We start from the raw sequence: 72089 nt of genomic DNA, 5'->3' as shown, positions 1-72089 counted from the left end.
GCAAAAACAAAGACAAATCTGTTTCATCACAACATTCCAACAAATCCCGTCCCCTAAGTATTTAAGGTCGATAAGTAGAAACATTCACCCAGGTTTCATCTGCCTTTTCAAAAATGAAATCCTTATTAAAGTGAAGTTCCTGGATGGCTTGCTTTTGTACATATCTGAAACATTTTCTAATGTTCAAAATATTTTATATTAACCAAAATTTTTATGTTGTACTGACCATATGTAGTTTAATAATTTATTTTCTGAAATGATAAAATATTTCATATTATTCCCACTGTTGCTAGAGGATAAATTTGCAATATTTTTTGAGAGAAATTTTGCTAAATTTATCAGAAAATATTTTCATAAAACTTACATTTCCAGGGGCGCCTAAGTGGCTCAGTGGGTTAGGCCTCTGCCTTCAGCTCAGGTCATGATCTCAGGGTCCTGGGATCGAGTCCCGCATTGGGCTCTCTGCTCAGCGGGGAGCCTGCTTCCCTCTCTCTCTCTCTGCCTGCCTCTCTGCCTACTTGTGATCTCTCTGTGTCAAATAAATAAATAAAATCTTAAAAAAAAAAAAACAAAAAAACTTACATTTCCATGCAACAGTAGGTTCCATTGGATACAGTAGATAGACACATACAAAGATAAATGTTTAAGGATTTTAGCAGCAGCACTGTTTAATGCAAAAAGATTATTTGGCAGGAAACTAATTGGACATTACCCAGGTATTTAAAGGTTAAAAATGAATTAGTTCTATGCATAGTGATAAGATACAGTATACTAGATATAGTGAAGCAAATAAAACTCATTGCAAAACTATATGGAGACAATGATACAATTTGCTTGAATGAGTATTAGGAGTGCTTGCTTCTGGAAAGTATGGTACTTTTTTTTTAGAGTATGGTACTTTAAATTACTCTTTTTCAAATAGATTTGAACATCTAGTATCTTATAGTATAAAATATAGAAACAATTTTCTTCTGCTCTGGGGGAGCTAGGCTGGGTTAGGGGGAGTTGGCAGTGGATAGGCAGAAGACCAGGATGAGAGGTGAGCAGAGAAGATAGAAAAAGAAAAAGAGGAGGAAGAAGAAGAAGAAGATAAGAAGAAGAAAGTGGAAGAGGAAGAGGAGAACAACAACAAAAATAAGAACAATGAAAAAAAGAAAAGGACAATGAGACCCCCCCTGCCCCCAGCAAAAAAAAAAAAAAAGAAGAAGAAGAAGAAGAAAGATAGGAAAGGAGACAAGGAGTCTAGATAAAAGCATAGGAAGCTGCCTTTGGCTGAATGAGTCCTGCTCAAGTCTAGCTACCTCTGTCAGAATTACGCCATTGCTTCTATTTACACTCTCTTGAATAATGTGGAATTACTTTCGGAATTATGAGAGTTGATTTCTCAGTCTCCTAAAAGCTAAAGAGCAAAAATTTTAGATTCAAAGATGGTATAAGGAAACTTTTTGAGGTCATGGATATGTTTATCATCTTGATTATTGTTGATGATTTCATGAGTACATACCTATGTTAAAACATGCTAAACCAACAACATTAAATATATTGTTTATTGTATATAAAGTATAACTTAATAAAGCAGTTTTTTAAATCCTCCCCCCAAAAAAGACAAACTCTCCTTACCTGCCTTCATAGGGTTGCATGGACTTTTGGCACCGTATGGAACAAGAAAGAACAGGGATCAAGTCTATACTTGATACAGTTTCTAATGCAGAAACTGCCATTGTTAGTTACTATAACATGTGCAACAGATAAAGGTGTAAAAATATCCATTGAGTAGGTAAATGCTCATCAGTTTGAGAATAACTCTGTCCAGATTTCCTGCATCCTAGGTAAAATAGTGAGTTCCTTTTGCCCCATCAGCACACCCAATATCAAGACCACTCCTTCAAGGATCTTATTTCAAACAGATTGCTTTTTCTCTATAGATACTTGGCCTCACAGACTGGTTTGTGCGATCATTAGAAAACAGGGCTAGTAAAAATAGTCTTAAACCAAATCTCTCTTCTGTGGACATCCACGGAAAGGAGGATTCTAGGATTCAGGGAAGTCTATCACCATCGAAGGTAATGGAGGAAACCACCTCAGACAGAACCTCTGACGCATGCCTTAGAAGTCTTGAAATCATTCTGAAAGGGCTAACAAGATCAAACTAGCTAAAGAAATTCCTCTGGAAATATAAGCCTACAGTTGCCTGGGCAGAAGATCTATCAAGAGGAGGAAATTTGGGGTGCCTGGGTGGCTCAGTCGTTAGGTGTCTGCCTTTGGCTCAGGTCATGATCCCAGAGGCCTGGGATTGAGCCCCGTGTCAGGCTTCCTGCTCTGTGGGGAGCCTGCTTCTCCCTCTCCCACTCCCCCCACTTGTGTTCTCTCTCTCATTGTCTGTCTCTCTCTCTCTGTCAAATAAATAAAATCTTCAAAAAAAAAAAAAAAAAGGAAGAGGAAACTAAAAATTGAACATGATTCATGGACCAAGATAACCTCACTGCTTCAAGATGCAGACATTTAAAACCTTGAGAAAAAAATCATCTTGAATGGGATCAGGAGGGAGACAAACCGTAAAAGACTCTTAATCTCACAAAACAAACTGAGGGTTGCTGGGGGTAGGGGGATAGGGAGAGGGTGGTGGGGTTATGGACATTGGGGAAGGTATGTGCTATGAAGTGTGTAAACCTGGTGTTTCACAGATCTGTATCCCTGGGGCTAATAATACATTATATGTTAATAAAAAAATCATCTTGAAATGCATAATTGAGGCCCACACAATTTATCTCTGATAAGGCAGAGATTATTAAGAATCTGCATAAAACCCTTGAAAAGTATATGCTGGCTATTTTTAAAAAAAAAATTATTTACTTATTTGACACAGAGAGAGAGATCACATGTAGGCAGAGCAGCAGGCAGGGGTGGGGGGTAGCAGGCTCCCTGCTGAGCAGAGAACCCGATGTGGGGCTCAATCCCAGGACCCTGAGATCATGACCTGAGCCAAAGGCAGAGGTTTAACCACTGAGCCACCCAGGTACCCATATATGCTGGCTATTAATCAACAGGTCAGTCTGATCTCAGTGTTGAACCTCATGCACTTGGTATCTTTTGAAAGGGATGTCGATGTTGCCTACAAAATCTGTGGCTGGAGGATCCTTCCCATACCACTGCCTCTTCTTTGCTACCTGCTCCCAAAACTTCTCCATTCCATTCCCTGATTAGGTCAGTCCATTTCTTCTTCATCATTATCATCCAAAGAGACTCAGAGAAGAAATGAGTTTAACCCAAGAAAGGGTAAAATTCTGAGTCTGTATCAGAATGGCCCTGTGAGCCAGCAAGGACAGCAAAACTATGATTGAACTGCAAGGTTTAAGCAGTACAGAATTTGTCACGTCCTGGGATTCATTACATATGATGAGGAGGAAAAGCTGGTCCTAAGTATCAAGCATTTCTTTACCAGCCAAACTGTACAGCACAAGACCAGAAAGTCTACCTCTGCTGAAGCAGAAGAACCAGAAGTATTCTCAGGAAGTCACCTTCCATCACAGCAATCAAGACTCCAGAAGCACCAAGAAAATAACAGATGAGTGTAGTCTTGCTAAAACTGATAGAATTAGATCAAACACAGCGAAATAGAATAGGGAACAACCGAGAGACCTTCCTAAGCAATAAGAAATTGGTGCATGCAGAAACTTTAAAGATGCCCCGAGAATATTAGGTACTGAGAGGGGAGGGAGGGGGTCAAACCAGTTTTACCAGACCAACAGAGCACCAAGTAGAGGCCCTCCACAGCCACATGCTTCCCACTAGAGATTCTGGAGGCTTCCAGCCATGTGCACTAACATCCTCCATGATAAACTACAGAACTTTCATGACACCATCTTATCTAGTTCAGCTACTAGAGTTGACTTTGTTTAAAGCAAAGAAAACTTCATGTCCTCTTTTTGCTTTCTGCTGGATAATAAGTCTCTTTATATCTTTGTAAGTATTAAAGGGAGAAATATGTTTAGATATATCACCTGAAGAATGCACAGAGTATCTGAAGCCTTAATATGTTTTTGAAATAATATATCCAATAATTTGAGTAACCTCAGTCTTTAAGTATTTTCCCCCATTTAACACTTTAAATGCCTAACATTTAAAACACCATGGGATGCCTGGATGGCTCAGTTGGTTAAGCCTCTGCCTTCGGCTCAGGTCATAATCTCAGGGTCATGGGATTGAGCTCTGCATGGGGCTCTGTACTCAGCAAGGAGTCTGTTTGAGATGCTCTCTCTCTCTTCCCCTCCCTCTGCTTGCACATTCTCTCTCTCTCTCTAAAATTAATAAATGAATCTTTTTTAAAAACTAAAAATCCTGGGGCACCTGGGTGGCTCAGTGGGTTAAAGCCTCTGCCTTCGGCTCGGGTCATGATCTCAGGGTCCTGGGATGGAGCCCCACATCGGGCTCTCTGCTCAGCAGGGAGCCTGCTTCCCCTCCCCCACCCGCCTGCCTCTCTGTCTACTTGTGATCTCTCTCTGTATCAAATAAATAAATCTTTAAAATTTTAAAATTTTAAAATCTTTAAAAATAATAATAAATAAAATAAAAATCCAGTTATTTTAGGGCAGTCTGACTGTATCTAAAGAAACTTTGAAGAATTTATGTATCTCATAATTTGGCTAAATTAAATTTCTTAATCGTTTGTGTTTTTTTCTTTGTACACACTGAAGGATAGATACTTTAATACTGTCATCGGGGATAGTCATATAGTTTAAAGAGAAAACTTCAAAGGCATCCACAAAAAATTCATGGTAGGGGGAAGGAGGGTAACTGGGCTGGGGCTTTATTCAACTGGATACTAACAGCAGTTCTGGATAACCTGTGTATATCAACAAAAGACATACTATCTTTTAGGAAGATAAATTATCTCTCACTATCTCGAACTCACATACACATTATTATTTGCCTCACCAATCTGAAGCCAGTTTCTGCATGCTGCATGCAATTATCTGCTTCTCTATCTCTTCTCTAACTTTTCTGTCCTCTTCTTCACTGGCCCCATTCTTTCTTTTTCCTTTTCCTAGGAGCATTTGTCTACGTATCTTTGAGGAAAAGCAGTACCTTGTAACACAAAGGGAAACACAAAAATTGGCTCTAACTATACTTTGTTAATCAAAAGGATGAGAAAGTTCATTGTACTTGTCCTAGAATTTTGTAGAAGAAAACAAAGAATTCATGAAGCAAAAACGAAGGAAAGAAGGGATATTCTTAGAATGTACTTATCTAAATATATTTGAGTATATCAATTATGACTATCTACTAAAATTCTTTCTTTCTTTAAAAAACATTAGAAGGAGGGGGGCCTAAATGGCTCAGATGGTTGGGCATCCTCTTTTGGTTCAGGTCGTGATCCCAGAGTCCTGAGATCAAGCCCCACATCCGACTCCCTGTTCAACAGGGAGCCGCTTCTCCCTCTCCCTCTGCTTGTACTGTCTCTCTCTGTGTCAAATAAATAAAATCTTAAACAAACAAACAAACAAACCTTGGAAGGAATAGAAAATTATAAAACTATGTTGTCCCAGCATGCTAAATAAAAGCAGATACACCCCCGCCACACACACACACACACAAAGAAAAAGTACCTCAATTGGTTTTTCTCACATCAACATTTTGCTCTTGGGCTTGTTACAGAGATTTTGGAAAGTTGATGTTTGGACCATTTTTAAATAAAAATGAGTTGGAAAAGTAAAGCATCAATTGCTAGCTTTGAGGATGTAATGATTCAAGCAACAACTGTTCTAAATTGTCTTCAGCTAGTGAAGAACCTTTACAACTTTCTTTTGTTAAACTCTTGAACATGTTTATTACTTTAAAAGGAGAAAAATAATTAGATGTCATATTTTCATAAGGTATGTACATCAAGATTTTTTTGTGTTGAAGATTATGTTGTACTATTCTTTTTTTTTTTTTTATTTTTTTATAAACATATATTTTTATCCCCAGGGGTACAGGTCTGTGAATCGCCAGGTTTACACACTTCACAGCACTCACCATAGCACATACCCTCCCCAATGTCCATAATCCCACCCCCCCTCTCCCAAGCTCCCTCCCCCCATCAACCCTCAGTTTGTTTGTGAGATTAAGAGTCACTTATGGTGGGGCACCTGGGTGGCTCAGTGGGTTAAGCCACTGCCTTCGGCTCAGGTCATGATCTCAGGGTCCTGGGATCAAGTCCCGCATCGGGTTCTCTGCTCAGCAGGGAGCCTGCTTCCCTCTCTCTCTCTCTCTCTCTCTGCCTGCCTCTCTGCCTACTTGTGATCTGTCCCTGTCAAATAAATAAATAAAATCTTTAAAAAAAAAAAAAAAAAAAGAGTCACTTATGGTTTGTCTCCCTCCCAATCCCATCTTGTTTCATTTACTCTTCTCCTACCCTCTTAACCCCCCATGTTGCATCTCCTCTCCCTCATATCAGGGAGATCATGTGATAGTTGTCTTTCTCCGATTGACTTATTTCGCTAAGCATGATACCCTCTAGTTCCATCCACGTCGTTGCAAATGGCAAGATTTCATTTCTTTTGATGGCTGCATAGTATTCCATTGTGTATATATACCACATCTTCTTTATCCATTCGTCTGTTGATGGACATCTAGGTTCTTTCCATAGTTTGGCTATTGTAGACATTGCTGCTATAAACATTCGGGTGCACGTGCCCCTTCGGATCACTACATTTGTATCTTTAGGGTAAATACCCAGCAGTGCAATTGCTGGGTCATAGGGTAGTTCTATTTTCAACATTTTGAGGAACCTCCATGCTGTTTTCCAGAGTGGTTGCACCAGCTTGCATTCCCACCAACAGTGTAGGAGGGTTCCCCTTTCTCCGCATCCTCGCCAGCATCTGTCATTTCCTGACTTGTTAATTTTAGCCATTCTGACTGGTGTGAGGTGGTATCTCATTGTGGTTTTGATTTGTATTTCCCTGATGCCGAGTGATGTGGAGCACTTTTTCATGTGTCTGTTGGCCATCTGGATGTCTTCTTTGCAGAAATGTCTGTTCATGTCCTCTGCCCATTTCTTGATTGGATTATTTGTTCTTTGGGTGTTGAGTTTGCTAAGATTAAGCAAAAAATTTTCCTTTCTCTAATTGAGGTTTCAAACTAGATATCAGAAGCTTTCAAAGCTACAGCCGCTACCAGAATTATTATTAAATAAATTCTTAAGTTATGCCATAAGTTTTTTCCTCTGTATCTGATTCTGAAATTAAGAACACTCCAAATAACATTCATTTCCGAGATGCCTGGGTGGCTCAGTGAGTTAAAGCCTCTGTCTTCGGCTTGGGTCATGATCCCAGAGTCCTGGGATTGAGCCCCACGTCAGGCTCTCTACTCTGCAGAGAGCCTGCCTACTTCCTCCTCTCTCTCCCTGCCTACCTCTCTGACTACTTGTGATCTCTCTATGTCAAATAAATAAATAAAATCTTTTAAAAATATATTCATTTCTAGTTTGTTAATTTTATTAAAAGTTTATTAATTCAGTGCCCTCCAAATTTTCCAAATCTTCCAACGAAGACACTTAAGAAGCAGTAACATGCTTAGCTTTTATTAAAAGCTTAAAAATCTTATTACACACATATGTATATAATTTTATAGATATACAAATATATTGCAAGAATTCAAGAATTTGTATATATATATATAATATTATACGCTATTATATTGTAAATCAGATTATTTACTGTACCACAGAATCTGTATCTGTGGAAATGTATTTAGGTTACTAAAGCTTGCTGCTCAAAGCAGAATATTCCAAATACCAGGATAAATCATTTTTTCCCCTAAATTTTTATCAATTGCCCAAAATCATAATATATTTTCCTCTGTGACATATCTAGAAAATTATTTCTTACAGAATATTTTTCTTTCCTAGAGTTTCCTGAGGGTTCCAATTCTATTCATTTCACTCCTAGAGACTCTGTGATAAATTAGCCACCTCCAAAGATATTTGTAAGAGAATATATTCTTATTTCTGGGAAGTCTTTGCTGACCTTTAGCAGTTGACATGATCACTTTGTCTTTGGCAATTAAGTGTGGCCATTTAGCTTCTGCTATTCCAGAGTCACACCACCCCCACTGAAATTAGAGAACCCATCTTGTTATTGGCATTTCCTACTGTTCTATCTGGCCTACAGAAGGAGACCAATCATAGAGTTTTTCAAAGGTGCAGGTACTTCTCTTACTAACATTAATATCTCAGTGAAGCAAGTTTCCGCTAGGATTTCTCATGGAACATACTAGAAGGTGGATGTATAGTTGGCACATGGTAGGTCCAGTCCAACTTTCCTGTCTTCATAAACTTTTGGATCCTTTCCTGCACATCATGCCAAAGAGGTGCTAGAATCATTATGTGTAGGCCAATATCGAGTCCAAGTTTCAGTCAACACAAGTAAGCTCTAGGGGACATCCGGCTACATGAGTGAACATTTGAATTTGAATTTCTTGTAAATAATATCAATAAATTCGGTGTTATATTCTGCCTTCCCTGGGCCTAATACCTTAGAATCCATTCTCATACATGTTTCTTAGGCCTTTGCTGAAATATATTAAGTCTTGAGATTTCTTTGGTATATAAGCTATCTCTTCCTAGCTCATATGGTATAGCTGTTTGCCCTGGAGTGGTGATTCTCAGTTGATGGTTATTTTCCCCCAGAGAAATTAGTAATTGTTGGATACATCTTTGATTGTACAACTGGAGGAGGGAGGAATGTCCTGGTATCTAGTGGGTAGACACCCAGAATATTGCTACATATCCTGGATGCACAGGACAACCCACACAAGAAAGACTTATCCAGTTCAAAATGTCAGTAGTGCTGAGATATGAGAAAACCCAACATGGAAAATGCTGAGATTTGACATTAGTTTTGGGTGTAGTGGCAACGGGGGTAGTTGCAGTAGATCTTAAGAAGCAACCCCTTCCAAAGCATATGTTCATATGTGATTATCACAAGGTTTTTCAAAGCAGAAAAATCTAGCCTTTTTTAACACTGGAGAGCAAGCTACTTGCACTGACAAGGGAGCCTCAGAATGGCATGTGGGTTCAAGACTGTCATTTTCATTTAGATCCAACCAGATGTCCCCATTGCAAGTTTCAGAATTTTGTTCTTTTCCACTTTCTCAATGAGAAACTTAGCAAGAATGTGGATTTACCTGTCATTGTAATTCAACAACTCACACAATAACATTTTGCATTTCATTTTCACCAATATCAGTCATGTGGCCACAAGAAATAAGATATTTTTAGGAGAAACTCTCTGGGTTATGAAGTTGTAAGTTAAGTTTAGACATAATGAAGCTAAGATTGTTATTTCCTCTATATGAGTGCTCAAGTACACACAAAAATATTTCATCCCACATTCTAGTCATTATAGAATTCATTACTTCCATCTGGTCAAGTATAACAGCCACTCGAGTTCCCAAGAAATGTGCTTCAGTTGGCACTTCATTACAATCAACCACAGTTGGTAGCTTAATTAACTGTGATTCCACTCTAAGTCATGGATTACTAGCATCCATTTCCCATTGACAAAAATGCTCAGCGCTGTGCTAAAGCTCAAGGCATGGCCAAACAATCTCAAAATCCCGTCTTCAGGTGTCTACCTCCTGAGACCCGTCCAACTTATTGTACCCATTCTGAATCAGTCCAAGTCCAACCAGGAGATAGAAATAAAACAGTGTTTCAAGCAGAAGTTTAATATAAATAATTACTAACCTATGATGAAAGATATAAGAAGAGTCCACAGTTCTTCTTACAGCTATGAGGGAGTACCCAAAGAAGTGAAAACTTGGACTGAGGGCTCCTTTCACAAGACTGTGGTTCAGACTTTATCAAAGAAGTTATAGTTGCAGATATTGAAGGGTAAATTTGGAGCTGAGAAGCAATAAATTTATATCAGGCATATCTTCTGTACTCCACTGTCTCCTCTTTCCGGTCTTCTCTTTCCAATCATTCTTTTATTGCGCCATTATTATTGAGTATGTGTTGCATCTCAGATAGTCTTTTCAGTTGTAGAGATAATACACTAGGCAAGACAAAGCCTCTGCCCTCATGTCATTCTATTAGAGGAGATAATAAACAAGGAAACAAATCAAATAATATATTCTCAGGTTATAATGTAATGAAATTAAAGCAAATGAATTAACAGTTTTTTCAATAATGTTATAAACTTTTTTTTTTTTTTTGAGAGAGGGAGAGAGAAAGCCAGGGGGCTGGGCAAAGGGAAAAGGAGAGAGAATCTCAAGCAGACTCCAGACTGAGCAAGGAGCCCAATATGGGGCTCAGTCTCACGACCCTGAGTTCATGACCAGAGCCAAAATCAAGAGCAGATGCTTAACCCAGATGCCCCTCCCAATATATATATATTTTTTTAAGAAAAGGAAGCAGACTAGAATGGTAAATGTGATTAAAGACATATGACTGTTTTATTTTAAATGGTCAGCAAAATCTTTCTGAAAAGGTAACTTTTGAACAGAGACCTAATGCTTACCATCAGCACCTACCAACTAGCACTCTCCTAGTTTTCAGTCAAAACTCACAGTCAAATCATAACATTTTCATCCATAACTCACATGTAGATGAAGCAGATCAAGCCTACATTCAATAATATAAAGTGGTCAAAACAAATCTCTAATCCTAGAACGGTGATGGTAAACTAAGCAAGGTATAAAGATGGAAGGCAAACTGTTTGGCCTGAGTAAGCCCAGAGGAGGATGAAGAAAGCTGTCTCTTAGTCGACACTTAGATGTATTAGGGAGACCAGTTACCAGATGTATGGAAAACTGCAAAGTTCTAGACATTACAATAATGCGTTCTAATCTACTTCCTTTTAAGACTTGCTCAGACTCAGTATTTGAGTGGAGCTGAGTTTAAAGGATTCAAGTGCTCAGTCCTCTATCTCTACATTTGAACATGTAAAACGGGAAGAGGTATTTGAATGTGTAAAAAGGGAAGGAAAGGGATTTGACACTATGAACACAGCCACTGTAGACTATCCCAGGTCCTTATTTACAGCATATAGTAGGTAGTTTCAACATTTTACAGATGAGGAAACTTATTAGAATTAAATGTTTGCCCCCCCCCCCATTTCTATGTTTCCTTCCTTACAATGATGTGACACACCAGGCAGGAAGATTTTCTTAATTTCAGAAAGCTCAGCTAGGCATGCCTTACAGAATTCTTTTCTTGTTTTCCCCTCTTGAGAATTCTCTGTACATTCCCATCTTATGTTTCACTTGGGCTGGAGCTTCCTATGGATCATTTCCTCTGGCCGCAGACAGTATACTTCATTAATGGAAAAACTGTGTGCCCTGAAATGGTCCATCAGTGCTTATAACTGAGATTCAGTTCATAGGTTGATTCGTCATTCACACTAAACTCTGTCCTCCCACTGACATCCCTTAAAAATAAAATGTTTTAATTTCCGTTTGGTACTTTCTTGTTTACTCCTGTTTTCCGGAACCTGGAAAAATAAAAGTTACTGGTGTCCCACAGCGGTTCAAATAGGAAATTGTGAGAGATAAGTATCTTGCTCAAAATCACATAAATTAATTGGTGCCAGCCAGGATTCAAATCCTGTTTTTGTTCTACCATAATTCTCAAAATATATGCATGATAAATTAGTCCCATCATACAAAAAAGAAAAAAAAAAACTATGCTCAATTAAATTTGGTAATCACAATATACCATACCAATCCTCCTAGAAATTTGGATAATAGGGGTGCCTGGGTGGCTCAGTGGGTTAAGTTTCTGCCTTCAGCTCAGGTCATGATCTCAGCGTCCTGGGATCGAGCCTCACATCAGGTTCTCTGCTCGGGCGGGGAGCCTGCTTTCCCCTCTCTCTCTGCCTGCTTGTGATCTCTGTGTGTCAAATGAATATTTTTTTAAAAAAAGAGAGATTAGGATTATATATTTGTGTACTAAAAGCTCTGAGAGGTCCAGGATTTGAAGGGAGAAAATTTTGTTTATTTATTTGTTCATTCATTTAACAAATACATATTGAACCCTGACTAAGTTCAGGGCATTCTAGGCAGAAGAAAGAATATATAGAAAGACCCCAGGGCAAGAAAAAAACCAAAGGGCTTGTTTGAAGAAATTACATTATGCTGATATGGCTGACATGTAGTGATGCCATGAGAGCCATAAAGGATGAAGGTACAGGGACCAGGAAGGGCCAGAGTGCATAGGAGTTCATGGGCTGACAAAAGAAATTTGGATTTTTATTCCCAACACAATCAGAAGCCCCTGTTAGCCCAACATTAAACTTAGTTGGTCACAATCCTCTTTATTTATATAATGTTTTAATAAACAGGTGCTGCTTCACACTTTGGTGACCCCCTTTCACTGCTGAAAATGGATAGTGACTGAGATGAGCTCTTCCAGGTTTGAGACCATCTCATAGTCATTGTGAACCCAGCACCTAGCACAGACCCTTCATGAGTAATTACTCAATAAATGATATGTGGAGTGAATTAAAAGCCTGAAAGGATGGAAAGCTATGCCATTTATAAATGTTTCAAAGAACTTGAAATGTTTTATCCAAACATCTAGAAAATTTATGTTCAGAAAACAAGACACAAGCTTCAAATGTTTTCATTGGTACGAGAAAATGAATTAGTCTTACCTTTTAAGGCTCCAGAAGGTGGAACCAGGAGCCATGAATGGTAGTTCCAGAAAATCAGGCAATAAAATGGATTTGTCATGAGGTAGGAAATTTCTTATCATTTGTTCTCAAGCAGAGATTGTAAAGCAAATATGGCAAATATCACAGGAAGAAATTACTCTTCTATTAAAGGCTGAATTACATATTTTAAAAGCCTCTTTCTACCCTAATATTGTAGGATTCCTTAGAATTGAAGGAAGGAAAATGATTAGATGAAGAAGTAGATGTAACTGGAAAGAACTTTTGTACAACAAAAAAATTTTTAATTTTGCAATTAAATTGCAGAATAAGGAGAATTATTTAAAAGAATGGGAAGCAAAGGAACTTTCAATAAAAGATGTCAGTATAAAGATATTCTTATTATACCCCTCATTCTGACACTAATATAGAATTTAAAAAAGAATAAAAACTAAAGGAAAAAATTTCATCACCAAGAAAGTCTATAAAACTCCCAGAACTCAGGTCAAAAGCTGCAAAATCTATCACTAAAACTAAAGGACCTCCCTAATAATTCATAGCATTTTTCAAATTTTTTGTAATACACAAGAAAGCCCTAATAATATAAAATTTAAAAGGTAAAGATTGGGTTTGTGGAAAGGTGGTGGGGTGGGGGGACTTCTATTTTTCACTTTGTACCTTTCCCTACTCTTTGAACTTTTTAAGGTAAAGATGTATACATTTTACATTTTAAAAACAATTTCAAAAGAATAAAAGTGATGGAAGTAAATTTGTTTTGAATGTTTTCAAGGAGACATAACTTTAGAGATATAAATCTGTGAATATGAACAAATTAGGAACTCCCTGAAGGAAAAGCAAAAGGTTAGCCAATGTAAAATGTGTTTTTAGCTCTACACCCTCCAATCTTATAAAAAAACAAGTTCATAGAAACCTGAACTTCCAATATAATTGAAAAAAAAAATTGATTCACACCACTCTGTAGAGACACCTGGCAGCTAATCAGAAATAACACGTACTCATTAATAAAAGTACAGTCTTCTCAACAATAAGCACAAGTCCGTGTACACAGCTGTAGGCATAGTCTGAGATTCTAATCTAATTATATCCTCTTCTAAGCCTCTAGAGTTTAGGTATGCAGCCTATAGGCAGTGCCTTAACATGCTAATTTCAGTGGGAAAAAATATAAGTGAGTGGGAAGAAATTTTCCCCAAATTCCAAGGTTCAAGTAGATTCGCTGAAGAATACATTTTGTCTTATGTGAAATTTATTATGTTGGAAATATCCTGAATGCTAAGCCATGTTTTAAAGGGAAAATTGCTTTTAATGCCAGTTATAAGAATTGACCTGGAGCTTTACAGAAGTAATTCCATTTGCCTTTCTTTTTTAAGAAATCTACATTCCACCCAAAGCATCTGTAGGCTACAGAATATTATCAGACAACTAATACATCCCAATCAGACTGAATTTATTTATAGACAACGTTCTTTTTGCAATGTTAGATGCCTCATTAACTTGATTCAGCTTGTGCATAGCAAAAATATTCCCTCCCTCTTCAGATTTTTGATAGAGTGAATTATAATTTGTCTAACTCATTATAAACCTTTAGTTTGGAGGACATTTCAGAAATGTGTAGTGCTACTTATGTGAATCCTGGATCACTTGTCCTGGATTAATTATGTGCTTTATTTATTTTTCTTTTGGAGGAAGATGAAGTGGCCTAGCGACCATTCTTACTTTTTACTTTGCAAGGAAAATAAGTTAAAATTTAATTTTGCAATAAACCTCCTCCCAGGAAAAACAAAAAAATGAATTTGTGTTTGAGTAGATACTATCATATACATTCTTGTCAAGTTAGTGGTATATAGATGGGACAGTTGGGGTTCTAAATCTCCTGGAGCCCTAATAATTCACCTTACTTTTTAGATATGTTCACCTGAGAACAAAACTAAGGAGATACTGTGAAAAAACAGTGCATATAACTCCCACATTATGTTAAACATCTTAAGAATTTGAAATTTCCTTTTGAATATCACTATGTTCTTTTAATTGGCTTGCATTTTGATAAGCATGGGGGAAAAGGATTTTTCTTTCTGAGTGTTCCACTACAATTATTTCAGACTTATCATTTTTAAACCAGATATAATAGGTTAAATTGAGCTCAGAAAAAAGGTAATAATTTAAAAACTAACATATTTCCCTTAAATTCAACCTTTCATGCTCTCAGTGAATTTTCACACAATTGAATAAGAATATTTAATGTTTGGTATAAAGTGGCCACCAGTTTTACTGGGAAATATTTCCACATTTTTTTAAAATAAGATGGTAATTTTGTGAAGAAGAAAAAACAATTTTCTCAAATTATGCCTGCAAAGTTTTTAATCTATATGATTTTATTAACCTGTTCTATATGCCAGAATGTGGAATATCCAATATATATTGTTTTCTTTGTCCAACAGATAACAGAGAACATATTTACTATCTCATAGCTCTGATACAGTCACAATTGTTTTAATCAAAGTTGGTCATGTAACTTCAATAACGAGAGGTAGTTTCACTGCTGAATCTCAATACTTGAAAATATGTCGCCGAAATAGGAATACCTCAAGCAAGTTTTAGGACTTCTATTTTTAGTCAAGGAAAAATGTAGAAATCCTTTCCATCCTGCAAAGCAGTTTTTTTGTTTTGTTTTGTTTTGTTTTGCTTTTATCCCTTAATATGTGTCTTCTAAGTGAGCTGTTTAGAAAAAAGGATTAAAAGGAAATCTCTAAATATGAAATCCCCTATGTGATTGGAAAAGAAAAACATTCTTATAATGTTTTTAAAAGCACCCCTACCCAGTGTTTTGCCATCAAAGACCATGGCATTAACTAGAAAGTTTTCTCCCCTTCTAGACCATGAACAGCCCTGGATCCATATAGTTTGATAAGAATTCTGGTTCTCACCAAAAAACTGGGAATTTATGCAAAACAATGTGACCTACATCCATCAGATGGAATACTGCTCTTTCTGATGGAAATAAGACTGGAGAGTTGAAAGGGTTTAAAGTTAAGATGGCGTTCCTAAACTCTTGAAATCGGTCTAGTTTGCCAAATGTATGCCAGATAGTATGGATCATGGTTGAAGCATATATGACTGGCCGGTTGATGAGCTGTCTTTTTCAGAATATGTAAATGGAAGTTATTTGTAACCCAATATTTTGGTCCCAGAGAAACTCTGAGTTTACCTATCAGGCTTTGAGACTTCAGGGTACATATGGTAAGCCCAAACTAGCCACCATCTTCTATTCTAATCACAGTTAAAGTCAGCTGTGGGAGGCTGCCGCCCTTGAATGGTTTATAATCAGCTTGAGACATGAAACTGACTCACTTCTGGAAGTGTGGGGGCTGTTCTTTCACTCTTTTCAGTACATGAATGCCACCATAAAATAAGATTAAATGCCCTGGGGTTTCCCCCGCTGCTTCTCTTCCCTATTTGTTAACTTTTCATGGTATGTGGGCTCATACTGTATTTATATTTTCTCAGCTTCAAATTATCTCACTCACAATTTAGCATTGGGCAGCCTGCTTTGCTACACTTCTAGAATAGGATATATTTTCCTATTATGCTATATTTTTATCACATTATTTTAAAGAGGTGAATACTTTAAAGATAAGTGGATATAATACTTAAACTCATTAAAGTTTAATATCTGTCTTGGTGCCCCACTCCTTTCAATGTCATCTCTTGGGAGATTACTTGTGAGCTTCTTTCACACTGTCTAAAGGTAGCTGTAAACTTGTCCTCTAAAATACCATTATTAGGGAATCACACTGCAATTATAGACTTTCTTCCTAAAGCTTCTAAACTTCAAGCTATAATGTTTTATCTCCTTCTTTTAAAAGTATATTACCTTCGAAATTATGGACATATCTTCTAGGATCTTATAGATATTTACCTCCATTTATGTTGTTATTCCCTTGAGTTTTTAAAAAATCTTGTAAAGATCTGTCCCACTTAAGTTATTCCTGCCATAAACTTCAAATAATCTTCCTAGCAATTTCACAAAGGTAAAAATCTGGTATGACTGTATTAGTCAGGAAATTATGCCATAAAGACTGTTAACTTATATCCATGAACTAGAAGAATAACGCTTACTGGTACCATGGAACAGAATAATATATAGAAAGAGAAATAAAAAGATACATTTTAAAATCTTTCTCTACCATGGACACAGACATAGGCAAACTCTTTGAAACCCCCAGTATGCTTAGCATAGCATTATTGCCAAGGTGTGTTAGCCATATATTAACGAACACCTCTGTTGGCCCCACACTGACTAAGGTGCTGCTACTTCTTACTATGGTGGAAAAAGATAATAGGCTTTCTCTGAGTTCCAAGTTCTCTTGCCATTGGCGTAGTATCTCTTCCCCTTACCTGGCCTAGATTAATTGTCCCATGTGGATAGCTGCCTTCTGCATGTTTTTCAGTTTGTAAGTAGTCATTCAACTCTGACACTTTTTTGTTCCTTCTTCAATATCATCCTTGACATTCTCCCTCATTTTTGACAGTGTATTTATCCTCATTATATACTACATTACTACATTACCAACCTCCATCTGCGGTCTTTGATCACATAATTTTAATCTCATACCACTGATCATCCAACATCTACAGTACATTCAGAATGTATGTTCCATTTTGTAAATTGCAACTGCATAAAAGCATTAAAGCATGATATTTAAAAGACATTAAACAATCAACAAATTGATTCTTACCTTGAGTATTAACATAAATGCATGAATCTGGAGTCTCTGTTTCTTACCTTGAAAATAATTGAGACTCAATTAAAAAAATTTAAAAACCCTTACAATTCCAATTTTGCTAAATTGGGATACACTTATAATCTAGAGTTTCCAAATTGATGAGCAAGATCCCAAAGCCATGTGAGATAAAACAGAAATGAAAAGTTATGGGATGGGATGTGTGGGTGGCTCAGTGGGTTAAATGTCTGGCTCTTGACTTCGGCTCAGTCATGATCTCAGGGTCATGAAATCAAGTCCAGGGTGGAGTTCTGCCCTAAGCTGGGAGACTGCTGCAGAGTCTCTCTCTCCCTCTACCCCTCCCTCCTACTCTCTTTTTCTCTAAAATAAATAAAATCTTTTTAAAAAATTTTTTAAATTGTTAAAAGTTATGGAATCTTAGTAGGAAGATCACCCTGTAACATCAAATCTTTAAAAGTTCTACCAAAAAATACAAGCCCTGAAGGAAAGAGATATGCATTGAAATACAAAAACTATACTCCTATTGTTGTGGGTGCATGTATTGAGGTGAGCTGGACTGTGTCAGCAATAACATTACTGACCCAGTCTGATCAGAGAAAGCAGGAAGATACAAAGAGTAATACAAACACTGCACATGTTCTGGAAATGTCTTTTCCTGGCATTTGAGTAGAAGAGACTTTGTGTTGTGAAAATCTAGCACACTTCAAATCTATTCAGACTGTTCCCCCAGCCTAAGAATCTTCTGCAAATAATTGAGGAAATACAGAATCAGTCAGTGATGAATAATAAAAAATAAATAGCACAAACATTAAAAGGAGAAAAAAGTACAGCATAGGCAACAAAGAGAATACTCAGCAGGAAAAAAAATACAGAAAAAATACAACTGTAGCAAATTATTTCAGCAAGAATTTTAAAAACATAGCAAACTCCCCTCTGAAGGAAGACAGAAATACAGGACTCAAAGAAGAGATGGCAAAACAATAAGGGGAAATAAATTATAAGCAGACAGTATTTGGAAAAGAATTAGAAGAATAAAACTGTCACTGTTAAAGACAGAACTCAGATGACTACAGGGATTTATGCTTCTACTGTCATGGAGGAAATAGTACAGGACTCACCACCTACTATTACCAAATAGAAAAATAGGAAAATACGAATAAAGTGCTTTTAGACATTGCACAACAGGCATCATGTGACTCTGATCACTAAGAGAAGAAAAAAAAATAGGTGAACTTTATAATCAAACTAGATTTCTGCTTGGAAGAACTTTCTGGACCATACTGGAAGGAGGTAGATCCCAAGCAGAGCTCGGTCATACAAGAGTAGTTTGAGACAAAGACAACAGGGAGTGTGTATCAAACAATTCCCAGAAATTTTAAAAGGGTGGGAAAACTTCAAGTTCCCAAAAGTCAGAGAGTAGATTCCTCATTCACTGAAGACCTACCTAGAGCATTCAATAGAGACACCAAGAGAGCTAAACTAGGCCTAATGTAAAGACTGTCCCAATCTACTCTACCACAGCTTCAAAGAAAGTCCTAATGGGATAAAACTTAACTGCCTGGAAGAACACAATTATATGACAGCAAGCAACTTGAAGGAAAACTTTTAAAAATTCAACACTCAGCAACATGAAGTTTATAATGTATAGTATTCAATAAAATATTGTTACATGTGTGAGAAAGCAAGAAAATTAAATCCATAACTAAAAGAAAAATCCGCACAAGACCACAAGTGACAAAGATGAAAAGAATTAGAATAAACCAACCTTCAAATAGGTATCAAAAAATATGTTCAGGAATTTAAAGAGAAACATGAACATAATGAGGAAAAACATGAACATGAAATACATAACAAAAATATAAAACTCAAGAGAAATAAATACAATATATGAAAAGATAAATTCACTAGATGAAATGAACAATAGATTAGACATAAAATATTTTAAATTCAATAACAGAAAATTGAATTATTAAGACAAATACTAAAAATTCATTTAAAATTTTAGGTAGAAGTAAAATGTATGGCAAAAATAGCAGTAAAAATGGTAGGAGGGAGGGGCACCTGGGTGGCTCAGTGGGTTAAAGCCTCTGCCTTCAGCTCAGGTCATGATCTCAGGGTCCTGGGATCGAACCCCGCATAGGGGAGGTCTCTGCTCAGCGGGGAGCCTGCCTCTCTCTCTCTCTCTCTCTCTCTCTGCCTGCCTTTGCCTACTTGTGATCTCTATCTGTCAAATAAATAAATAAAATCTTTAAAAAAAATGGTAGGAGGGAAATGGTATACTATTATTTGAAGGTATACTATGGTGAAAGTGTGTCAGTCAGAATCTAAACAGGAGAGAGAAACCACACAGCAGTTTGAACAGGTTAGTATAATATAAAGAAAACATATTAAAATGAAAATAAAAACATGAAATATAAACCAGAGAATGATAAAATTGGTTATCTATATACATACAGAATGGAAAGAATCACATGGAAGGGATAAGGGATGGAATGAGACTGTTCTGAGCATGTCTTTTTAAATAGTTTCCATTTGGAAGTATTCATAATAAAAAAAAAAAAACTTGAACTAAATCAACACTTAAGAAGAATGGGGAGAAACACCTAAAACTAAATGGAAGAAATAAAGAAAGAAAAAGAAAGGAAGGAAGGGAGGAAGAAAAAAAGGAAGAAAGAAAGAGAAAGAGGCCAACAGCATTGCAAATAAAGGACATAAATGCACTAAAGAAGGAAAAAATAATAATACAAGTAAGTTTTGCACACAAAGCTTTGGTTGTATGCTGTCAATCTAAGGAAGAGAAAGAACTAACAAATTTTGAATACTTCTTAGTACATTTGTTATTCTATATATAGATAATCAAACAAATGAGTTGATATTGTTGTGAGTTAGGGTTTTCCCTATGGAAGAAGGGAGATACAAATAAAAAAAAAAAAACCCTATAGGTTTGGTTTGCAATTGAAGGAATCAATAGGCACTCTTAATTTCATATATCCATACATACCATAGTTCTGTTGAAAGGGACTGGAGGCAATAGTACACCAAGAATGAGCACATCAACTGGCACAAAAAAATCAAAAGTGAGTCAAGAAAAGTACAAAATGAGTCTAGAACATCTTATCGTATAAAGGGTAGTATCTAAGAAAAGGATGAGGACAAATGCCAAGAAGATAGAGAAGACAGAGCATAGGGTCTCCTGTTAGTCAACTCTGGGACAACTTGAGACTCAAAATAAATATGGTAGTAATGGAGTATAACCCGATGATTAAAATAAAATCTGTAAGTCCACACTGATGAAAGATTATAAATAGATAGATGATGAATTGATAAATAGATGATAGGTGGAGAGATGGAGAGAGACAAATGATGATAGGTAGATACATAGATACATAGAAACAGACAGAAAGGAAGAACATTTTCTCCATTATAGTAAGATGACACCACAAATAAAGAGTGATAGAATTGGAAAATTGTTGTTTTGCAACCTACATATTTAAGAGTAGTTCAAGTAAGAATCACCAACGGATGCTAAATCTAAAGGTAAAATTATGACAAACAGTAGGATTTTTACATGGTTCTTAAATGCCTCCCTACAGAATTGCTTATTGGTTGCAAGAAGAAAATAGTAATCATGCAGGGGAGAAACAAAATTAATATCAACAATATGGACCCATAAATATGATACCATGAAAAGGATATCTCTTCTGTTGTATTCCAGCCAGGTTGGCACAACCAGAGTCTAATAATAAAGAAAAATCAGGCAACTCTAAATTGAGGAACATTCTATAAAATAATTGGCCTTAAAATAGGTCATTGATATGAAAGATTAAAAGAAAGTCTGGGGGTGCTTGGCTGGTTCAATCAGTAGAGCATGTGTCTCTTGATCTTAGGGTTTTGAGTTTGAGCCCCACATTGGGTGTAGAGATTACTTAAAAATAAAATATTTTAAAAATATATTAAAAATTATTTTTTAAAAAGACTGAGGAAGTTTTCAGCTTAAAGTAAATAACAACAAAAAAGACATAAAAATTAAATATGATACATGATCCTAGAGTGTATACTCTACCAGTGTTAAGAAATAATATAAAAGGGGTGGCTGGCTGGCTCAGTTGGAAGAGCATATGACTCTTCATCTTGGAGTTGTGAGTTAAAGCCCTATGTTGGGGGGTGCCTGGGTGGCTCAGTGGGTTAAGGCCTCTGCCTTTGGCTCAGGTCATGATCCCAGGGTCCTGGGATAGAGCCCTGCATCGGGCTCTCTGCTCAGCAGAGAGCCTGCTTCCTCCTCTCTCTCGCCTGCCTCTCTGCCTACTTGTGATCTCTGCCTGTCAATAAATAAATAAAATCTTAAAAAAAAAAAAGCCCTATGTTGGGTGTAAAGATCACTAAAAAAAAAAAACTTTAAAGAAAATACTGTAAAAGACATTATTGGGAACATTTTTTAAAAGACATAAAGTCATTCTATCAAAGATAAGTTTCTTAAATTTGATAACTATACTTGGATTTCATAAGAGAAAATTTTTTTCTTAAGAAATGAACACTACTCAAGTTTTAAAGGAGGAAAGGGCTTAATATATACAACCAACTCTCAAACGAGTTAGAAAAATAAATCATACACATATATGAGAGAAAGAAAGTATGCATGAGAGAGGTGATACAGCAAATGTGGTAAAATATTAAAAATTTAAAAATTATTAAATATGAAAAAATATCTAGACATTTTCGGTACTTTTCGTACATTTTCGGTACATTTTCATTATAAGAATATAATGTTTCTGTAAATTTAAAGTTTTTTTTCAAAAATTGGTTTAAGTATGTCATTTACAAGTATGTGGTGAATAGTATAGCAGTGAATGTAACAAATACTAAGATAGTAATATAAATTTAAAAATATAGCATGGAGGTTAAAATTGAGATATAGGGTACTTACATAAAATTCCTTATCTTTCTTAACAAGTATTTAATAAATTATTATATAAAGATGTAATGTGATGAAAGTCTGTTTGGTGAAGGTGAAATTAAAAAATTCAAAACAAAATATTCAAAACTGGTAGAAAGGGATGCTATAGAGAGAGGTAGGAAAGAGACTTTAAGTAAATAAAACATTAGCAATACCACACATACACACATACCTCTACCTAAATAGAAAGGTTTAAATATGTAGTACATTCAAAGTCTGCAAGTAAGCATCATTAGCGATAGCCAAATTACGGAAAGAGCACAAATGTCCATCAACTGATGAATGGATAAAGAAAAGGTGGTATACATATACATTGGAGTATTACTCAGCCTTCAAAAAGAATGAAATCTTGCCATTTGCAACCATGTGGATGGGGCTAGAGTGTATTATGCTAAGTGAAATGAGTCAGAGAAAGATAAATACCATATGATCTCACTCCTAAGTGAAATTTAAGAAACAAAAGAGTTGAACATAAGGGAAGGGGAAAAAGAGAGGGAAGCAAACCATAAGAGACTCTTAACTATAGAGAACAAACTGAGGGTTGCTGAAGGGAGGTGAGTGGGGGAGTGGGCTAAATGGATGATGGACATTAAGGAGGGCACTTGGTGTGATGAACACTGGGTGTTATATGTAAGTGATGAATCACTAAATTCTACTCCTTAAACCAGTATTACACTATATGTTAACTAACTAGAATTTAAATAAAAATTTGAAGGAAAAAAAAACCCAAATAACAAAAACAAAGTCATCAAGTAGTCACCATCAGGACTATAGATACAGATAATGGTAAACATTCCATGACAAGAAAGTTATAAACAATGAGAAGTTATAAAGCAACTGAAGGAGAAGAACAGAAGAGACAGGAAAGACACATAGCATCGTGAATCTTTAAAAGAAAACCTGCCATGATAGACTCTGTCAGTGTAAGCTGCTTTCACATGCCCTTTACCCTTGGTGAGAGCTGATCTGACTGAACCAGACCTGCAGACCTCAAAGGTTCACTGGAAATAAAGACTGAAAGACAATCTGGCTTGGTAGAATGCAGGAATGGGATCCAATAGAGTGATTAGTAAAGATTTGTCTATATAACCTTTTATTTTAGAATAATTTTAGATGTACTGCAAAGTTTCAGAGGTAGTACAGATAACTACCATATACTACATATTGTGTCTCCCATTATAAACATCTTATATTAGTATGGTACATATGTTGCAATTAATGAACAAACACTGATACATCATTATTAACTAAAGCCCATATTTTATTCATATTTCCTTATTATTTGCCACAATTCCACCCAAGACATCACATTAGCTGTCAGGTCTCCTGAGCCTTCTCTTGGTTGTGGCAGTTACTCAGACGTTCCTTGTGTTTGATTATCATGCCAGATTGGAATACTGGTAAGGTATTTTATTCAAGCAGGGTTATGAGTTTTAGAGAGGAAGATTCAAGGCTAAAGTGCCATTCTTTTCATATATCATGAATACATATTATTGATATGACTTGTCACTGTTTTTGTTAACTTTGATCACCTGGCTCAGGCGGTATTGGTCAGGTTTCTCCACTGTAAAGTTACTCTTTATCTCCAACTTTTTGTTCTGTACCCTTTGGAAGGAAGTCGCTATATGTAGCCCACACTGAAGGTGTAAGGAGTTATACTCCATCTTCTTGAGGATAGAGTGTCTACATAAATCATTGGGAATTTTACTACATAGGAGATTTGTCTATTCACCCCCATTCGTTTATTTACTCAACCATTTATTTATATCAGGATGGATTCATGGATATTTATCTTATACTTTGGATTATAATTCAATACTACTTTATTTTGATGCTCAAATCATTTCAGCTTTGGCCATCAGGAGCTATTTCAGTTGGCTTCTGTATCCCTTTGACATACTGCCATCACTGTTGTGTGTGTTGAATACTTCCTTACTTTCTGACACTATAAGTTTCTCCAGGTTCATCTTGTATATTCCCTGCCATAGCCCTAGAATCAGCCTTTTCTCCAAGGAGCCCTAGTTCCTGTAATCAGAGAGTGGCACTAGAAATCAAGATCTATGTATTAAGTGTGCTAAGTGTGCTTGTTGCTATTAGGTGTCCTTGCTTCTAGGCCCTCTCATCTAATAGAGTAAGGAAATATATGGGTTTATATTAACTTTTGTTTATGCACCTATCTATAAATATTTCTGTATGTATCCTTCTGACTCTGTATTAAGCTAAAGTGAGTTTATGCTGATGTCTTCCACTCTATATTACCAAATAGTTCATTCTAGCCTTTTCTTATTTGCCTGTATTCTCCAGCTCCAACAGTGAGAAACTGTTGGCTTCTACTATATGCCATCCATCTACCTAACTGTTCAATTTTAATATATAGGCATAGTGGCTTCAGAATTGTTAGCTCATACCTTTATGGAAAACAAATATTAACCGAAGTTATAAATGTTTATGTGGAATCCCTTTGCTTTTGGTCTTACAGACTCCACTCATCTTCAAACTTACTAAGGCAGGACTTTTACTATCCATCCCTGCAGTGAGGTTGTTTTGTTAATGTCATACAGTTAGATTGTTTTGTGACAATATGCATTCCATTCTGAGATCTCCCAACCTTCTAAAAGACTTTTTTATTTGCATACATTAAAATTCATTCTAGTGCTATAAAAAGTCCTCTGGGTTTTGACAAAGGCAGAATGTTGTGTATCCATCATTCCTATATCATACATAAAACTTCTCTCCACAAACCCCTGCTTCTTGACCTGAACCAACCTGTCTGCAAATATTAATAGCCATACCCTTAAAAAATTATTATCCTTAAAAAAGTTCCTAAAGGGCATAATCCCCCCTACTTTTAATTTTCCAGACTTCTCAGCCCAAATCTCCTTGGCTTCTTTTTTTTCCCCCTTAATCCCTCAACCCCCACTCCCAGCTGCCTGCATTTCCTTAAGGAATGGTTTTTTTCCACCCCTCTCTTTCTCCCACACTGTAGGACTATATGAATAGGCCAGATGAACAGTTGAATTTTCCAGGAAATAACTTCACCAAGATGCCCAGTGATAGGTAAATATCCAATGATGATAACCCCAGCACCAGCAGTGGTAGTTCAGATGCAGATCAGAGAGACCTCACTAATCGAGAGCCTGAAGAAAAAGAATAAAGAAAATCTTGTCACAGGGGAGGAGTGGCGGGGTGGGGGGGCAGGGGAGAACAAAACAAAACACCCAAATCTCTAGAAAAACTGCTGCTGAATTATCTGCTAGTGTGAAGATTTCAGAAGGAGCTAACTGAGGTCATCCACATTCTTCCTCCCTACCGCCATCCTGGGGCTCAAAGAGATAACATTTATGAATGGAGATTAGCTGTATTTGGTCCACTAGGTTTTGTGCATGAAGGTGGTATGGTTTTTCTGGACATCACATTTTCATCCAATTATCTATTTAAGCCACCAAAAGTTACTTTTCACACCAGAATCTATCGCTGCAACATCAATAGTCAAGGACCTGTCTAAATATCCTTAAATCTAAATATCCTTAAAGACAACTGGAGTCCCACTTCCACAATTTCAAAGATTTTGCTGCTGGCTTGTTCCCTTTGGCAGTCTGCAGATATTCAAGTTAGAAACATTGCTTTTCAGTATTTGACCAACAAAGCAGAATATGGCAAGATATAGGCAACCTAATTCACATAATTTCTATGCAACGGGAAGGAATAGGGACACCTTCTTACTGTACTGCAAACTTTTTAATTTTATGTTTAAGTAATCTCTGCACTCAACATGGTCTCAAAACTACAACCCTGAGATCAAGAGTTGCATGCTCTACTGACTGAGCCAGCCAGGTGTCCCTGTGCTGCAAATCTTTATAGCCTTTGCAGCATCAACTTCTGTTGTTGGGGAAGAAAAAATTTTCCTTCTACCACTCTAGGAGTTTTTTTTCTTTTTTTTTTTTGGTCTGGTTTAATAATCGAATTAACATAAAACATCAATGGGAGAAAAACAAATTTAATTACATACATATGGAGATCCCATAAAAATATGAAACATGGAGATAAGTCAGGCAGTTGAGGCTTATATGGCATCTTCACTGAAGGAATGTGATAGAGGCCATGGACTTCAAAAGGGAGGAGGGTGATTCACAGGATAAGAAGTGCAGATGTGTAGTAACTGGATGTTTGTCCTCCCATACAGATGAGTCATTCAAGTAAAAAAGTTCTCTCTTGGTTATAGTTCTTTCTCTGGGTTAAGCCCCCTATATAAATTGTTTTAGGTAGTTTAAGGGAGAGGTAAAAGTTTTTCTTGAGTTTGCTGTGTCTTGATTGCCTTCAGCTCAAAATAGTCCACATGCCAAAGTAGCACATTTTGGGGAGAATTTTTCTGAACCCTCATAGTGTACATACTTCTTTTTTCTTCTTTTATCCCTTGAAGACTGAAATATTCCCCAAAAGGATAAATGTTATTAAGAGTAGAATTTTGGGGGCGCCTGGGTGGCTCAGTGGGTTAAGCCGCTGCCTTCGGCTCAGGTCATGATCTCAGAGTCCTGGGATCGAGCCCCGCATCGGGCTCTCTGCTCAGCAGGGAGCCTGCTTCCTCCTCTCTCTCCCTCTGCCTGCCTCTCTGCCTGCTTGTGATCTCTCTCTGTCAAATAAATAAATAAAATCTTAAAAAAAAAAAAAAAAGAGTAGAATTTTGTAGCTGTAGGTTTGCAAGTAGACATTTTAAACAGACTAGTCTTCATTCTTTGGGATATTGAAGTGCATATTGTGGTATACTAAGGATACTTGTCCTGAAGTTTATCATTGATATATGATATATATGATACTGATATAATCATTGATAAATGATTATAGTGCATTTTATATCCTATATTACACAAAGTTGTGTGTGTATTGTACTGCATTTTAATTTATTATTTGCATGAGGTTACAAAGGTAGACATAGAGGTTCAGGGATAAGGTTATTTATAGTAAACATCTATCTCTTTCTTTGTGGTTCATGCCGTTGGAAAAAACAATTTATCTTTTACTTATGTCAACTTGTAATAAGAGAATGTTTTTTACCCTTTGTAGCTCAGAGACCACCTGATGTATTATCTCAAACACAATAAATATGCTCCTGAAGGCAAAAAAAAAAAAAAATCTTAAGGGTTTTAACAACAGCTTTATAAAATACAGGATCTGAATGGCTATATTGTATTTGCTTCCTTGGATATTTATAACCTTATGAGAGCTCATCTATATTATATATTACCAGGAATGCCCATGTCCAGCACATATCTAGCACACAGTAGAAACCCAGGGACCATTTCTGAATAAAGATAGCAATCCCAGTTTCTCCTAATTAAAATAACCCATACATAGTTTTCATTCTAAAATTTTTCTGATTTTCAAGTTTTTTAATTGGGAAATGTGGGAAGGTAACTAAAGCTTTGAGATTCAACATCTGTTCTATAGGTATATTTATGATGTAACACATTCATTACTATCTCTATAGAGATTCTGCATACACATAATGAATATTTCATCATGTCTTTGCCTATACATTGAAAGTGTGAACAATTTTTTTAATAGCCTAGATTTCCTCTTTTTAAAATGCTACAAAAAATTCTGAATAGGGAAATTATACATTTTTATATCCAAAACAAGAAATGTTCACAAATTTTATTTTCTACAATTTAGAATATGTTGTACCCTATAGGCAAACAAGGTCAAGCTTATAATTTTCATAAATGTAATTTTGCAAATTTCATAAAAGCTAAAACTCCTTTTACTTAATGTAATGAACAGGTGATGGCGACATGCATAATGCAATTTTCACAAATGAAGGTAAATGTAAGTTCATATTTCTGTATTCAAGAAAAATATGAACTAACTCAATAAAGATGAGCAATATTAACCTTAAGGAGTTAATCATCAGAGTGAATGAGGGAAAATAGTATAATTAGCAATATCTGAAGATAGTCATTAAGGTGAACCAAGGTACATAATATAGTTTGCAATATAATGTAAACAAAGCCAGAGTTCCCATAGCAACACAAACTTTTCTTCAATGTACACATACTGTATTTTGGATTACCAGTTAGAGTTCTAAATTTATAGTTTCTTATGCATATGTGTAATAAGGGTATGTCAACATGATTCTGAGAACAATTAGATTTATATATTCAGATTCAAATGTGTTTAAATTTGCAAGCCCCAGACTTAATTTTCTATATAGTTGACATCTACTAAAATTATTCTGGCATTCAAGGCAATGCCATGAAATTACATTTCTCTCACTCATGGCAATGTTTTTAAGTACCTTTATTGTTTAAGCTTGTATGTTTTAGGATACATGTATTATGTGGTGCATGAAATTCAATTTTTAAAATTTTGATGATTAAATCTAGTGGCAATAAAATAGAAAGTTATGTAAAAATAAGGATGTCTAATAGCCAACCCTAAATTATTTCACATAAGTAACTATCATAAAACAATATTCTTTGCTCATCAGGAATAATTATATTTTTATTCCTTTTGCAGAGAAAATTTTTTTCTTCCACAATTCCAGCTCAAGTAATCCACTCCGTTATAGTTGTATCTTTACTTTGTTTTCCTTCTTTATAAAACAGGGCTATTTAAACAGGTACATTTACAAAGTTCTTTATAATCATTTTTAAGCTTATCCTCATAACATTTTTTGAACGTACAGATTGAGGATAATTCTGATTAGTTGTAGTATATAAATGGAGAAAGAGGCAAATACCTAAGGTCACACAACAGTAACAAATGGACAAAGTAGTCACTCAGCCTACCAACTTTAAGCCTTATATTATAAAGCCAGAAAAATAGGGGGGGGGAAATCTTGTGTTTAATTTCATATTCATATATTTTAGTCACCTAAATACAATCCTTATTTATTTTTGTTAAGAATTGATAATCTAATGTTTAACATATTCTGGAGAATTCTAGTATCTATTTCAAAGAGAAATTCAAGTCTTTGAGGTTTAAAGTATTGACAGATTTTACTCATGGTAAAATGGAAAGAGTTTAAAAGAGGCTCAGTTTTACTAATGTATCTTTCCTCAATTCCAAGGCCCTCAAATATTTATGTCTTTTGAATTATATTATGATAGGGACAGAAGGATCAATCTTTAAGTGAAGATTAGTGTGAAGTTTCAAAGTTGACCCTTTGGAATTCAAACTCAGTGGTGCATAACTGAGCATTTGGCATACGGGAGATAATATTATTTTCTTGTAATTTGAATGGGCAGAATAAAAATATAAAAATCTCACCAAGCTTTCCAGAAAACATAATTTGCATCCTTCAATTGGTTAAGATGTTTTTATTTCATAAATACATTTATAAGAAGTCCAAGAACCTGAAAACAAGGACAGGGTTAAAATTCCTCTTCAATTAAAAATGAACCAAAATAGGGACGCTTGGGCGGCTCAGTGGGTTAAGTATCTGACTTTGGCTCAGGTCATGATCTCAGGGTTGTGAGATCAAGCCTGGTCTTGGCTCCATGCTCAGCTGAGAGTCTGCTTCAGATGATCTCTCTCCCTCTCCTTCTGCCCCTCCCCTCACTCACACTCCTTCTCTCTCGAAAATAAATAAAATCTTTTTTAAAAAATGAAGCAAAATAAATAGTAAGAAGGATCATAGATGGCATTAATATTTTAGTATTTTCTAGCACCTAGACATGTTCTCATTGTGGTACAAATATAAATGGTTTCATTCATGTTGCTATTAAAGTGAAAATAAACGTGTCAAGATATAAATTTTAAAACAAAGATGTCCAATTTCAGGGGGGGAAATCATCCCTTTTGAAGATCATGATAAATATTCAAGTTTTCCTTCATGAAGGTAATATTTTTTGTCTAAGTCAACATACTTTACCATTTTTAAACTTTTCTCATCATATTTTTGACAGCAGGTTTTCCAATTTTGACAGCTCTTTAAAAGTAATTTTAACAGCCGAGTGATTTCTCTTCTAAGCAAAGTCAGATTATGTGAAATGTCAATGTAAAAACTATACACTCTGACACATAATCATTTTTAGTTGAATTTACTTATTAATTTTGCTTGCTATTACTAATAAAACATAAGTGCTTAGCTAATTGTATTGCTTTTTGAAATGTTTTAAAAGTATTAAAACTGTATCCTTTTCACTACAAAATGTCTCACTTTATCACAATTAGTTTCCCTTCCGAAAATGGAGAGGAGGGGGAAGTAGTAGCGGGGCAGATAAAAGGCAGTTGAGAGACTGAGTAAAGTGGCTACTGTAAAGTAGAAATACAAGTCTGGATTGGTTAAACCAGCATGGAGTTGTATCCAAATCCCCGGGGACATCTTAGAAAATATATGTCTTTCTCCTCTTACCCACATAGCCCTATATTCTCAACTCCCATTGCTGAGGTTCTGATATAATCCCAGGGCAGAAGGATGAGAATATCTTTTCACCTACCACCTGATTGAAAACCTCTGGAAACAATTTAAATAAAAACTGACAATTTTCTTGACTGAATTAATCCAGCTAATTTCCTCAGTCCTTTATTTCATAATCAAAGTGTTGCAGGAGGTGAAGTAATTATCTGGTAAATATAAATAAATGGGTTGTCAATTCAAAAATTATCTTCTCTTTTTAGTATTTGCTCTAAACTGCTGTTCCCTTATCACTTTGCTTCGACAGTTGAAAGCTTTCCTGCCCCCCCATGGAATGACTTTGTCATAACTTTAAAGAAAAAGTGCTTTACAGAAGAGGATTTCATTTCATTAATGGTCTCCCACCACATGTTAACTACCATCTGATCACTATTCTAAGTGGAATTAAAATGTCTTCTAATGTGTATCAAAAGAAATGCCAATAAAGCTAGCAAAAGTTAGGAAAGTCAAATTAGTTTTATTGGACAAATTCAATGAGGAATATACATTGTCTAGACTACTAAATTGGATTTTAAAGTATCCCACATTCTCTATCATTGTAGAAATGTTCCATTTCACTTTGAATGAGTAGATCTGCCCAAGAGGAATTAGGTGCATTAATTATATTTTGTGGTATAAACAAGTAAACAACAAAGAGCAGTTAAAACACAAATAAGATTCAACAAGTCTATAGCGTCACTCAATAGGAAGTGGAAAACAATAGAAAAATAGCTTAAAGATACTGAGAAAAAAGTTTTCCTACAGGACTATCAATCAAATATATGAATAGAATATTATCTTTCCAGAGAGTATCTCAAATAACTTACCTTCCAGGTAGCCTTTCTCAGGAAGCTATTAAGGACCTATTCCACCAACTCAAAGAAATGAGTCAAGAAAACAGAGTCTAGAAATCCATAAACAGGGAGTCAAATTCAGGAAAGAGACAAAGGTAACATTTTGAGGAATTGCCAGATTGTTTTACAAAGTGCTGTACCATTTTACCATTCCTCCCGCAATATATGAGAGTCCCAATTTCTCCACATAATCATCAACACTTCTTATTGTCCATCTTTTTTATTTTAGCCATCCTCATGGGTGTGAAGTGGTGTATCTCATAGTGGTTTTGATTTGCATTTTCCTAGTGACTAATGTTGTTGGACATCTTTTCATGGCTATTGGCCATTTGAATATTGGCCACACCTTTAGAGAAATATCTATTCAAATTTTTTGTCCATCTTTTAAAATCAGTTACTTTTTATTGTGGAGTTGTAAGAGTTCTTGATATATTCCAGATTCATGTTCTTTGTTATATATGTTATTTATAGATATTTTCTCCCAACCTGTGGGTTAGAATATTCTTTTAACCTAAAATTTATTTACATTTTTAGGATGGAGCTTTGGGAAGTGATTGTGGGAGCTAGGTTCTGGGAAGGGATATTGATTCACTTGGAAATTATCTTTCACTTGAGACTAGAACAGAGCAAATCCAGTTTCCGCAGTCGAGTAATGTGGTTGTTTTCATGTTACACAAATAATATGAAGTTGATGAAAAGAAATTTTGAGTTTTCCTCAGTTTCTCCGCATTCTCCAATCTATCTCTTCCACTCTCTGCCCCATCGTATACATATGCCAAAAGATATGAGATAGAGAGCATTTGGACATTACTTAAAATGCTGTTATAATGACAAAATAAAAATTTGACTGCTAACACTGAAGAGTTAAAAGGAACAAACTTGACAAATCATCCTTCTACAAATTGGCTTTTGGGAAAATGATCTTCCTCAAATAGATTCTTGTAAAGGAAAGTACCAAAAACCCAGGTCAATGTGATAAGCTTGTTCTGTGTTAACAGAGTACATTTATTAGGTGATGATTCTTGAAGACATTTTGGGTCTTACCAACACAGACAGTAGAAAAGCAATGGCATATGCCTATATTCATTATTAATTTCACTACATAGAATTGCATTCAGCACCATGTATTAAACACTTACTATGCACAGACACAAAATGCAAAAATGATCAAAACAGACACAGCTCCTGTTTCATTCTCACATGTCTCAATTTAACTGATTAATTCCTATCTCTAGAGGGCAGAAGTACCCTTATTGCTTCCTCCTCTCTCTCCCTCTGCCTGCCTCTCTGCCTGCTTGTGATCTCTCTCTGTCAAATAAATAAATAAAATCTTAAAAAAAAAAAAAAAAGAGTAGAATTTTGTAGCTGTAGGTTTGCAAGTAGACATTTTAAACAGACTAGTCTTCATTCTTTGGGATATTGAAGTGCATATTGTGGTATACTAAGGATACTTGTCCTGAAGTTTATCATTGATATATGATATATATGATACTGATATAATCATTGATAAATGATTATAGTGCATTTTATATCCTATATTACACAAAGTTGTGTGTGTATTGTACTGCATTTTAATTTATTATTTGCATGAGGTTACAAAGGTAGACATAGAGGTTCAGGGATAAGGTTATTTATAGTAAACATCTATCTCTTTCTTTGTGGTTCATGCCGTTGGAAAAAACAATTTATCTTTTACTTATGTCAACTTGTAATAAGAGAATGTTTTTTACCCTTTGTAGCTCAGAGACCACCTGATGTATTATCTCAAACACAATAAATATGCTCCTGAAGGCAAAAAAAAAAAAAAATCTTAAGGGTTTTAACAACAGCTTTATAAAATACAGGATCTGAATGGCTATATTGTATTTGCTTCCTTGGATATTTATAACCTTATGAGAGCTCATCTATATTATATATTACCAGGAATGCCCATGTCCAGCACATATCTAGCACACAGTAGAAACCCAGGGACCATTTCTGAATAAAGATAGCAATCCCAGTTTCTCCTAATTAAAATAACCCATACATAGTTTTCATTCTAAAATTTTTCTGATTTTCAAGTTTTTTAATTGGGAAATGTGGGAAGGTAACTAAAGCTTTGAGATTCAACATCTGTTCTATAGGTATATTTATGATGTAACACATTCATTACTATCTCTATAGAGATTCTGCATACACATAATGAATATTTCATCATGTCTTTGCCTATACATTGAAAGTGTGAACAATTTTTTTAATGGCCTAGATTTCCTCTTTTTAAAATGCTACAAAAAATTCTGAATAGGGAAATTATACATTTTTATATCCAAAACAAGAAATGTTCACAAATTTTATTTTCTACAATTTAGAATATGTTGTACCCTATAGGCAAACAAGGTCAAGCTTATAATTTTCATAAATGTAATTTTGCAAATTTCATAAAAGCTAAAACTCCTTTTACTTAATGTAATGAACAGGTGATGGCGACATGCATAATGCAATTTTCACAAATGAAGGTAAATGTAAGTTCATATTTCTGTATTCAAGAAAAATATGAACTAACTCAATAAAGATGAGCAATATTAACCTTAAGGAGTTAATCATCAGAGTGAATGAGGGAAAATAGTATAATTAGCAATATCTGAAGATAGTCATTAAGGTGAACCAAGGTACATAATATAGTTTGCAATATAATGTAAACAAAGCCAGAGTTCCCATAGCAACACAAACTTTTCTTCAATGTACACATACTGTATTTTGGATTACCAGTTAGAGTTCTAAATTTATAGTTTCTTATGCATATGTGTAATAAGGGTATGTCAACATGATTCTGAGAACAATTAGATTTATATATTCAGATTCAAATGTGTTTAAATTTGCAAGCCCCAGACTTAATTTTCTATATAGTTGACATCTACTAAAATTATTCTGGCATTCAAGGCAATGCCATGAAATTACATTTCTCTCACTCATGGCAATGTTTTTAAGTACCTTTATTGTTTAAGCTTGTATGTTTTAGGATACATGTATTATGTGGTGCATGAAATTCAATTTTTAAAATTTTGATGATTAAATCTAGTGGCAATAAAATAGAAAGTTATGTAAAAATAAGGATGTCTAATAGCCAACCCTAAATTATTTCACATAAGTAACTATCATAAAACAATATTCTTTGCTCATCAGGAATAATTATATTTTTATTCCTTTTGCAGAGAAAATTTTTTTCTTCCACAATTCCAGCTCAAGTAATCCACTCCGTTATAGTTGTATCTTTACTTTGTTTTCCTTCTTTATAAAACAGGGCTATTTAAACAGGTACATTTACAAAGTTCTTTATAATCATTTTTAAGCTTATCCTCATAACATTTTTTGAACGTACAGATTGAGGATAATTCTGATTAGTTGTAGTATATAAATGGAGAAAGAGGCAAATACCTAAGGTCACACAACAGTAACAAATGGACAAAGTAGTCACTCAGCCTACCAACTTTAAGCCTTATATTATAAAGCCAGAAAAATAGGGGGGGGGAAATCTTGTGTTTAATTTCATATTCATATATTTTAGTCACCTAAATACAATCCTTATTTATTTTTGTTAAGAATTGATAATCTAATGTTTAACATATTCTGGAGAATTCTAGTATCTATTTCAAAGAGAAATTCAAGTCTTTGAGGTTTAAAGTATTGACAGATTTTACTCATGGTAAAATGGAAAGAGTTTAAAAGAGGCTCAGTTTTACTAATGTATCTTTCCTCAATTCCAAGGCCCTCAAATATTTATGTCTTTTGAATTATATTATGATAGGGACAGAAGGATCAATCTTTAAGTGAAGATTAGTGTGAAGTTTCAAAGTTGACCCTTTGGAATTCAAACTCAGTGGTGCATAACTGAGCATTTGGCATACGGGAGATAATATTATTTTCTTGTAATTTGAATGGGCAGAATAAAAATATAAAAATCTCACCAAGCTTTCCAGAAAACATAATTTGCATCCTTCAATTGGTTAAGATGTTTTTATTTCATAAATACATTTATAAGAAGTCCAAGAACCTGAAAACAAGGACAGGGTTAAAATTCCTCTTCAATTAAAAATGAACCAAAATAGGGACGCTTGGGCGGCTCAGTGGGTTAAGTATCTGACTTTGGCTCAGGTCATGATCTCAGGGTTGTGAGATCAAGCCTGGTCTTGGCTCCATGCTCAGCTGAGAGTCTGCTTCAGATGATCTCTCTCCCTCTCCTTCTGCCCCTCCCCTCACTCACACTCCTTCTCTCTCGAAAATAAATAAAATCTTTTTTAAAAAATGAAGCAAAATAAATAGTAAGAAGGATCATAGATGGCATTAATATTTTAGTATTTTCTAGCACCTAGACATGTTCTCATTGTGGTACAAATATAAATGGTTTCATTCATGTTGCTATTAAAGTGAAAATAAACGTGTCAAGATATAAATTTTAAAACAAAGATGTCCAATTTCAGGGGGGGAAATCATCCCTTTTGAAGATCATGATAAATATTCAAGTTTTCCTTCATGAAGGTAATATTTTTTGTCTAAGTCAACATACTTTACCATTTTTAAACTTTTCTCATCATATTTTTGACAGCAGGTTTTCCAATTTTGACAGCTCTTTAAAAGTAATTTTAACAGCCGAGTGATTTCTCTTCTAAGCAAAGTCAGATTATGTGAAATGTCAATGTAAAAACTATACACTCTGACACATAATCATTTTTAGTTGAATTTACTTATTAATTTTGCTTGCTATTACTAATAAAACATAAGTGCTTAGCTAATTGTATTGCTTTTTGAAATGTTTTAAAAGTATTAAAACTGTATCCTTTTCACTACAAAATGTCTCACTTTATCACAATTAGTTTCCCTTCCGAAAATGGAGAGGAGGGGGAAGTAGTAGCGGGGCAGATAAAAGGCAGTTGAGAGACTGAGTAAAGTGGCTACTGTAAAGTAGAAATACAAGTCTGGATTGGTTAAACCAGCATGGAGTTGTATCCAAATCCCCGGGGACATCTTAGAAAATATATGTCTTTCTCCTCTTACCCACATAGCCCTATATTCTCAACTCCCATTGCTGAGGTTCTGATATAATCCCAGGGCAGAAGGATGAGAATATCTTTTCACCTACCACCTGATTGAAAACCTCTGGAAACAATTTAAATAAAAACTGACAATTTTCTTGACTGAATTAATCCAGCTAATTTCCTCAGTCCTTTATTTCATAATCAAAGTGTTGCAGGAGGTGAAGTAATTATCTGGTAAATATAAATAAATGGGTTGTCAATTCAAAAATTATCTTCTCTTTTTAGTATTTGCTCTAAACTGCTGTTCCCTTATCACTTTGCTTCGACAGTTGAAAGCTTTCCTGCCCCCCCATGGAATGACTTTGTCATAACTTTAAAGAAAAAGTGCTTTACAGAAGAGGATTTCATTTCATTAATGGTCTCCCACCACATGTTAACTACCATCTGATCACTATTCTAAGTGGAATTAAAATGTCTTCTAATGTGTATCAAAAGAAATGCCAATAAAGCTAGCAAAAGTTAGGAAAGTCAAATTAGTTTTATTGGACAAATTCAATGAGGAATATACATTGTCTAGACTACTAAATTGGATTTTAAAGTATCCCACATTCTCTATCATTGTAGAAATGTTCCATTTCACTTTGAATGAGTAGATCTGCCCAAGAGGAATTAGGTGCATTAATTATATTTTGTGGTATAAACAAGTAAACAACAAAGAGCAGTTAAAACACAAATAAGATTCAACAAGTCTATAGCGTCACTCAATAGGAAGTGGAAAACAATAGAAAAATAGCTTAAAGATACTGAGAAAAAAGTTTTCCTACAGGACTATCAATCAAATATATGAATAGAATATTATCTTTCCAGAGAGTATCTCAAATAACTTACCTTCCAGGTAGCCTTTCTCAGGAAGCTATTAAGGACCTATTCCACCAACTCAAAGAAATGAGTCAAGAAAACAGAGTCTAGAAATCCATAAACAGGGAGTCAAATTCAGGAAAGAGACAAAGGTAACATTTTGAGGAATTGCCAGATTGTTTTACAAAGTGCTGTACCATTTTACCATTCCTCCCGCAATATATGAGAGTCCCAATTTCTCCACATAATCATCAACACTTCTTATTGTCCATCTTTTTTATTTTAGCCATCCTCATGGGTGTGAAGTGGTGTATCTCATAGTGGTTTTGATTTGCATTTTCCTAGTGACTAATGTTGTTGGACATCTTTTCATGGCTATTGGCCATTTGAATATTGGCCACACCTTTAGAGAAATATCTATTCAAATTTTTTGTCCATCTTTTAAAATCAGTTACTTTTTATTGTGGAGTTGTAAGAGTTCTTGATATATTCCAGATTCATGTTCTTTGTTATATATGTTATTTATAGATATTTTCTCCCAACCTGTGGGTTAGAATATTCTTTTAACCTAAAATTTATTTACATTTTTAGGATGGAGCTTTGGGAAGTGATTGTGGGAGCTAGGTTCTGGGAAGGGATATTGATTCACTTGGAAATTATCTTTCACTTGAGACTAGAACAGAGCAAATCCAGTTTCCGCAGTCGAGTAATGTGGTTGTTTTCATGTTACACAAATAATATGAAGTTGATGAAAAGAAATTTTGAGTTTTCCTCAGTTTCTCCGCATTCTCCAATCTATCTCTTCCACTCTCTGCCCCATCGTATACATATGCCAAAAGATATGAGATAGAGAGCATTTGGACATTACTTAAAATGCTGTTATAATGACAAAATAAAAATTTGACTGCTAACACTGAAGAGTTAAAAGGAACAAACTTGACAAATCATCCTTCTACAAATTGGCTTTTGGGAAAATGATCTTCCTCAAATAGATTCTTGTAAAGGAAAGTACCAAAAACCCAGGTCAATGTGATAAGCTTGTTCTGTGTTAACAGAGTACATTTATTAGGTGATGATTCTTGAAGACATTTTGGGTCTTACCAACACAGACAGTAGAAAAGCAATGGCATATGCCTATATTCATTATTAATTTCACTACATAGAATTGCATTCAGCACCATGTATTAAACACTTACTATGCACAGACACAAAATGCAAAAATGATCAAAACAGACACAGCTCCTGTTTCATTCTCACATGTCTCAATTTAACTGATTAATTCCTATCTCTAGAGGGCAGAAGTACCCTTATTATTAAATATTTGTTCATATTTTAGCCATTAAGTTTTGTGAGATGTATACAAAATGTTATTAAATTTTTGCTCATATCTTTAATTATCATTAAATATTTGTTCATATTTTAGCCATTAAGTTTTGTGAGATGTATACAAAACAAAATAAGACAAGAGACTTGCCTTCAATTCATTTGAAGTCTATTTATTATAAGACTGAACAATAAACTTTTTCACCAATGTATAGTGTCATGATAGAGGTAAGTATGGCCCTTAATCCCATTTGCAGAGAAGATATTATTAAGAAAGTGACATCTAAGCTGAGACTTCAAGGTCAGAGAATGAAAAGTTGAGAAAGGAGTAAAAGCATACTGGTCCTGAAGAAATATATATACAAAAGTCCAGAGGGGAAAGAGATCATTACACATTTCCTTCTGACTGTAATTTTTAAAATTCCAGAATAGGTCATTTTAAATTACTTTCATTCATCCATAATGTATTTTATAAATAGGCACTAACTGGCATTTTTTAAGTGGGAAATCTGGGATATAAAAGAAGATTAAATTATTACATGCCTAATATCAAAGCCTTTGAAATCAATGAGTGTAATGGCAGAGTTGGCAGGTCAGAGCAGAAGAATCAGAGAAGAAAAATACATTATTGTTTTCTCAATTCATCAGACATCACACAATTTGTAAATAATTACCTAAAAAATGAAGTTTAATAAAATATTTTCTTTACACAACTTTCCCCAAATCTTCATTTATTCATTCATTTATTCATTTGTTCATATATTCATTAATCAGATACTTATCAACCTTATCATAGGACATGTTTTAAGCACTGGAGATTTATCACAGACAAAATAAGATGAAAAGACAAAACCCCTGACATCATGGAGCTTGCATTCAAGTGAGAAAGAGAAACAATAAACAAGATAAATAAGTAAAATATATAGTATGTTAGTTAAATGATAAGGAGAAAAATAAAATAGGGAAAAGTCATGGGAAGTGTGGGAGAAGGCTTAAAATTTTTGATAGTACAGTCTGGGAAGGACTCATTGAAATCTGTGTAAAGGAAGTGGAAAGTCAGCCATTTGTTTGTTATATGTGTGTGTGGCTGGGGCAAGGGGAGCCTTCCCAGCAGAGGAGATAGGAAATGCAAAGGTCCTGCTATGGGAGCAATGTTTGTACCTTTGAGAAACAGTTAGTAGGCCAAAGTGGCCAGACAGAATGATGGAGGAAAAGAGGAAGTGGCTATGAATTCAGAGGGGTGAGGAAGAGCACAGGTCATGCAATGCCTTATAATCTTTACAAGGATTTTTGCTTTTAGCCTGACTAAAATAAGAAAGCAATAGGAAGTTGAACAGAAAACTGAGATTAGCTGAGTTAGATTTGAACATTTCCTGGCTACTGGTTGAATAAAACTAAAAACTAAAGAGAGACAAGGACAGAAGCAGAGGGTTTTTTAATAATCCAGGGAGATATGATGAATGGCTTGGACCCAAGGTGTGCCAGTGAGGGTGGCAAGGAATGGCTAGCTTTTGGATACATTTTGAGAATAGGACCTAACATAAATCAGTGACAGACTGGATGTGGTATGCGAAAGAAAGGTAATAGCTGAAGGCCATGCTAAGGAATTTTAGTTTGTGTAATTAGAAGAATGGAGTTGACTTTCCCTGAACAGAAAAAGAATGGGTGAAGTTGACTTTCCCTGAACAGAAGAAGAACGGGTGAAGAGTAGGTTAGGAAAGGATACCAAAAGGTTATCTTTGGACATGTTAAACTTAAGATGTATATTTGCTATCCAGGGGGACATGTCTTTGTGGGTAGCTGTAAAGAATGTAATTCACAAAAGAAATCTGAATCGATCACATATTTATATGCTGATTTATATATAACATGTTTATAGGTTTATATACTATGTATTTATATATTTTACAATATAAATATATTTTATGTAACATATTTGGATGTTTTTGTATTGTAGATTTATATATATATTATTTATACATTATATATTAAATCAGCATATCAAAGCCTTGTAAGTGGGCGACTTCGACAAAGTAATTATTAAGGATCAAAAAATGAATAGTGTGAGTACTGAACCCAGAAACACTGTAATATTTAGAAGTTAGGGAAACTGGAAGGAAATATCAAAAAATCTGAGATGGAACATGCAGAGGTAGGAAAACAAACAAATGTAAAACAAAACAACATGTAAGTTTGTCTTCCTACAAACCAAATAAGCAGGTGTTGTGAGAAGGAGATAGTGATTGATTTTGTCAAATGTTAATGAGAGTTCAAGGCAGATGAGGCTTGAGAATTGACCATTTGATTTAGCAACATGGAGTTCACCGACAACCTTGATAAAACCCATTTCAGTGAAGTTTCGGCAGTAAAAGTCTGTTTGAATTAAAGAATCAGGGATAGAAATTGGAAAGTGCATATAAAAACTGTTTCAGGGATTTCTTTTTTAAAGAAATGAGAGAAGAGGAAAGTTTGTAAAGAGAATGAGCCAGAAAGAGAAGAGGAATCAAAAATGAGTTTTTTAGAAGTACAAGAAATAACGTGTGTGTATGTGCTGATGTGAACTACCCAGTAGCAAGGGAAGTATATCTGGTGCAAAAAGGAGAAGAGAGAATTGCTACATTCATGTTGTAGAGTGGGGGACAGAAGGGTAGGATCTAGTAAAAAGTAGAGAGCTAGACTTTTTCTAGAAGTATGTTAATAAAAAATTCAAGCAAATTTGCACAAAGATAGATAGGTAGAAATAGGAGCTCAAATGAGATGTCTATCAACAGATGAATAAAAAAAAGATGCAGTACACACACACACACACACACACACACACACACACACACATGAATACTACTCAGCCATCAAAAAGGATGAATACTTACCACTTATACTGATGTGGATCAAACTGGAAGGGATTATGCTGAGTGAAATAAGTCAAGCAGAGAAAGACAATTATCATATGGTTTCATTCGTATGTGGAACATAAGAAAGAGCACAGAGGATCATAGGGGAAGGGAAGGAAACCGAATGGGAAGTCATCAGAGAGGGAGGAAAACCATGAGAGACTCTTAACTATAGGATACGAACTGAGGGTTGCTGGAGGGGAGGGGAGTGGGGAGATGGGGTAATTGGATGATGGGCATTAAGGAGGGCACGTGATGTGCTGAGCACTTGGTGTTATATGCAACTGATGAATTATTGAACACTACATCTGAAACTAATAATGTACATGTTGGCTAACGAAACTTAAAAAAAAAGAAGTATGAGCTCATAGAAATACTCTTCTGTTTGTTTCATTCTTAGTGGGGTGGAAACTATAGTCAGCAGTTTAGGATGAAGATGAAGAAAGACAGGCTGGAGATACTGAGGAGAGAAGATGTAAAATAATTGTCTGCATCTTATGAATGTGCTAGGAAAATGTAGTATGAGTGCTACACGGTATTAAAGATCTGCTTGCAAAAATTGACCCCAAACTTAAGCTGAGATCAGTCAACATCGTTTTGTATTTTTTTTCTCCAGCCACAGTCAATTACAAGTGGGCAAATGTTGAGTAAGTTAAGGGTTTGATCTAACAAAGGTGGTAGAAGCAAGAGTAGGGCAAAGGAGCGGATCAGGTTTGCTGATATAAGTTGCATTAGTAGAAAGTTATTCCAGTTTAAAGCCAAGACATATTTTAAACACTTTCAGATCTCATCAATTGCTAAGTTTTATGATCTTCCTTGACAGCACAGAAAAAACACAAAGTTTTATATGAACCTTCTTATTTTGTGGTCCTAAAGAGGATGCTTTATTCCATGCTTTTTCTTTAAACTGTTATCATTTGAAAACCAGAGGGCTCCATTATCAGTATAAGTATTCAGATGTGGGCTTCTCTAAAACAGCCAAAAGTTAAAAAAAAAAACAACTTAAAATCAAATAACAAGTAATATTAAATTATCCCTGAGTGCACAGTATTTAGTTCCTCATTAACTTAATTGTTTTCCAGTAAAATTGAAATGTGCAATATGCAAATTAAATAATATTACATGTCAGAATTTGAAAGAAATATTCATTTAACATTGGAAGAGGTTTTTTTTTTTCCCAGGAAATCTTGTTCATTTATTTGTGAGAATTTGTGTTTGTCGCTATTTGTTCAAAACATAATACAATTGTGAGATCCAGTGCCTGCTGGCAAAGTTGGAATAGCTGTCAGCAGGAAATGGCAAACTAATAATAAGTGCTGGTAAAATATTTATATTATAGTTTAGTGGGAAGCTGAATGCAGTTTTGTGTTTCATTAGTGCTTGAGGCAGTACATAGTAACATAGTTGTGCTCCAAAAAAAAAAAAAATGGATAGAATTCTAAATACTGTAGTAACTTATCTTTAAAGTATCTGCTGAGGAAAAAAAAGAATTAATAATAATAAAGCCTTTTACCAGCTGAAATTTAAGAAATTTTCAACAAGGTCCAAAAGGCAGTAATTAGTAGCATCTCACGTTCAGTGTTATTGGACACTAGGCTGCTGGATCAACTGCTTCTGTATGAGGCCTAGTAATTTAGCTCTGGTTCATAATTTTCAATAACAGAGCTATTCAAGAGGGAGGGGTGGTCCTAAACCACCAGAGGACTCAGAAGTATGGTGATGTTCAAGTACAACACTGTGTTTATGTACTCCCCAAAGTGTATCAAAGCTCAGATCCAGAGAAATAAAAGAAAAGTCAAACAAAACAAGCATTAGACTGCGTAAAATAAGGTATGGACAAGGCAAACAGGTGAGGCATTGTTTAGGTGGCTAAGGTAGATCAATATCTATTCTTGCAAGCCAGGAATCCTGCCTGCTTTCCTCTGGTGCTCAGCAGATCATCTTACGGCTTGCAGACAGACTGTCGCCTAAACCCAACTGACAGACAACCTATTTCACCCCTATAAAAATCATACGCATCTTCTTCCTTTGTGGTTCACTGAGGAGAGAAAAAATATAACTGCCAAAAAAAAAAAAAGTACCAGATTTGTTTTACCACATTTTAACATCCCTTTTTGTTAATTATAAAAGACTGGCTCTTAAATTCTCTTTCATATATAATTTTAATCTGTTCAACAAAATACAAGTATGTCATGAGTATAACAATGTGTGTGTGTATGAAGATATGACCAAATGTATCCAAATAGTAAACATATGTAAAGTGTCTTTCACATAATAATCACTCAATAAATATTAGTTAATATCAATGTTCCTATCAAAATAATTTTTAAAACCTAACAGAAGGAGAGAGAAAATCTCATAGAAAATGAAGAAATGGATGTTTATATTTACCTTGAATTCATAAAGAGGCAATATTTCAGTAATTTTGAAAACATATTTAACAAGCTCATGATAGCTGAACTTTGAGTGAAGAACAGAAAATCAGATTGTTTATGTTTTATGACACAGTACCATCAGTTTGCTTTGTTCCAATAAACTAGAAATTAATTCATAACTATTAGCAATCTTTTAGTTTTCCCATATAATGTTTTAATTCTGATGAGAAAATGAAAACCAGAAATACTTTTTCAGGAACAATTATGCTCCAGTTACATAAAAGATAACCAAAACATAAAACCTGTTCTCTAGTTCCATAGGGCTTTAGAAGATTATCCAAATTTCTTTGCGATTAAGCACTCTGTAAAATTTTTACTTTAAATATATAATTTTTATTGAGCTTTTTTCATTTCAGAAATTTAACTAAAAGGAGAATCCTTTTACTGTAGTAAAAGTGATGGTAATGGCTATAGCAACAAATGTTCTATGTAAAGGAGAAATTACAACAAAGGCTACCTAACAAAATATAAATTGTAATAAAATATAAACAATTCTCCTAATTCTGCTTTGGCAAGTGGGAGACATTTTGAATGGCATTGACTGAGACTTTTCGTTTTTCATAAATGTACAACTCATGGATTTAATTTTATCCAGATTTTCATACCAAAATCCATCCTGCTATTTTTTTTTTTACCTTCTGAGTTGACTAAGAAAGGAGGGACAATTTTAATATAATATTTAAAACACTAAAAGTCAAGACAGAGCCTTGTTTTTGTGGTTGTCGAGATTTTGTCTTAATCTTGAAGGTGGAAAAGTTCAAATTTTGTAGACTGGTACATATCATATCTCTAAGTAATAAGAATATGTCTTTTCATCACTGCTAGAGTTTTCTGCTTTCCTATTTATAGGTGGAAGAAATGTAATTTACTTGTCAGATTGAAATGTTTGATATAAATCCTTATCCTATCTTTTGAACTAGCATTTCTGAAACACTACATTATAAACAAATGACATGTTTAATTAAACAACTACTTTACTACTACCTGAATAAGAGAGTATGATTATATTAAATAGCAAGCCATATGACTAGAATTTAAAGAAAATGTTTGCAATTCAGCAAGAAAGTATGATTATACTAAATTAAAATTTATTAGAATGTAAACAAATATTTTAATTTCCTATCTTTGAAATATCAAAATAGGTATTTTTAGGAGTTAAAACTAATGCATTTTAGAACATCTTAGCTTACATTAAAATTTATTCTTTAACTTAATAATCTACATACAAAGCTAAATTTAAAAGTCAAGAAACAGCTTACTATGACGCTAAAAATTTAAATGTAAACAATTGTGATTTTCCAAGAGATTCATTTTGCTTTTGTGTGTGACTGATTTTTTTACTGCCACAGGTTAGAAACTCTGAAATAGATTAGCTCTATTCTAATAAGAAGGAAAATATGGTAAGGTAAATTTAGCTGAATAATTATATATGTGTGTATGCATGTATATTTATGTGTATATGTATATAAACATGTATGTTTAAGTATATGATATATATATGATTGTTTGAAAGCTGAAGATTAATTTTACTTTCAGATTTCAAAATATGAAATAATAGATTTGCTGTGATTATTCAAAGGCAATTATTGTTGAAGGTCAACCCATTTTTATTCATATGTGGGAACAAAGAAAAATTTTTAAAAAGTCACTGGGTTCTGACCTAATCAAAACCATAAGTTGTTTTTCAAAACATGCATGGTTAGGATCTTAATTATCCTATTTGTGTTTGTTTAGATAGATAAATAGATGAGACATTTCTGATCCAGATGTGACAATCTCAGCGCTGTCATTTACCTTTCAAGGATCATAGAATTTTTGCTTTTAACACATTCCCTCGAGTACCTACATGTTTTCATTATAAACCAGTAGTTGAGAAAACATGTCAGATGCTAAATTCAAAATCCACCATGCAGGAAACATGGGGAAATGTAACAACTGTTTTGGAAGAAAATGTCTTGGAGTCAACTTACATAAAATCTTAAATGGTTTGCCAATGAATTATAATTAGCATTTATGTTACAACTGCAAATGCTAAACAATTTGTGCTTAACTACTATAGGACTAAAGTTATTTTTGTCAAATATGCATAAAACCTTAAGCTAAAATGTCTAAGTCCTATAATATAAAAGTTTGGTGATATAAATGCAGCATTTGTAATACCAACTTGAGTTATGAAACAAAAGGAACAAAATAGTCTAAAGTCTAGAGCACCTAAACCTTCATAATCTTTAATACATGATATTAAATCTCCTAAAGAATATGCAGTACTCGAGGTGATAATTTCTTATATAAATATTCAGTAACGTCTATGTCCAAGTAGACTGAAACTTAGAAATTTTTCTAGAGCTTCACATTTACTAGAGCAAATGAAATTAAAGATTTAGAAAACTTGTGTAAAGGTTAAAATAACTGAAATTATTTTTCTCAGTAAATGCTTCTTCATCTTCACCAATTATTATTCTAAAATATAAAGAAAACTATTTATAGAACACAATATAATTAATAAAAGCCTATATACAATGACAGATAATGAAAGACAACTGAATTTATAATATAAAACATCTAAAATATTTAATCATAGTTCTTTTATGACTACACAGTAACTTATTTTACTTAATAAAATACTAAAAATGCCATTTTCTATTTTTTTGAATATATATTTGCAAACATTTTCTCTCACAGAGATGTTCTATTAGATAATATGCATTTCCAATAAAGAACTAATAGAGTTATGGATACTGATTTTCCTAAATTTATTTAATAAAAACTAAATTTGCTTAGACTATCATGGACATAAAAATTATGATATTAGGAGTATCTGGGTGGCTCAGTTGGATAAGCGAGTGACTCTTAGTTTCAGCTCAGGTCATGATCTCATGGGTCATCAGATCAAGCCCCAACCCCACATGGGACACCACACTCACCAGAAAGTCTGCTTGGAGATTCTCTCTCTCTGCTCCTTCTCCCATGTGCATTCTCTCTCTCTCTCTCTCTCAATTAAATAAATAAATCTTTTTTTTTTTTTTAAATCATGATGTTATTTTCAATTCTATAACCTTTTAATTTGCAAACAGGTAATTACAGAAAAAAATTATAGAATGCAACTCAGAAAACAGTTGGAAAACAACAAATGTTTCTTGTAAGAATTACTTATTAGTGTAATAACCATTAAAAATAGAAGTTAGTGCATAAATATGTAATCATCCAAAGAATGTCAATCTCTAACTTCACTTAATTACTAAAATGGCCATTTAAGGGCACCTGACTGGTTTAGTCGGTAAAGTATACAATGCTTGATCTCAGGATCGTTGATTTTGAACCCCATGTTGGACATGGAGCCTACTTAAAAATAAATAAAATTTTAAAAGTCTTTTTTAAAATTTAATAAAGGTTAAAAAAATAAAACGGCCATTTAAGAATGTACCTTAATGAGTATCACAAATATGTCTTTTGATTAAACAAGAATAAGGGAGGGGTGCACTGTTAAGCATCTGCCTTCAGCTCAGGTCATCATCTCAGGATCCTGGGATGGAGCTCTGCATTGGGCTCCCTGCTCAGTGGGGACTTTACTTGTCCCTCTCCCTTTGCCCCACACCCCTATTTGTGTTCTCTCTCTCTCCCTTTCTTGCTCTGCTTGCTCTCTCTCTCAAATAAATAAATAAAATATTTTTTTAAAAATTTAAAGAAAAAACAAGAATAAGGGATAGTTTGATTCTTTTTAAGCTTTATTTTGATTTCAAATAAAATGTCAACACAAAAGACCAATTTCACATATGCATATTAATTATGAGAAAATAATTGAAATAGTTATACCTCCTAAATAAATAGTATCAATATAATTTAAAATACTTAGTGGAAATGAAATCATTAATATACATAACCAGTCTCCAACAGATTATTAGTATTACTAAAATGTGAGTGTTGAGTGTTAGCTGCTATCATTTGTGATTTGTGGGTAAAGTGTAAACAATGAATATTGGAACACTGAAAAAAAATAAAATTACAAAAAAAGTGTAAAATAAATAGGAAGCTCTTTTCTATTTACTTAGCCATGATGAATAAGCACCTCAAAAAAACATTCTAAGTCTATCCTTTGGAGAATGCCTGGGAACCCATGTGCTACATAGGTTTTTATATAAGGAACTCTCTTATCAGTAAAGTGAAACTTTAGAAAAAGTCATATTTTGCAGTATCATAGCAAAGCTTGCACCGTGTGTAAATTTCAGTGTCATAGCAGTTCTTCATAGGAAAAAATTCTTAAATCTAAGGTTGTCAATCTGCAGTTTTTTGAGTATTGTACTCAGAATTAGCAGTTAAAATGAAAAAACCTCTTAAAAGCATTGACTTTCTACATTTCATTCTAACAAAACAATTCACTATTTACTTATTTTACAGTTAATCTCCATGCTAAATCTGAAAGTATGCTCTCAATAACAACTATAATAAAAGAATGTGGAGATAATGACACAAGATGATAAAAGCAAGGAAAATGCTCACTTGAGGATATAATCTCTTTCACATATATGAGCCTTAAGTAGACATGAAGAAGTAGGAGAAATGTTCCACAAAAAGTTACCCAGAGAATTCCTATAGAACAAAAAACTATCAAAGTGAGTAGAAAACCTTCTGAGATTCCAGTCCCTATTGATAAAGTCTTTCTAATATGGATATTTTGCTCTATAAAATTATGTGCAAATAAATTTTGTAAGCAGAAGTTCCTTACCATTGTTAATTAATGAAAACTTAGAGAAGAATCATAAAACTTAGTTTTGTTGGTGGAAGTGTTTGGATGGTTGGTAAAGCAGAGATAATGCTATATGTTCAGCAAACCCATTTATTTTCCTTCCTTAACACATAACTAAATTACATTCTCAAACCTCCTATGTGATTAGCTTAGGCCATGTGACTGACTTTGGGCCAGTGGGTAAGATATTATCTTTCAGAATCCTCAACAAGCTTTCTTCCCTCCCTATCTAGTACAGAGTATCTAATGGAGGACTCCAGGGCTCTAGAAGATGGCAGAGTGGGCTCTGAGTGACATAATGGAATAAAGACCCACCCCCACTCTCTATCTGACCCACACTGGAATGTGACATAAAGGAGTAATAAATCTTTATAGTATTAGGCCACTGAAACTTGAGAACATTTAGAAGATTATTCATTCATTAATGTATCTGTTTCTCAAATAGTATGAATAATAAGAATTAGTGGGGATTAAAAATAAAATTTTGTACTGTGGAGGAGGACAGAGATGGTAATTGTACTGATCTAAATATTAGATTAGGAATAGTTTTTAGGAACTACTTGAACAATACAGATTTGAATACAAATACAAATACAAGTTCATCCTTGAACAATACAGATTTGAACTACACAGGTTCACTAATATGTGGACTTTTTTTTATAAATACAGTACGGTGCTATAAATGTATTTTCTCTTCCTTATGATTTTCTTAATAATTTTATTTTCTCTAGCTTATTTTATTACAAGAATAGAGTATATATAATACATATAACATACAAAACATATATTACTTGACTGTTTATTTATCAGTAAGGCATCCACCCAGTCAACAGTAGGGTGTTTAGTCAAATTTTGGAGGAGTCAAAAGTTAGACACAGATATTCGACTGCACTGGTGTTGATGCCCCTGACCCCTGCATTGTTCAAGGCTCAATTGTATATGATCACAAGTATTCTGCAATTGGTTCTGTCAAACTCTTGCTTCCCCAGTCATATGCTTAATTTACATCATATTATTATGATAATACTATAAATATTAGTGACAGATGCTCAAAACATTAGCTATCACTCATTTCTTGCCATACTCTGAGCACCTTACTTAGCACTTTATATGAATTATCTCATTTAATTTCAAAGTTACCCCATGAGAAAGTTTTAACAATATACTCATTTTAGAGAGGAAACTGATGTCCATGAAAATTAAGGTGATCTCACAGCTAATAAGTGGTGAATCCAGAATTCAGAAGGTCTTTTTGACTCTATAGCCACCCTATTAATATACAACAATGCATTAAGTGTAATATTTTATTTCAAACAAGTACTGCTTGAGCAATAATAATTTACTTCAACTACTTTCCCACCCACAAACAATCCTATTGTTGTATGTTCATGTTGTACATCACAAAAAAGGCCAAAAGGAAAAGCTGATCTTAGCAAATATATTATAATCCTGGATCTGCCCCTCATAGTGAAAACCTTACACCCTGATTTTATCAACATGCCAAAAATCCATCCATCTATTAAGGGTAGATGCACAGTAATCACTAATGTTTTGACCCATAAATCAAATTATTCATTTATGATGAATAATTTAAATGAAAAAAAAAACTTCACTGAAGGAATATAGTTAATTGCTCACCTAAAGATAACTATTCTTTTTTTTTAAGATTTTATTTATTTATTTGACAGACAGAGATCACAAGTAGGCAGAGAGGCAGGCAGAGAGAGAGGAGAAAGCAGGCTCCCTGCTAAGCAGAGAGCCCGATATGGGGCTCGATCCCAGGACCCTGGGATCATGACCTGAGCCGAAGGCAGAGGCTTTAACCCACTGAGCCACCCAGGCACCCCAAGATAACTACTCTTATAAATGATATACATAAGGGGCACCTGGGTGGCTTAGTCAGTTAAGAATCTGACTCTTTTTTTTTTTTAGATTCTTTTTAATTTTTATTTTTTATAAACATATATTTTTATCCCCAGGGGTACAGGTCTGTGAATCGCTAGGTTTACACACTTCACAGCACTCACCATAGCACATACCCTCCCCAATGTCCATAACCCCACCCCCCTTCTCCAAACCCCCCTCCCCCCAGCACCCCTCAGTTTGTTTTGTGAGATTAAGAGTCACTTATGGTTTGTCTCCCTCCCAATCCCATCTTGTTTCATTTAAGGAATCTGACTCTTGATCTCAGCTCAGGTCTTGATCTCAGGGTCCTGAGTTCAAGCTCTGTGTCGGGCTCCACATTGGACATGGAGCCTACTTAAACACACACACACACACACACACACACACACACACACACACACATATATATGTGTGTATATATATATATGATAAATGATATATATGAAATCTATGTGATTAGTATATATCCTTGGAGCAGAGATACTTTGGAAGCCAAATAATAAAATATTACTTGAAAAACATGGATTCAGAATGAAGATATTTTTGTAAATAGAATGTTTAATAGCTTTAAGTATAAATAGCCTGATACTCATTCACCATATGAACAGCCTTGTCTTTGGGACTGAGGTTCAATGGAATTAAGTTCCACTCCCTCATCTCTGAACCATACTTGGATAGGCTTTAGCCCATATTGCTTCTGACTTTCCTGTTATCTGCTTCCATGACTAAAATTCCTTCTGTGGATATGTCAAAACCTTCAACTAGTTTATGTCAAACCCTGCTGCACAGGAATATATCTGTTCTTTTAAGAGAACTTTGCACATCCTTGTACTAATCTGTTTTGTGCTGCTCTTGAAATCCAACAATCCAAAGGCAACCTCATCTTGTGTCCTTTATTTCAAATCTTTTGCCAATATCTCTCTCATATAGTCTTAAGAATAAGAAAAAAAATGACAAGAATTGAAAGAATTAATTCCAGGATAAGATAGTGCTCACTGAAAAATCCTGCCTATTTATGAGGAATTAGTGAGGATAACAGATTTTCTCTTTTTCTTTTACATAGTGTCGAAGCAGTGTATCCACAGGATTCAGTTAATCATTTTAACATACATCTTGATTGCTGGGGTAAAGCTTTCCAAACTCCTCTTACAAGAGCCACCATGTTTCTCTTTATAATGGTACCAAACCCCATGCTAGGCTAGAACTGTTGCTCTGGAAGGAAGAATGGCCTAGAATTCATCAAAGCTGTCATACAGTGTCAGGGAAAGATGGTGCTTTGCCAGTTGCAACCCATCAATGAAAAACTAAGCTTGTTCAAGCTTTATGCTGCCATCATGCCATGCACTTCAAGAGCAAAGTCCAGTGTCACAGTCCTGGTGTTCCTTTTTCTAACTAGGAGAATGCCAAGAGCACTTTCCCACAAACAAGTATGTGGGAGATAGTAAATGCAATAACAAGGTTAATTAAACCACCAGGGTGCTTCAAGACTGGAATGATTCAGTCAGACAGAAACAAACAATTTTTATTCCTTTATTGTTGTTTCTTTTTTATCTGTGAGCCAGGGGGTGGGAAGAGGACCAAGAATTCAGACATGGGAAAGATCTGGATGAACTTAGGAACTATTCTAGTAGTTTAGAGTCTGGAGAATGCTGTCAAGAAAAGTATTACAAAAACAAAAACCAGGAGGAATGCTGAAGCAGCTTTCTCTGGAGACACAGCATGCATAGTTAGGGAGTTCCTAGACATGTTTCTGCCTGGATCCAGCTACTTTTCCTTGAGTTGGAGAACACATATTTGGAAACCTCTGACTGACAACAGCACACTGATGAGTAGATATCCTTTGATGTGAAGTGAATGATCATGCCATCAACCTTCATAGTACTGGCCAATGAGAAACCTCTGAAAATAACATGAAAAGAATAAAAAAAAAATAAATGATCAATAGAGAAAAGGCAAAACTTCTAATAAGAAGAGAAACAGACAAAGATAAAAATTAGGTTACAAAAGCAAAAGTAATTTTAAACTATATTAATACCATATTTGTAATTTTTAAAATTCTTGTAGTGTTATAGCATTTTGTTACATTCACCAAATTTTTTCATTAGTAGAACTAATTGATAATAAAAGGAGGGAAATGCCATTTAAGTAAGCATCGTCTGTGGTCTATGGTGTCACTGTAAAGGTTCGGTAAGATCTGAATATGCAAACTATTTCAGTAAAACAAAAAGAAAATACATGAAAAATTGTGTATAATTGAGCATACACAAAGTTACCCTTCCCAAAAATTATGAATAAAAAATTTTAAAGAATTTAAGAGAAAAAAGGTCGAGTATTTTCTTAATATGAGGGATCCTAAAATTCTAATTGTCTTACTTTAACAACTGTGAAAGACACAGCACACCAAACTCACCAACTATCATATGGTTTCATTTGGTTCTTCTTAAGAGTTTACTATAGTCAACAACAAACTGTACCATAGTAGTGGAGAGAAATCAAAAGAAACATAAAACTCCAAAAGACAAAAAAAATATGTATATGTATGTGTGTGTGTGTATGTATATGTGTACACACACACACACACACACACACACACACACATATATATATATATATATATATATTCCAAAGAAAAAACTTTAAAAATGTCAAATAAAATACTCCAAATAAGAGCTAATTCCTGTCTGGCAGAACTAATAAATGAAAAAAAAAAAATTAAAGCTGAATGAAAGCTTTATTACATCTCCTTTGCTACTGGAAAACAGCTTGAGGTACTTGTACAAAACCTGGGCTTTTTTGGAATAATGACTTTGGGTTTGTGTTTCTTTTTCCAAACATTATAGATTAATAGTATATGCACAATAAATGAATAATGGACCATTAAGCTTTTCCTAAGACTCTTTTAAAAAAAAAAAATACTTAATTTGACAGAGAGAGAGCACAAGCAGGGGGAGCAGCAGGCAGAGGGAGAGGGATAGGGAGAGAAAAAAGTAGGATCCTCACTGAGTGGGGAGCCCAATATGGGGCTTGATTCCAGGACCCTGGGATCATGACCTGAGCTGAAGGTAGATACACAACTGACTGAGCCACCCAGGCTCAGCCACCCTTTTCGTAAGACTGCTAATGATAATTTTCAAGAAAGAATCTCAAACTCAATTATAATGGTGGAGGAAGCTTCCATTTTTGAGAATAATGTATTAGTCCTATGTAGCTATATCCCAAGAGGCAGGATTTGGCTGACAAGTCCTGGAAAGTCATTATCAAGAGGCTCTACGTTAGCCATGTAACTGCAAATTTGATCCAGGTTTCCTTTTCTAAAAATGGGATATCAAACATAATAAAGGACTAGCCATACTTACAATCTTTTCTTTAAATATACGGGAAACATGATGTCGATGTTCAGTTCATTATTTGAGACATTTTGTTTGTCTCGTCTACAACAGTTGAGGCAATACACAAAAATGAAGGCCCATTCAAACTTTTTTACCTTTTCAATCAGAAAAAGAAGATGCTTATCAGTGCCTGGGTGGCTGGGGTCATGATCCAAAAGTCCCAGGATTGAGTCCCACTCCAAGGCTCCTTGCTCAGCGGGAAGCCTGCTTCTCCCTCTGACCATCTCCCCCTCCTGCTTTCTCTCTCTTTCTCTCTCTCTCTCTCAAGTAAATAAGTAAAATCTTTAAAAAAATAAATAATTAAATAAAGAGAAGATGCTCAGGTCTTGAGAATTACCTGTCCTGTTTCATAGGTAGCACCTGTATTGCTGCTACACATCTGTGGAAGCACAGTATCAGCCAACTGTTAATCAAGGATCACTTCCCTTCAAAGTGACTGATGACCCACTGTTAAAACAGCTTATAAAAATAACTTCTCCTTCAAAAAGGTGCTTCAGGGTTTTCAGACACATCTCACCATTCCTGCTAGCTTAATGCATGTTTGAAAGTTAATTTCTCATTAATATTTAAAGTAGAAATGGCTTCAGAACAAATTTTAAATGATCCATTACATTTTAGAAATAAAATATTATTGACATTATTTTCATCTCAATTACAAGGAATAATAATGTCCAAGATTGGCTTTTAAAACTGTTAATGAGCCCTGGCAATGTGAAAAAGATATGGATTAGGTAGATGTAATGAGATATGATTAAAGGGTGCAGGCACTGAAGGGTGTTGGGAGAAATTCTTTTCTGAAAGAGTATAATTAGTGTCTGATAAAAGTACTTAGTAGATAAGATTTTTGAAGAAGAAAGGTTAAGATAAACACATACTTTATGACAAACCTGCTTAATTTTTCCCCTTTGGTTCTCTTACATACTCAATATTATGTTGAAGTTTCATACATAAATAATGTTTGTCAAATACTTCATGCAATTCTACCAGACAATTAGAGTGTTTTAATTGCCAGACACCGAGAGCAGAAAATGTGTTGAAACATCTTATTCCATTTTCAGTGTACATTTCTTTGTTGATTTATGTAATGTAGCTAATAATATGCAACCTACCCTAGTTTTAAACAAACAAATGAGCTTCTAAAAAGCAAGCTTTCCATAAGTTGCTAAGCAACTCCAAAGGCACATTTTATCAATTTAATAAATAACATTTAGATGACAAATCTTTAAGAGAGATTTCTAACTCCATTTTATAAAAAGTAGAAAATCCAAGCAGGTACCCTTCTGATTTTCCTGTTTCTGAGGCCTCAGGTCTAGACAGAGGCACTGCCGTCTTCAGAGGTACATCAGACTCACTAAACAAATAAAACATTTTGTCAACTGAAGTTGTTATATAATAGAAGTTAGGTTCTGGGACTCATTGTGCAGCTCTGAGAGCTCATGCTTCATTCCCATAACTGATGGTTTCTCAGCCTCAGCCCTACTGACTTTTTGGACTAGATATTTTGTTGCCCTGGGGGGGTTCTCCCATGCATTGTAAGACTTTCGCAATAATTATCCTGGGCTTCTACTTGCTAGATGCCAGTAGTGGCCTCCTAGTTGTTAAAACTAAAAAATATGTCTCCCAACATTGCCAAATGTGCCTGAGGTGGGGACAGGGAAGGTTGTAGGGTGTCAGAAATCACACCCAATTGAGACAGTTAAGAACTACTACAGATGAATAATGAGTAAAGATGCTGTAAGAAAGGTATCTTGAGCTTAATTGGAGAAGATATCATGATACTGTTTCCATCAGTCAACACCTAATATATCCTAGCACCACCAACAATGAAGAATAAAGGAGTAGTACTGATTTCAGGGGTGCTGTGGCTCTTGTTCCATTCAAGGCTCGTTATTGATCTTATCATTTCAATGTAATTCCCACTGTTTAAAAACTGGTGAGAAAGGGCCTTGTCATAGTTCTGTCTCTGTTGTAGTATCCCATTCCAGAACTGCACCAAAGTCTTTTCTCCTACTCTTTTTACCTCAGTTTTCACTATACTCAAGTGCTGACTAGAATCATCTAAATATAAATCTCAATTTTAATAAAGCCATCCTCTGCCCATAGCACCACAATAGGTCTCTATCACTTCTGTTATCAAATACAAACTCCTCTACGTGGTCTTTAAGGTTTCCTACAAATTACCACCAAACTCCATCTCACCAACCATCTTTCTCATTTTCCACTTATATCACCTTTACCCCCTCAAACACAAACATCTTGCATATGATCATCTTCCTATGTGACACATAAAAGACAAACTCATTTTCTCCATGAAAGTTTTCCTAATTAATCCTTCCTTTATTTCTTATCAGTATCATATTTCTGTTAGAAGAATGGCATGACTGCAAGTTAATATGTGAGGCAACTGTTTACTGAATGTTTTCAATATGCCACACTGAATATTACTTAGTAGCTATTTCTAGCAATTTATGTTTACATTATTTATGCTCAACTAGACTGTAAGTTCCCAGAGGATAAGAACAGGTCTTATTTGTATCCCTCTTAATAATGATGCTAATAAATGTTTTAAATTTGATTAGCAATTATAACCTTTCAAATTCCATTCCTGGTTATTAACTTGTTGGTTATATATTTTCACTATTTTATAGTCAATGAATATGGCACATTAAATACTCTAGGGACTAATCTATGGTTACATAACCATAGATTAGTAAAACATTCATTTAATATATGCTGACTGAATTCAGCCATACAACTTCACAACTACAAAATTTATCTCGTTTCTAAAGTTATTATGGCCTTTAAAAACAAGTGTTTTTCTGAACAAGAACAGCTGAAGGAGGCAGAAGACACAATGCAGAAGTGAATTAAGGTTTTCAAGGGTTAAATTGTGACATAGCAGGAAAGCAAAAGAGAAATTAGTTACTGCCTCAAATTGGGTACAAGGGATTACCTTCACAGACCTTGACCTCTCGTCATAATAAGTAAAACTTTAAAAAGAAAGCAAAATGGAAAAGCCACAGAAGGGCTGATAAACCCCCAAATTCTAAATCACAGCTTTTTACTTCATACACACGAGTAAGTCCAGGAAAACATTTTCAACAACTCTAGAAGATTTCCTTTCACTGCTTTGGGGAAGTCCCTTCAAAAGAAAATCAAAATCCCTGTAAAAATCATTTATCTATCAACCTCTCAACTGACTTCAACAAAACACAAGTCAAAGGTCACTTGATTTCTGAGGCTATTCACTAACCCTAACCACATGTGCCCAAAGAGGCAGCATATTTATTCATAATTCCTTCAACATTCATTGCATGCCTACTAAGTGCAGACACTGATGTAGGCCCTGGGGGAAAACAAAGATGCCTGAGTCTTAGTTGCTGATGTGAATTCATCCAGGAAGTTCAGAAAGGGGCAGGTGATCTGAAAAGCCAAACAAAACAAAACACCAACAACAAACAAACAACAACAAAACACGATCATCTTCAGTGGGCCTTTTCTCTCAACCTCTGGCCCTCCTGCACTCCATTTCCCACAGAGGGAAGCAAGGAAATTAAAGGAAATTCAGAATAAAGAGAAATGACGGGAACAGCTGAAGGCCCCAGCAGCTACATAAAGGTATTGGAAACAGCTCTCCACACATCCCTGAGCCACGTGATTCTGCGGAAGTGCGGGCGTAGGGGACGGTCAGGACCCCACAGGGGGACCGGAAGTGCAGGATCTGGAGTGCGCGGGAGAAATTGCCCCCAGCAGGGTTTGACTCTAGAACCGAGGTCGTTCGAAGCCTCTCACGGGTTTCTCGGACCACACGGTCCTATCACGTCCTAACAGGCTTTCCGCAAAATGGGAATTTTTGAGCTCTTCGGAAGAGGTTCCTAAATGTGGCTGTAAGCTTGACGTGAGTTGTGCAGGGAAGGGGCCGCGTGCCTCTCGCAGCTTTTTGCTCGGCGACTCTGCACAACCCCCCCCCCCCCCCCCCGCCTGTACGGGGAGGGGAACGGGCGTTCGGCCTCGAGTCACACGAGCGGCGCGCTGACCTGCCCGGAGCCTGCCGAGCGGCGCCCCCTTCCTGACAGAGGAAGACTGAAGTGGGAGGCGGGATGGGGTCCCGGCGTAGGGGATGTGAGAAAGCAGGCACGCTGGGGCACCGACGCTCCCATGGGGGCACTGAAAGTATGTGCGAGGAAGCGGCTCGAGCTAGGGATGGGGCGGGGATGGCGGGTGGTGGGGGGAGGTGGGGCTTCGTTCTCGCCGCCCTCCTTCGCGGAGGCTTCGGCCGGGTTCGCAGGGCTGCTGGTGAACCGGGCTGAGGCGCTCCGGCCTTTGAGGACGCTCGGGCTGGGGCGGCGCTGTGTGGGCGGCTGAGGGAGCCGGGGGCGGGGGGAGTGGGGAGTGCACCACCGGGCTCTTTTCAAATTAAATAGTTAAGAATAGCGTTGGCTCCGAGACTTTTATCCAGAGGGTAGTAAAGGAGCTGGAAACCCGGAGTGTCAGTTTGTCTTCCCCGTTCCGGAATTAATTCTGGAGCTCTCAGCGTGGACTGACAATGCGTGACCCGGAGGAAAGAGAGCGCCTCTTTTCCTCTCTCTCAGGCTCTCCGGCTCCCGCTGCCTCTTGCTTTCCCCGTGGACAGAATCGCCCCCGCCCCTACCTTCACCCCACGCACCTGATGAACCGTCTCAGGAGTCCCTTATATACGCCACAAAACACAGAACGACCACAGCGTTCCACTTCACTTCGTCTCAGCATTAGGCGACTTACATCAGAATAGGCTAACCGAGAGAGTTTCTTGCTGGTGTTAATATAATTAAAATGCACCAGTACGGTTTGTTCCCAAGGGCATGAGAGAGAAAATAGCTCGACTCCGCGCTGGAGGTCAGTAGATCTTCACAACTTGGTTTATGAGATCACTTTTAAGTTCTCCTCAGTCCAGTTTTACTGAGAATTCAGTCGTGAGAGGAAATAGCTTTTGAGATGAATTTTCATCACATTAAACGTATGACTTCTCACTCTCTACTGTCTTTGAATGTCCGAAAATGAAATGGGAGCTATAAGTTAATTTCCAAAGGTCTAACCCAGAGGAACCCTGACTCCCCTTCCCTGCACTGCCTGCCCTCTGGCATCCCGGAAATGGGGAGAAACCCTGGGATCTGTGGCCACGGAACTGAGGTCCCTAACAAGTTATAATTGTTGAAAGAGGGAGGAGGAAGGGAGGAGAGAAATGGAAAGGAGAAAAAAAAAATAACATTTGTGTTCATTTACACATTTCCTGTGCGGAACAAAAAAGTCCCACCATCAGCAAAAGAAGTCTCTTCCTCCAAAATAGCAGCCAAAGAGGGAAAATTAGAATATGCATAAATTCCTTCATTTTCATTCGCACAGAGCATGATTTCCGGCAGATTTGTATTTAAACTGCTCGATTAATCCCAATTTCTGAACAGCATTTTACTTAGCATCTTCCCAAAACTCACCTAAAGAATATTACTCTCCTCCCACCACCCTGTTTTGAAGCCTCCCTCTTTCCTGTTCTTCAACTGCCAGTGAGAATTTCATTGATAAAACTGTACCTTTATTTTTCCCATCCACTGTTTTCAAAACTGCACTGATGCATTGGACTACACTTTAATACAAAATGTCTGTGAGCCATAACTGCAGATGAGAGCCTAGTGGAAAGGATATGTTTTTGAAATGTGTATCTAAAAGAGATTAAACATGATAGGACCAAAGACTTTTGCAACTTCTCTCATGGCATGGAATCCTTTCCTGTTCTACACAGGTCATATTCTTTCACCATTAGCAATAGTTAGAATGCTTGAACTTTTCCTCCCCCAAACTTCCTTCGCTACCTATTACCAGTTTTTAAGGAACATGATGGACAATCATGACCTTCTTCAAAGAAATATTACTCTTCATAAATATTCAAAGTGTGTCAGTCCATTAAATACCCCCCCACACACACACAGCCCATTACTAAAATGTTTGCTTTGCCACTTGTGCAACGGATCTGGCTTTATCTGCCTTGAAAAGTTCTTTGTTGGAAAAAAATGTTACCATCATTTGAAACCATTCCTTTCAAAATATCATCACTTGACTTGGGCTTACTTCTTCTATCTTTGAAACTGTAGATATGTCTTTTCTTTAATAGTAAGATGTTAAAGTTTAAAGAATGAAATTACTGCCTCTTGGTTTATTGAAACATATATAGATCGCAATTCCATTCATCCCTAAATTCCTTATTCTTGCAACACCCCAAGACAGAAAGAAACCTATATTTGCTTCTTAATACAGTCTAAGCAGAATGTAGTAGTTCTGCCTTTCTCTCGTTGTTTACAGGTCATAAACCCCAATTACTGGTAGTTAAAAAGTTACAAATGCTAATATTTGTTTAGATCTTAGTTTCTATAAAGAATGAATATAAACATTTGAACTATATGTAACATGGTATATATAATGTGTATATATGTGTGTATAAATGCATAAGCATTTAAATATCTGGTTTGTGTAGGTTAAAGATTTTTCAAGATATTGGGATATAGAATATTTTGTTTAATAAGTGCATAAACTGAGTGCACGCAAATGTCTGCATGACTTTTACTACTTTGTGAAATAACTGTTTTTGGTGTATCTTTACTTTCTATCAAATATTCCCATTATAAGAGTATTAATTTAGTGTCTTTTAGTTAGGCATGTCTCCAAGGACTCAGAGGTTCTCAGTTATATACAATTAAAATCAAAGTGTTTGAAAATAAATTCTTAAAAGCCATACTCTGGGTGTGTGTGTAACAGAGTTGAGGGCACTTTTACTGGAAATATTGATTTCTTTTAACTTTCTTATTGAAATGAATGACACTTATCTCTGAATCAAAGGAAATTTTCAAATAAAAATTGCAATAACAATATTTTCCTTAAAATGTTATTTTAATTAGAACTGGATTTTATATGGAAAGCTCCAGTCTGATTTCAAGTTGCAGAGCTGTAGTTCCAGAAGAGCTTAAGTGAACTTAGTAGTTCTTAGTTATTGTTAGTACACGGAGAAAGCCTGGGGAGCCATTGAAGAGCAAAGCGATACACAGTTTTAGCCAAAGTCGCCTTACTACCGTTGCAGAGTGAGCATCACCTCAGTGAATTTATCTCTGAAATTTATCTAGAAATGAAAGCTCCTCAGTCTTGGTTGCTCTTAGTGAAATAATATTCTCATGAACAGGAATATTTTTGTACTTAAAAAAAAAAAAAAACCTAGACAGAAATGAAAAAAGATTGTTCAGCCTCCCTGCTGTGAAAGGTGCAGAGATAGATGCCTGGTACTACCAGCAGGGAGGCCAGCCCTTTCTTTCCCACCCTTGCTTCCTTCAACTACTGTTGGGTTCAGTTATGGACTGTGTCCATATGTGAAGTTGAAGACAGTATCTAAATAAAAAAGTTTTCTAGAGAACAAAACTGGCTATTGATAGTTATGCCTTTTGTAATTTGTTTTTTAAGAAGGCACACAGATCTTATTTTCTTGTAAATGTTCAGGGCTACATTGATTTGCAGGAAAATACAACAAAGCCTAAAAATTTAAGTCACCCTTCCTTGCTCCCTCCCAGTCCATTCTTCTGTAACTAAGGTCTGTTTTCGTTTGGTTTTAGCTGCTGGGCTGCTGAGGAATTTCTGTCTCAGTCCTGCTCTCCTCTCCTGTAGCTCCCCTTCATCTCCTAACCAGCTTTCTTTCCCCTCCACAAATGAAGGCAGTTATCAGACAACCTGCTTTAACCCCAACATCTGCCCGACAAGCATTGAGTCTCATTCCCTCCCCACCTGATTTTTATTTTCTTTCATTTCCTTTTTCTTGGCTGGGGGGCGGGGGGTGGCAGGCAAGGGCTTGGAAGATGGAGAGAACATTCTGGCTGATGGAATTAGATCCCTGCAGGTACAAACTTAATGGCAGATTCTTCATTCAGAGCATAGACTCAGGAACTGGTGGCTGTTCTTGCACGTAGAACAGTAAACCTTGGCAGGTTTACAATTGACAAAAGCACTTCTACCTCCCCCTAAAGAGACAAGCTTAGCTTTACTAGCTGGATCACCACTAGTTATTAACATCTTCAACCTGGGTTCTTCCTTTCACTTCTACTCCCCTCATTTTATTGTCCCCTTTCTGTCCCTTCATCCCAAAAGTAATCAAAAGAGTTGATGATCAGGGGGACCTAATTCCTGATTTTTGTGTCTTGCCCTTAGGGCTGAGTTCCTCAGGGCCAGTGTTCTCTTTAGACTCAAAGGAACCTCAGTTACTTTGTCCTTCTGAAACTCCTCAGCTTTGTGAACACGATTCCCAAATATAACAATTTGTCCATTCATCAGCAGGGCTCCAGCCAGAAGGCACCAGGTTTTTCTACCCAAGAATCCCTTCATACATCTACCTCAGTTTCCAATCTCCATCCCAGATTGATTTACCTGGGAATGGTGCCCAAGGGGGACATGCCTATAGCAATGAAGAGGAATGGGTACAAAAGTACTTAGTGCTATTAAAAAGACCTACCATATTAGACCAAGGGAGTCTTTTTTAGAACACTTGAGTTGGACTGGATCCATCTAACCAGTGAAACAAGAATTCAGAGGAATGCCCGTTACAGCCATGAAACACATTTCAGACTGAAATGGATTCCATCTTCATCCTGTCGACCAGAGAAATTATTTTAAAATTGTTTCTGCTACTATTGTTTGCATTATTATTAACATTTTATTTCTGTCATTATTGCTGTAGTTTTGTTATTTTATTTTTGTTGTTGTTGCAGCTATTATACTATTCAGTAGAAGTTTAGAAAGATTAGTCAGATTAATTAGTTTATTGGTAATTTAAAGCTGAAAACTGGTAATTAAGCCAAAAAACTAAAAATGATCAGGGATGATTCATACCAATGTAGGATTTGGGAGGAAGAGAGTCTAAATTTTGGATATAAAAATTGGCAGCTGTGAAATAAACAGGACTTGGGGATCAGAAATATGATAATTGAAATATTCTTAGTCACTCAACCTCTCCCCCTCCTCCAAATTCAACTTAAGATCATTCTGTGATTTGCTTGATAGAGGAAAAATACTATATTTGCTTTTGTTGACAGAGAACAAAGACCCCATGCTTTTTCTTCATGTGATTTGCATTTGCACGTGGATTCCCTTGCTTAGGACATCCAAATATCTATGCTCACTCCCCTCCAAGTTTGCCTCTCTTTGCTCTAGTTATGCACCTCACTGGAGAGGGTGCATGATATAAGACAGGTATACAATTTCAGCCCTCTCCACAGACAGATTCCATGGAATATAAATTCAATAATGCAATTCTCTCCACAACAAGCTCTCTGCTCTCTTTCAAATATAATTAATGTTTTGATAGTGTAGTTCTTTAACTACATATATACACACAAAAACAGACGCACCCTCTAGCTTTGCTGTTTGTGCATTTAAAACAGAAATGGATGTGGCTCTTTCAGTGACTCCTAAAATTCCTCAACTCAGTCAGCCCACAGAGAAGAAATCTGTTTAGGTAATAACTGCACAGTCTGTTGTGTGCCCAGAAATATTTAAAACAATAAAAAATGCAAGTCCCTAGTTTTTGATAGTCATTTTTTGTCAAATTTCCTAGAAAATAAAGGATAGTCTGAATTGATATTCTGATACAGACATTCACTAGATAACAGTCAAAATCAACAAAAACACGGTCCTAAACTACTGGTTGTCTTTTCCAAGTTTTGATGATGGAAACTGAATTTCAATACCTTCCATTTTATCCAATTGGTGCCAAATGAACACAGATGTATAAGAACTAGCAACCATAATAGGCAAAACTACAATGACTTCCATAGAAATTCCTTATTCCATCAAACACCTCAGTCATGTTTTAGGTGGATTATTTCATTTAATTGCAATTGGTTGTATATTAACATATTCATATGTGAAATAGATGGTCAGAAAGAAAGATGTAGATGACAATATGGCTAGTAGGAGTTAAGTGAGCAAATGCTGCTGAACTCCCATATTCAAATGTGCCATATCCCTACCATTTCATTTCTACAAGCTGGTTACAATTATAAGAGGACAGTAACCTTTCAGACTATAGGACATGATATATTTTCAGTCTTTAATAAAGAAAAATACATAACCTATGTTTCTTAATCCAATGAAAGTATAAACTTTAATCTTCCCATATTGTTACTGAGTTGAAGAAGCTAGTTATTTGGAACTAATACACTGGTTTCCAAGCATCTTGGACATTTTGTTTGACTCATAAGTGTGTATGAGTTGCTGGCAGGGGAAGCATTTTACACATTTTTCCACAAAAATTTTAGAGGGCATATGTAAAAGGGATTTCTCTTACATCTTTCGAGGTTTAATTTTCTTACTCTTCATGTAGTTTTTGGTGTTTGGAATTGTGAAAGAAGATAAGAGAATGAACAAGGAAAGGAGAACATGTAGCTGATTCCAAATAGATCATTTAACTGGATGGAAAGAAACAAAAATATTTCCCCAGTGCAGTTGTACAAAGAAAGGGAAAAGTGTGTTATCCATCAAGAGCTCACTTGTGCTTTTTGTTATTGTTTTAGATGGTGGCCCATCAGGGTTCCTTTCCCATTACTTTCCTCCAAATTGTTTTCCTTGAGAGCATAAATGTGGAGACTACTTGTCCCTTCATTCTCTCACAGGCTAATATTTAACAGCAAATATTGTAGTTACATTTTCAATAGAAAAAGTTTTTACAGGTATAGAGATTCAGTCTTAGTACAGAAGCAAATTACCAACTCCAATTGGTTAGATACACTTGATATTTGCTTGTAGTGAGCTGTAAAATGTTATATATATGTAAGATTTTTATAGTATTGATCAGTAATGACATGAGCTATCAAAAAGAAATCCTCTCTGAGACTATATTTGTTCTCATTTCTTCCTCATTTTCCCTTTTGATTTGTTTTTGAAACAGTGACATGACTACTTCTCTGACTCTCAAATGAGGTTTCCTTTGGCTCAGATTAATATTAAAGAAGATCACATACACGGTTGGAAAATATTGTTATTTTTCTTTAATGGGGAAAATTGGACTCCCGCGTGTCAGATCTGTGGTTTTCCGAAGGGCAATGGAAATGGTACTGACATCACTTTGCACTTTAACAATCGGATTTGGTCAGGGTACAAGTTGTTTGTTTAACCCGACAGCTCGGTGCACTCCGTCGCACGCTTTGCACACTCATTAAAACGATTATTCACGACCTGTCGAGTGTTTTCGGGTTCATTCACAGGAAAGTCTTGGAGCAAGCGAGAGCAATTCAAGTCAACACTGTCCACTACCCCGTGCACGTGAGGACGAGCTGGTGCGTGCGTAAAAAGATGGAGGGAGGGGTGGGTGAGCACGCCTTCGCTATAAGTCCTGTTCATTCGATGCTCTGGAATCTCGGTCTCGAAAGAATGCCAGGAGTGCTTAGTCTTAAAAGGCTATGTCGCTGTGTTAACTTCAAGGGCTTGGCACAGGATAGAAAAATAAAATAAACCAAATAAACAAACTCAAATCTCTCCCTTCACTCCTTTCAACCTTCTGCAAAGCTTGAGGGCCCCGGGGCTCGCCCACCTTCTGCCTGCAGCTGCCGGACTGTGAGGCTCCACCTCTCACGTCGCGGAAGCTGAGGATAAGTAGTTTCTGGAACACTCGCCAGGGTGAAGAGATTAATTCCCTTTCCCTCTCCTAAGGCCCTTTCGTTCTCAAGAAAGAATTCGGTTACTTTTCCTTTCTATATTTCTCTTAAATAATGGAGGGGGTGGCAGGAACGGGGAGGGGGGTGGTGGTGCAAGAGATGAAGAGTATGACTGTTAACCACATTTGGTAGATGTCTTCCAAATTACTAGGAAAGAAAGACTCCTCTTCCAAACTGCAAGCAAAATCCTATAAAACGAGGAGTAAATAGCCCTCGATAAATTAGACCACTTTTTTTTTCAATTTCCAAGTCATCTTTCAATATTTTGTGATGATAATAAGCACAAACAGGAATGAATCTCAATCTCCCACAATTGCCTGTACCTATAAAAGACACACCCCGTGGTCTTTAGCTGTTGTATTTCTTCAAATGAGCCTTGATATATAACATTCACATGTGAGCTATTAGTTCAAGAGAATACCTATTTTCCTAAGGTGTGATTGTAGATATACACTAAATAATACAACAGATGAATGTATAAATGCATTTAATATATACTGAAGATTTCTGAAATATCCAGTTAACAAGAAGTAAAGCCCCAATAACTTAAAGTTAACAATACCATTTCTATATTCAAATCTCGCTGCCCCTTGATTTTTCATCTACATCTTTAGTAAGCCCAGCGGCCAGCTTATTATGAGGAAAACCTAGTTATGCCAACAGAAAAAGACAAGGCTCACTCATTGGTTTCACCCTATCATATCTGACATAATGAAATCATCTGTTTTTCTATTTTATTGAAACATCCATACAATATGTGAAGAGAAGAATGGAAGTTTTCAAGTATCATGAGGTTCTAATCAGAAACAGGTTTCTAATTGCTAAAAAGCAAGTATGATAAGTAATTTTGTAAACTCTTTGGGTTGCTATAATTCACTATCAAGTTTACTTAAAATTGATCTGTCAAATGTGTTTCCTGTACAAGCTCTTTCATTAAAACCAACCTGCAATAATAATCAAGAGGCAGATGCTGAAATATGTAAGTAAATAACTGAAAGTCTCTGCATAAATAAACACAAATCAATGCAGTAATAGACAACACTATCGATGTAGGAACGATCGATTTTAGTCTTCCAACCTGCAATCAGAGCTTGCAACGTATAATTAAAAGTAAAATTTTCAACTTTACTACTACTACTACTACTGGGAAAATAAATGCCTAAATAAACAAGCCGTGCTTGCTGCCAGTTTTACCTGATCCTACTTTATTCCATTTAGAGTATTTCTGAAGGGGTGGGAATATTCCACTTTTTTAGGAAAGCTTTGTCAAACTTTAAAACATTATTAATTATAAAAATTATAAAAGTATCAAATAATAAAATTCCCTCCTTTTTCTTGTTCTGAATTTTTCAACCTTTATCATACCCTCTAATTATTCAGCACATTTTAATAGGAAAAACACACACTAGTGCTATTTTTGAAGATTTTTCCCAACTACTATGACATTTTGGGTTTAAAGATTCTTTGGTCCTTTTGTTAAAACAAATAAGAAAAATTTAATTTCTTCAATATACCCTGAAGCTCTCACACCCATGCCTGCATATACAAGCAATCTGAAATAAGGGGGGAAAAGCATCTGCGTTATTCCAAAATTGTTTCTTACAATGATTGCAAAACAGTGTCTGACTGAAAGAAATAAATATGCCTTGGATTTCTAGAAATTGATATCTAGAATGGTTCAGATTTTGCTTAACATCAAATTTTCTTTTTGAGACTATCCTTGGAGGGCAGAATTAATTTAGTTTAGCAAAAACCAGTGTATGATGATTTTGAGTATTTAGGTTCTGAAGAGTAATGAAATACGGTGTTCATATTTTTCTCTTAATCAACAAAGATGCTTATTTACATTCATCCTTGAATTACTGTAGTCCTTCTGGAGCACAGGCCTTTAAAAGAATTTCTTAGTTATGAAATTCAGCTTCTTTGAAAGTGATCTTTCTTACATAATACCTAAATATGGGTTTCGATTATATTACTATGTGACCAAGCATTCTCTAACGCCTCTCCTTCCCATCCAAGGGCAACCAGACCCAAATGGAAAAAATATCATCAGTTATTGTTTAGGGTTAATTTAACAGATAATTTAACTTCAAACAACAATGATCAGGTCATTACATTTCAGAGCAATGAGAAAATGAAAGAACCCAGAAACAACTCTCCCTAACTCCACTACAGTTTTTGGTTTTTCTGCCCAATCAACGGCATCAACAACGTCTGCCCTGCAGACGTAGAGTAAGATATGTTTGTACCTTAAAAGTGCTCTGATTCAAAGAATGAGACACTAAGGGTAGCAGAAAGGAGGGGGGGTGGGTAGCCAAACTGAAGAAGACAACCCATTTCAGGGAGTGCTAGCCCTGTAAGAAAATTCAACCTAAGGTGAAAATGAATAACCAAACATGTCTGGCAACAGAACACTGTTTCATTCGGACACGAATCCTCAAATCTCGTAAAGTGCGCTGTGCTTTCCTCCCATGCAGCTTTTCTGCAAGGCCAAAGACCAGGGGAGAGGATCATATGGGTTAAGCAACGGACTGCCAAAAGGACGTAGGGCATTTTATCTCCCCTCTCACCCCTACAGACACAATTTTGAGAATTATTTAATATTATTTTAAATTCCTTTTCTGATGACAACAATTTCAAGATTTCTGCCTACCTCAAGTTTTAATAGAGGGCCAGGTGAGGCTGGAGTTAAAGCGTTGAAATTGGGTTTTATGGGGGGTCTGGGGAGGGCAGTTGGAAGTGGACGAGCTCTATTCGCTTGTCCTTTTTCTTCCCATCCTCTTTCCAAATTGAAGCACCCCCAGAGAATCTCCCATGGAATGCTCTCTGCCCACCCAAACCCCGGCCACCCTCTCTCCAACCCTTAATGTTAAGGTAACTCTTATCCAAGGTCAGCTCTTTTCCTTTAAGAACCCTTCACCTTGGACCACAGGCTTGGGCAGAAGGGAAAATGGGGTAGAGAGCGAAATAGAACAGGAGTAGGGAGTGGAAAAGAGAAAAGATGTCTATTACAGAGAAAACAGTTTTATCAACTAGCAGATAAGTGCTGAGATCTGAAACCGCACCAGGTAAATAAAAAGAAACAACTTTCAGGGAGGAAAAGGGGTGCGGGGGGGGGGGGCAAGAATAAAAAGAAAAAAGGTGGGGAAGCGCGCCAGCCAAGGCTGTGGAGTCAATTTTCCTGGCATCAGGCAGTGTGAGCTACCAAACTCAAAGCTCTCCTTGTCCTGGGCAAGAGCGCCCTCACCTTGTTGCTCCATGCTCAGCGCCGGGCTTCGCGTCCGCGGGAATCTCGGCCGCCACTTCCCGAAGCGCCTCTCCTACCCCGCTACCGGCCGCCAGCGCCGCCCGGACTCAGCAGCCCAAATCACTTTTCTACTTGATTCCAAAGGCCGAGAAAACAACGCGGCTGGATTCCTGACGCGCCACCGTGCCCTTCTCCAGCTTCACCCAGGAGTCCCTGAGGCGCCGGGAAGGCTAATAGGAAATCTCGGCGAGGGCCCCAAATACACTTCGGGTGAAACTGACCTGTGTCTGGCGCGCCCCGGGCACTCTCGGGACAGCCAGGCTCTCGAGCTCACACTGCCGTCTCCTAAGTGTGCATTAATAATCAATTATTTGCCTGAGATTCCCAAAGCCGGGAACTGGGATATTCCCATCAGGGACAAAGTCAAGCCCAGAACGGTGCGCTTTTCCCGAGTCCTCCGAACAGGCGGAGGAGTAGCCTCCCACCCCGGTCCCGCCGCACTGTACCTGGAGCTGTTCCGCTAAATCCCGCGGGAACCCTCGCCTGACCCAGGCCAAGGAGCTGGGGGCGGAGGGCCAGATCTGGGAGAGGTTGGCAAAGTTAGTGTGAAAATAGAGGGAGGAGGGGCGTACTCAAAAAAAAAAAAAAAAAAAAAAAGTGGGGGGTAGAGAAAGAGAAGAAAAGAAAAAAGAACTTAAGAATTAGACAAGTCCTTGGCTCTGGAGCAAAGAGCTCTGTCTCAAATAGGGAGAACAAATGCCTAAGAGTTTGAACTTAAGAAAGGTCCGTTAGGGTATTCTGGAAGCTGCGGCAAGACTCAGAAATCTTATTTCCACCAATTGAATTACTCGCACTTTGGGACCTATTTCAGTCTCCCACTACCCCTCCTACGCATAAATTCGTCTCGTTTTCTCTTCATCCCTCTTTGCCATCTCTTCATCCTCTTTACTTAGGGATCCACGGTGCCTTTCTGCCGACGTGGAAAAATCATGCATTCTCTCAGCTACTTCTGTTGACAGCGCGCCCGCTAAGAAAATTTTTCCAAAAGACGAGGAGCACTTTAGCCCCGGACCTCAAAGACGCGGTTTAAACCTTAGTAAAAAGCAATCTGGCATAGCTCTCCTCCCTCCGAAAAGCACTTGCACTTACCAATCTTGGGGTAAGAGTGTCCCAGTCCTTAAATCTTTTTCTTCGGCATCCTTCGGCCAACACCAGGCAGTCTTGGGTGAAGGGAAAAAACAGACAGAAATCGGAAGGGAGAAAAGAGACTCAAAACACAACACTACACCATATATACCCCAGAGCCACTTCGGCCTACATCTTCAGGACATGGTCCAGGCAAATTGACCGCTAGAGTGGGGAAAGGGTCGGTTTGGGGGCCAAAAACATAAGAGGTGGATTATTTTAACTGCTGGTGGTGGGGGGAGGGGATGCCCTAGAAGGAGGGTAGGGAAAGGGGGATGACTGGGATGAGAACACGCAAAAGAAAAACACGCAAAAGAAAATCGAGAATGAAAGCCCTTTTGAACTCTTACAGGTAGGTAGTTTTTAGGAAGAATGCAGACGTGTGTACTCGCGAAAGGAAAATCTAGATGACCCCTATTCTTTCCTTATCTCCTGGATTTGGCCTCAATTGGCTTCAAGTGGGGGGGGGGAAGGGGAGAATTTTAATTCAAATTTCACCTACCCCGCTTGTTGGAATGGCTGCGCAGATTTTCACGTTGGAGAGTTCCATCTGTCTGGCAGAAGCTGGAGTGGTGTTGGGGGCAGGTTATCTGGTGAAGTAGGAATGTACAGGAACCCCGCCCTCTAGGCACAGTTATACAACCCCAGCAACCCGTCTCAGCCAGCTCTAAAACCTCTAATGATCTTCACCTTCACCCTTTGTTAGCCCATTTCTCCAGCAGGCATTTAGTTCCAAACACAACTAGCCACTTTAGATATTTATAAAATTAATTTCTCAAGAGCAAAATTATTTCATCACAAATTCCTCAACAATGTTGTAGGAAACAGTTTTTAAAAACCACATTTATATATTTAGAGCTCTAAATATATTCAATTTATCCACCTATTTGGGTGAAATATCCACCAACTTAAATATATACAATTATATCAATACAGGACTCATTTTTTGGTCTCTCTACACTTGATTTTATGCAAGTCATATCAACCACATGAAATCTTCCATTGCCATAAAGATACTTGAATTGAATTTTATTAGTTCTGGACTTCATGTTCGCTTGACTTCCAATTTTGTAACAAGTTGGAGAAACATATTTGGAAGAATTCTCTCACTGCTCTAGTTTAAATGATTTTCTCAATGTTTTATATATCAATAATCTATATTAACTTTGTATCAGACACATTCAAGTAAAATACTTTAACCTGGAGATAAACTGCAGTTTGATAATTCAAGTTTTAAGCTGTGATCATTTTCAGTTCCAAAACCTCAAAAAGAGCAAACTTCCTCTCATTAAAAATAACCATTAGTACTAAAGAAGAAAAGCTTCTAAAAGTTTTGATGTGTTTTTCTGGCATAAGCTAATTTTAACTGGAAAAAGTTGGTGATAACAAATATCAACACAACATTACAACCAATTTGTTGCAAAAAAAAGAATCTATTAAATGCCATGCTAGAACACTGAATATCTTTGAAAAAGATAACTTGAGAGATGATGGGACAGATTGAGATAAATGAAATGTTCATATTGGGCTTCGGGAGGCCTTCACAAATTTCTCTCTCTGTATATCCTTCTTCCTATCTTATATGCCTATTCAATAAGCTATTCTTACTTCTAGTCACATCCATTATATATGTAACTTGGAGATGTATCCAAAGAGAACTTTCACTCCAGTCTTTAGGTCCTATGAATTCAAAGAAGTCAGTTTTAAGCTTGACCTCAAAGTATGAAGTTTGTCACTGAAATTTGATTTCTCAAATCATGCAAATAAACATTTATCACAAATAAGTAT

At 36.0% G+C, this 72089-nt stretch overlaps 1 long non-coding RNA gene and 1 pseudogene across 2 annotated transcripts; one reads left to right on the top strand and one right to left on the bottom strand.

The window, feature by feature from the left end:
* The first annotated feature begins 25389 nt into the window (after positions 1 to 25389).
* On the top strand, positions 25390 to 26013 carry LOC111140579 (annotated as a pseudogene).
* Positions 26014 to 52509: 26496 nt separating this feature from the next.
* LOC111158366 lies at positions 52510 to 70872 on the bottom strand. 2 transcript variants are annotated; one of them, XR_002641351.1, is made up of 3 exons: positions 70266 to 70339; positions 62671 to 62806; positions 52510 to 52662 (listed from the first exon to the last, which is right to left on the bottom strand). It is a non-coding gene; the product is annotated as an uncharacterized LOC111158366 (long non-coding RNA). The 2 variants fall into 2 exon arrangements; XR_002641352.1 differs by lacking the exon at positions 62671 to 62806 and adding an exon at positions 70804 to 70872 and having other exon boundaries at positions 52575 to 52662; positions 70266 to 70336.
* Positions 70873 to 72089: the final 1217 nt, after the last annotated feature.

The sequence above is a fragment of the Enhydra lutris genome, unplaced genomic scaffold (assembly GCF_002288905.1).
Source record: "Enhydra lutris kenyoni isolate GAN:26980312 unplaced genomic scaffold, ASM228890v2 scaffoldscaffold4, whole genome shotgun sequence".
NCBI classification, from domain to species: Eukaryota; Metazoa; Chordata; class Mammalia; order Carnivora; family Mustelidae; genus Enhydra; species Enhydra lutris.
The sequence above is the reverse complement of the archived record's forward strand: the minus strand, read 5'-3'. Positions and strand labels throughout refer to the sequence as shown.